The sequence below is a fragment of the Arvicola amphibius genome, chromosome 1 (assembly GCF_903992535.2).
Source record: "Arvicola amphibius chromosome 1, mArvAmp1.2, whole genome shotgun sequence".
NCBI classification, from domain to species: domain Eukaryota; kingdom Metazoa; phylum Chordata; class Mammalia; order Rodentia; family Cricetidae; genus Arvicola; species Arvicola amphibius.
The window spans coordinates 147,619,010-147,673,990 of NC_052047.1; the positions used below are offsets into that span (position 1 = coordinate 147,619,010).

Consider the following 54,981-nt stretch of genomic DNA (forward strand, 5'->3'; position numbering starts at 1 on the left):
TCACTCCTTTGATCCCAACACTCAAGAGGCAGAGGTAGGCAGATCTCTGAGCTCAAGGTCTACAGAGTAGGTTCCAGGATAGCCAGAGCTACACAAAGAAGCAGTGTCTTGAATGTGTGTGAGTGTGTGTGTATACATGTATATATATGTGTGTGTGTGAGTGTGTGTGTATACATGTATATATGTGTGTGTGTGAGTGTGTGTATACATGTATATATGTGTGTGTATATAATATGCACACATGTGTTTTTTTATTGCATGCATAATCATGTCAAAGTTAGAAAACAATTCCCAGAGTGGATTCTATCCTTCTACCACGTGGATCCTAGAGATTAGACTCAGATCTTCATTCTTCTCAGCAAGAATCTTTATCTACTGAACCATCTTACCACCCCAAGTTGTAAGTTTTTGAAAATAAAATTTATTCAGGTACTAAAGAGAACAAAAAAATCCCAAGCCTCTTCTTCAGAGAAGAGATAGATACGTGCAAGGCAGCATCTGTGCTGAGTCTGCAGTTCCCTAATGAAGCCTAGAGAGCCCAGCTTCAGAATGCCCTGAGGTTCCCTTGAGCCCATGGCAGGCCTACCCAAACAGTGCAAGATGCAAGCTGAGAATGCAAACAAACAAAAGAAGCACCTTAAATACTAGTTAGAAGTTGGGCTGGGAGATGACTTAGTGGTTAAGAGCCCTGGCCACTTGCAGAGGATAGGGATTGAGTCCTAGCACCTACATGCTGGCTCATGACCATCTGTGACTCCAATTCTATGGGATATAGCGCCATCTTCTGGCCTCTATGGGAACTGCATGAACATGATGCACACACAAAACTAAAAAAAGAAAATGCTACATCAAAACAAATGTGAACAATCCAGAATAATAAAAATCCTAAGCTCCCTGTTAGTCTGGCTGACTTTTTCCTTTGGTCTCACTCTTGAATAGGACTGATCACAGCATTATGGTCCTTCTTCGGAAGGGTGGGAGTGAGGGGATGATCCGGTAAGAGGTGCCAGAGCACACGTGCTGTTTGGGAAGTGTCCAGGCCTGGATGTTGAGAGATGTTGTCTCCACAGACTCTCTCTTCTCTCTTTGTGACTCAGAAGGTGACCATTGTTTTAGCTATTCCAGGTCTTTGAATTTCCCTATGAATTCTAAATTAATTTAAATTTAAAAAGATAATGTGTATGTGTGTGTATCTCTGTCTGTGTATGCCATGTCTGTGCCCTTAGAGACCAGAAGAAGGTGTTGGATCCTTGGAGCTGGAGTCACACATAGTGGTGACCTGTAGGGGTGAGTGCTGGCCGCAGCACTGAGCTTCTCTGCAAGCACGGGATGTGTTCTGAACTGCTGAGCCAGCCGCTCATTTTACACTTTACATTTCTTCATGTCGAGATTTGTGTGTATGCTGCAGTGCACATACCACAGCATCCCTGTGGAGACAGAAGAGCCATTTGTAGGAGCCCGGTCTCTCCTTCCACAATGTGGGTTCTGGGGACAGGTCTTAAGTCATCAGGATTTAGCAGTAAGCACCTTTACCCATTAAGCCATATCCTGAGCCCTTCCATGTAAATTCTAGAGTCAGCTTGTCAGTTTCTTACAACATTAGATTATGTTGAGTCCATAAATTTGGAGAAAATAAACTTGTTTTTTTGTTTGTTTTGAGACAAGGTTTTACTATGGTCTGGCTAGCCTGGAACTCACTCTGTAGACCAGGCTGGCCTTAAACTCACAGAGATCCATTTGCCTCTGACTGCCAAGTGCTGGGATGGAAGGTTTGTGGACTGCACCTCACTCTCAGGTCTCCTTTTATCTAGGCATCCATGGGCACATATTTCTAGTACTCAGCAGGCAGAAGCAGTAAGACTGTTGCAGGTTCAAGACCAGCCTGATCTACATAGTGAATTAAAAACTAGCCTAATTTACATAGTTAGACTCTGTCTCAGACAAAACAAAACTCATGAAAACACTGGGCAGAGGTGGCACAGACCTTTAATCCCAGCACCCGGGAGACAGAAGCAGGCGGATCTCTGTGAGTTCAAGGCCAGTCCAGTGTACAGAGCAAGTTCTGGGACAGGCTCAAAAGCTACACAGAGAAGCCCTGTCTCGGAAAACAAAAACAAAACAAAACAAAAATGTACAAAAAGGTAGGGATGGGGTGGAGATAGAGGCTTGAGCCTTTCAGGTCATGCACTCTGGTGTTGCTGCTTGACAAGCACGTCCTGAATTCCAAGATCAAGTTCTCTAGTCACTGGCAGGTTCTTTTTCTTTCTCTCTCAAAATATTTATACAGGCCGGGCGGTGGTGGCGCACGCCTTTAATCCCAGCACTCGGGAGGCAGAGGCAGGCGGATCTCTGAGTTCGAGGCCAGCCTGGTCTACAAGAGCTAGCTCCAGGACAGGCTCTAGAAACTACAGGGAAACCCTGTCTCGAAAAAAAACAAAAAAAAAAAATCAAAATATTTATACATATACATACACACATGTGAATGCTGCCTGCATACATGTATGTGTACCATGTGCATATGTGCATCCCTGTTGGACCCCTGAAACTGGGGTTACAAATAGTTGTAAGGCACCATGTGGATGCTGGAAGAGTAACTAGGGCTCTAACTGCTGACCAATCCATCTCCTCAACCCTTATTTCTTTCTTATTTATTTATCTATTTATTTATTTGCTTATTTACTTATTATGTATACAATATTCTGTCTGTGTGTATGCCTGAAGGCCAGAAGAGGGCACCAGAGCTCATTACAGATGGTTGTGAGCCACCATGTGGTTGCTAGGAATTGAACTCAGGACCTTTGGAAGAGTAGGCAATGCTCTTAACCGCTGAGCCATCTCTCCAGCCCCCCTTCTTTCTTTCTTTTTTCTTTTTTGTTTTTGTTTTTTGAGACAGGGTTTCTCTGTGTAGCCCTGACTGTCCTGGAACTTGCTTAGTAGACCAGGCTGGCCTTGAACTCACAGAGATCCAGCTGCCTCTGACTCTGGAGTGCTGGGATTAAAGGTGTGTGCCACCACCACCCGGCCACTCCCACTTTCATCATTCAGAAACCCTCTCCAGCATGTGTTCTGCATGGCCCCAAGGACCGTGCCCCAGATGGCCACACTCTCATTTCTACTGATTTCAAGGGCACAGTCCTCCAGTTTTGAGAGCACAGGAGTTCAACCTCTGAGCCACTCTCAGGGTCAGTCTGACTCCACTCTCAGCACAGCTTTCGGGCAGGCACAGCATGGAGCCCTTTGCACCATGACCCATCAGCCTGGAAAAGCAAGTGCATATAACATTGGCTGTTGCTAATATATAGAAATGCAATGGATTTCTATTAAAATATTAAATTTTTCATGTTATATGTATGAGTATTTCCCAACACGTATGTCTATATACCATGTGCATGTAATCAGATTCCCTAGAACTGGAGTTACAGAAAGTTGTTTGTAGGGAGAACTTCTACCCGGCTACAACTGGCTCTGGAGTGTCTGCAAGGAGCCTGAATCTGCCCTTTATCTTCAGCACCCTCCGTTTAAAATGTGTGAGCCATGTCTGAGAGTTTCCCGAGGGTACGAAGCCTATGCAAAACTGGTTGGGAAAAATCTGGCACACGGAGATATTCCTTAATTAAGAATTTCATTGGTCATTGTCCCTTTGGAAGCTTGGTTAGGATGTTTTAGGGATATGGAAATCAACTTGCTGAAGGTGTAAATTGGAGAACAATGATAAAGGACTGGGGAATGATAAAGGACAGAGGCAGAGCCCCTGCAGCTGGAGAGGCTAGATCCATCTTTAGGTGCTTTATGTCTTCTTTCTGTGGGCCTCCCCTGCCGTGAACACACACCCATTCTACAGCAGTTGTTAGTCATCCTGTGGGTACTGGGAGTTGAACCTGGGACCTCTGGGAGAGCAGACTGTGCTCTTAATCTCTGAACCAGTTATGTCCAGATCGCAGTTTCCCAAAAAACCAACAGGGAGACCAAGTCCGTATGTAAAAGCAAAGAGCCTTTATTCAAGTTCAAACTTGGATTCTCTGTGTGTCCAATGCATTGGCAAGATCAGAGTCTTGAGTTAAATTGGGGTGGGGATTTTATCACTGCAGAGGTTGGAGTAAGGGATTTCTAAGGTTCGGGACTCCTGATTGGCTGATGTTTGTCTAGGGCTGCTCTGGTGAAAGGGGACGGGTGTGTGCTGAGCTAAGGACATCAGGTGATCCTGTCTACAATGACTGGAGCTTTAGGTGCTTTCCTCTAGGATGGTCTGTTCCTAGGTGGTGCCTGGGTGGTTTAATTTGAAACTCAGGCCTCTCTTGAGTTTGTCATGGCTGGGCCCTACATTCTCTCCTTCATAGGCACCGATGAGATGACAGGACCCAATCATGGATTCTGCTTGCCCAGGAGTTCAAGGGAATGGTATCCAGGATCTAAGAACCATTACCTAACAGATTTTTTCTAGGGCAGTGACCATCTTCTGCTACCAGGCCCTGTAGCTCTGATCTTTGAGAACAACGAAATTGCAATTATAATCCTGAATGTCCTCTTTGGTTCTGTGGTTCTGCATAAAGAACCAAAGTGTCTTATCTTATTGTAGAACCATTTTAGTTAATAAATCCATTAATTAACAACTCTGTACCTATTTTTCTGATATGTCAATGGGCATTATAGGTAGTCATTTTGTCCCCATGCTAGGGAGTTCCTCTTTCTCTCAGCATTTCAACCTATTCTGGGCAGGGAATATGGGATGATGAGTTCTTTTCTATAACTACTGCAAGCTGACATTGGGGCATTGTTATCAGGGCCCAAGAAGGATGAAAGGCTGATCAAAGGCAAGGAGGGAATCTAGGCAGTGGGGCGCTCATCAGGGGCATCTGGTTCACATGGGCAGGACTGGTCCACATCAGCTTTCAGCAAGTCCAAGGCTTGCAGTCATTCAGAGCAGCAACTGATACTTGAATGTGTCAGCCAAGTGGAAACCTGTTGAGACAAGTTTAACAGAAGTTAAAATTTATGAACTTAAACCAGACGGGAGGCAGAGGCAGGCTTATCTCTGTGAGTTTGAGGCCAGCCTGGTCTACAGAACAAGTTCCAGGACAGGCTTCAAAGCTACACAGTGAAACCCTGTCTCAGAAAACCGGGGGGGGAGGGAGAGAGAGAGAGAGAGAGAGAGAGAGAGAGAGAGAGAGAGAGAGAGAGAGAGAGAGAGAGAGAGAGAACTTAAAGGAAAATATTACATTTGAAACTTTCAGATCCATAGTCTTAGTAAGTGGGAAGGGGAGGAGTCCCAAGACCAGGGGAGAGAAAAATATCAAAATGTCATCCTCAGGAATAGACAGGTGGGGAAAATTTAGGTTATACTTATCTGGAATCATTGTGACCTGTGAGAAGTGGATCCAGGTTGTTACCTGAAGCCTATAGAATTTTTATTTTACAAAAGGACATAAAAATTTTAACTATATTAGTATCATCAATCTGTACTAAAATCCATATTGTAGAAAAAAAAGGTAATAAGCATCTGTAAAACAGCAGGAATGGACTCAAACCTCCGCGTCCAGGCTAAAACTACAGATTTGGGGTAGAAGCACGGACATCTTTCTTCTCTCCTGAGAACCAGGTACAGATTGGACAGAGATATCTTTGGCCTGATGAGAAGCACTTTTAAGTTTATATTTGTAAGACAACCAAAATAAATCCAAAATCTCGAGCTTGTGACTGAGCATCAAACAGTCTCTGCTCAACCAGCTTGTTAGAGTTCTATTAAATACTACACTCTGAACTTTTATACCATAGAGGGGAAAACAATCTGAAACATTGTTTATATCTTAAATTATTTAATATTTTTTATAACTTGCACTTGCATCTCAAATCATTTTCTGAGACCCTTAAAGCTTATAAGCTTTTATATCCTAAGACCTTTTTAAAATATTTATTTATTATGTATACAATATTCTGTCTGTGTGTATGTCTGCAGGCCAGAAAAGGGCACCAGACCTCATTACAGATGGTTGTGAGCCACCATGTGGTTGCCGGGAATTGAACTCAGGACCTTTGGAAGAGCAGGCAGTGCTCTTAACCACTGAGCCATCTCTCCAGCCCCCCTAAGACCTTTTTTTTAAGACTCATATCAAGGCTTGATTTTTATATATAAAATGAGCTAACGGCTGGGCGATGGTGGCGCACGCCTTTAATCCCAGCACTCGGGAGGCAGAGGCAGGCGGATCTCTGTGAGTTCGAGACCAGCCTGGTCTACAAGAGCTAGTTCCAGGACAGGCTCCAAAGCCACAGAGAAACCCTGTCTCGAAAAACCAAAATAAATAAATAAATAAATAAATAAATAAATAAATAAATAAATAAATAAATAAAATGAGCTAACAAGCTGGCTGTAGTCTTGGGGAAGAATGTGGTTGCCTACTGCTAAGCTGACAAAGTCATGGTTAGCACAACCATCAATATTATCAGAGATCCAAAGGATAAATTATACCTGGATATAGACCAAGCAGCTTCCGAATCTATTAAAAATGACAAGGATGGGGCTGGAGAGATGGCTCAGTGGTTAAGAGCTCTGACTGCTCTTCTAGAGGACCCGGATTCAATTCCCAGCACCCATATGGCAGCTTACAACTGTCTGTAACTCCAGGATCCAGCACTCTCACACAGACATACATGATGCTAAAACATCAATAAAATAATTTTAAAAATGACAAGGACCAGTCCATACCCAGTGAGCCATACACACGTCTCTATAGCAGGAAGTCTTCGCCAGACCCATAAGGTAAGAGTTTGTTTTGTTTTGTCTTGTTTTCCTGTAGAATAGGTGCATGAAAAAGGCAGATCTTATTTTGTCTAGGCAAAAGTGGTGCAATCAATTCTCCAATGTCCTGCTACCTGTCCACAACCTGGATAGGGTCCTGACAGCAAGTGTTGCATTGGGGCATCTTGCTCAGTGGTCAGCAATGACATGATCCAGGTGGAGACATTGTGGTGCCCATAATTTTCTTTGGAGACTTTTGGTCACTAGGAGGATTTGGGAGTCTCTGTCTGATATAATAAGCTTTTTAAATCAACATTTAAATGCCATATTTACAGATTTCTGAAGTTTTTGAGGGCTGCCCAGGTATAACTGAACAGACAACTTTGTTTCTAGTTACTTCCTTTTTTTGTTTTGTTTTGTTTCCAGACAGGGTTTTGTTGTTGGAGGCCGCTTGTTCATTTCCCAGCCACCCACACTCCCAAAATAATCACAAAGAAACCATATTATTTCCAATACTGTTTGGCCAATAGCTTAAGCATATTTCTGGCTAATTCATATCCTAAATTAATCCATCTCCATTAATCTGTGTATTGCCACTAGGCTGTGGCTTACTGGGTAAAGTTCTGGCATCTGTCTCCAGCAGGGCTACATGGCTTCTCGCTGACTCCACCTTCTTTCTCCCAACATTTAGTTTAGTTTTCCCTGCCTAGCTCTGTTCTGCCCTGTGTGGGCCCAAGACAGTTTCTTTATTATATTATTATTATACTATTATATTATATTATCTATTATATTATATTATTACCTAAGTAAACAGGAAGTGAATTATAGGCAACTTCCAAAACTCTAGAATTGACAGAGACATCTTGCTGCCTGGACAGTCACCCAAAGTTCTTCTGTGAGCACCCATCTTCAGCCTACAGGCCAATAGTATCCAGCAGACTTTTCCACAAGCAGCAAATTTGAAGCCTTGTAATGGCAAAGTCCATCAGTTGCTTTCTTTTTAAAAAAATTTATTTATGTATACTGTATTCTGCCTTCATGTATGCCTGCATGCCAGAAGAGGGCACCAGACCTCATTACAGATGGTTGTGAGCCACCATGTGGTTGCTGGGAATTGAACTCAGGACCTTTGGAAGAACAGGCAATGTTCTTAACCACTGAGCCATCTCCCCAGCCCAACATTTACTTCTTTTACAGGGAGGGGAACAAAGAAAAATATAGAGCTCAATAAATATCAATTTAAATAAAACCATTTAAGCCGGGCGGTGGTGGCACACGCCTTTAATCCCAGCACTCAGGAGGCAGAGGCAGGCGATCTCTGTGAGTTCGAGGCCAGCCTGGTCTACAAGAGCTAGTTCCAGGACAGGCTCTAAAAAAGCTGCAGAGAAACCCTGTCTCGAAAAACCAGAAAAAGAAAAAAGAAAAAAAAAATAAAACCATTTACTTCTTTTTATAATCTCTACAATCTTTTTCTTCTCTCTCCCAAGCCTACATACATTTATCCAACATTGTGACCCATTTAGAGGTCTTTTTTTAATCTGAATTTGTCTTTATTGTGTATCTGTAATTATTTTCTGATCAGAAGTGCCCCCTTTTTTTAATGCTAAAAGGGCATGTCTAGGACCAACACAACCCTGCCTGCTTGCTCTGCCCAGTTCAGCATGGTGGAGGCATGTTTGCTGCCTCTGCAAGCTGTGTACATTGTCCCAGTTCTAAGTGTGCAGTGGATCTATGTAGTGCCATTAAGCTGTTTGTAACATGTTGCTCACAAACCCCATTTAAATGCTGACCTCCTGAAAGAGGCAGAGTTTATGCTGGCAGCATGGACCAGGAAGCCACCATTTGAAATCCCACAGGTTTTGTTTTTGTTTTTGTTTTGCTTTTGTTGTTGTTTGCTTTTTTGCTCTTTGTTTTGTTTTTGGTGCTGCTGAATCAGGAAAACCTCTCTTAAGGGAGCCATGGCCTTAAGCTATGCTTAACTCTGTTCTTTTGTTCTATAATTCCTTTTCAAGCCTTCTCAGGTTGTTATGTGGATGTAGTTACCCAAGTTAGTGCTCCAGTTTGTCGTTGGAGGCCACTTGTTTGCATGCCAGCCAAACAGACTCCCGAAATATTCACACAGAAACCATATTATTTCCAATACTATTTGGTCAATAGCTTAAGTGTATTTCTGGCTAACTGATATCTTAAATTAACCCATCTCCATTAATCTGTGTATTGCCACAAGGCTGTGGCTTACTGCGTAATGTTCCTGCATCTGTCTCCAGTGGGACTACATTGCTTCTCACTGACTCCACCTTCTTTCTCCCAGCACTCAGTTTAGTTTTTCCCACCTACCTTTATTCTGCCCTGCAGAGGCCCAAGACAGTCTTTTATTAACCAATGATATTCACAGCATACAGAGGGGAATCTCACATCAGGGTTTTTCTGTAGCTTTGGAGCCTGTCCTGGAACTAGCTTTTGTAGACCAGGCTGGCCTCGAACTCACAGAGATCCACCTGCCTCTGCCTCCTGGGTGCTGGGATTAAAGGCATGCAGCACCACGGCCCAGCTCTATTGCTTCTTTTAAGCTTAACTTTTGAAAGTATATACAAGAGACAAAGTAAGACTCTGTAATTATATCAGTAATACATAGCATGGCTATAATTAACAAACTTGACCATTCCTTAACACTGTACAATAGGTTAGCAGCTTTAGCAGCTTTTTATACAACTAGAGCTTTACATTACATTTCTGTCAGGTTGAGCTTTGAAAATGATGATTTTGAATTGAAGCTCTTTTTAGTGAAACATAAAACATTCATGTGACTCAGTTTATTCAAATAGCTTAAGTTTAGCAAAGTTAGCAAAGACAAGGTGGCTAGACATACATTTTTAAGCTTGATGGACGTTGAGTAAGGAGGAACATTTTCTAAGCCCCTGGTTCTCAACTTTTTTTTAATGCTTTGACCTCTAATACAGTGCCCCATGTTGTGGTGACCCTCCATTACAAAATTTTTTCCATTGTTATTTTACAACAATAGTTTTCTCGTTGTTATAAATATTAATGCAAACATCTGACACGCAGGTGGTCCCAGGCTACTCCTGTAAAAAGGTCGAGACTCAATGGGCTGAGAAACTGCTTCAAGCCCTTTGCCAGACTTCTTAGGTCATTGTCTTGCTGCATCACAAGAAATGAACATTCCAGTTGGTGCTTATGGCTGTGGCCCTAGTTTTTAGCCTTTTATTTTAAGTCCAAATATTAACAATATAAAACATCTTTTTTTTTTTCTTTTTTGGTTTTTCGAGACAGAGTTTCCCTGTAGTTTCTAGAGCCTGTCCTGGAACTAGCTCTTGTAGACCAGGCTGGCCTCGAACTCAGAGATCCGCCTGCCTCTGCCTCCCGAGTGCTGGGATTAAAGGCGTGCGCCACCACCGCCCGGCTAATATAAAACATCTTATAAGCAAAAATGTCCCATAGCCTTACAAATTTAAATAACTTAGAAACTATTCTTTAAAAATTTTAATTATCTTGGGCTGGAGAGATGGCTCAGAGGTTAAGAGCACTGACTGCTCTTCCAGAGGTCCTGAGTTCAATTCCCAGCAACCACATGGTGGCTCACAACCATCTGTACTGAGATCTGGCGCCCTCCTCTGGCGTGTGGGCATACATTGAGGCAGAATGTTGTATACATAATAAATAAATAAATCTTAAAAAAATTTAATTATCTTAAATGACTTCCTGCAATATAAAAAATAAAGTACCTTTTCCTTTGATAGGCTTGGATCATCTCTTTGGCCCCACCCTCAACAGCATATTCATAGCCAGTCTTTTAGATCTCAGCCTGCTCCATTTCACTGTGGCTGGGACTTCTGGTGACTATCACCTGGCACTGGCATTTCTAAAACTGGTAACTGGACTCTCTTTGGGACTCTAGTTCTGCCATATATTTGCAAACCACAGCTGTTCCTTATGATCTCTTCATGTCTTTAAAACAATTATCACCTGAGTGACATCTTAAATTACAAAGTTTAGCTGCCAGGGCAAGGAACATTTCTGTGCACAAAAGCATTTAAAAGTTTAAATCTTATTTTCTTATAAACCTTGTGTTTAGGACAGGGCATAAATTATCATATAAAATCTATCCCAGTCCAAACTGTCTTGGAGATCTGTTGTCTCCTAGTTAGGCCCATTTTACATGATTACCTCCAGTCAAGATGGCAGTGAAATCCTGTAACATCCATCCTTTTTAAAAACTTTATTTATTGACTTTTAAAAAAAACTTTATTTTATGTGCATTGGTGTGAAGGTGTCAGATCCCCCGGAACTGGATTTTCAGACAGTTGTGAGCTGCCATGTGGGTGCTGGGAATTGAACTGGGGTCCTCTGGAAAAGCAGTCAATGCTCTTAACCACTGAGCCATCTCTCCAGCCCCTATTTATTGACTTTTTATGTACCAATACCAGTTCCCCTCTCTCTTCTCCTCCTGCTCCCCCTTTTCCTCAACCCCCATTCACTCCTCAGAGAGGTTAAGTCTATCTCATCATCTCATTGAGGCAGAACCAAGCGCCCTTCCCCGTGCCTAGGCTGAGTAACCTATCATCTCTCCATATAGAATGGGTTCCACAAAGTCAGTTCATGCATTGGTGATAGATCTTGGTCCCATATACTGCCCAAGACACACCAATGTCACCAGTATTCAGAGGACCTAGTTTGGTGCTATGCCGGTTCCCCAGTTGTCAGTTCAGATTTAGTAATCTCCCACTAGTTCAGGTCAGCTGATTCTGTGGTTTTCTCCATTGTGGTCTTGACCCCTTTGTTCATGTGATTGCTTCTCCTTCTCTTTGACTGGAGCTTGGCCCAGTGGTTAGCTATAGATCTCTACATCTATTTCCATCTGTTTCTGGAAAAGGGTTCAGAGAAAAAGCTTCTCTGGGGTTGTGGACTGTAGGCTGGTTATCCTTTGCTTTATGTTTGGTATCCACTTATGAGTGAGTACATGCTGTGTTTGTCTTTCTGGGTCTGGGTTACCTCACTCAGGATTCCTTTTTTTTTTTCTAGGTCCACCCATTTGCCTGCTAATGTAAAGATATCATTATTTTTTACTGCTGTGTAGTACTCCATTATGTAAATGTACCACATTTTCTTTATGCATTCTTCAGTTGAGAGGCATCTAGGTTGTTTCCAGGTTCTGGCTATTACAAATAATGCTGTTATGAACATAGTTGAGCAAATGTTCTTGTGGTGTGATTGTGCCCCATCAAGCAGCAGAACTTGGGAACTTTGGCCACGTGGCTCTGGCTATAGAGTTAAGGATAGAAGAAAGAGTTTATGGAATTTGCCTCCATAACTAAGGAAAGCTGCTAGGGCCAGGTACGTGTCAGGGGTGTCTCTGAATGGAGGCCCAAAGAGGCCATTGTGAGAAGCTGTGAAGTTGAAGCCTGGATTGACATGGAGACCCCAAGATGTGGAGATGCTGGAACTGTAGGACAGTTGCTGAGGAGAGCTGCTAACAGGGAGTGGAACCAGCCCAAGAGAAAGACATGGGTTGCAGTCAACAAAGCTGAACAGAGTTGGAGATCTGAAGAGCATTTCAACATCAAACATGAAGATGCAGAGTTTGGAGCTTGCCCTGTGATTTTTCCATCTTGCTTTGGTCCAATATTTCCTCACTATGTTCCCTTCCCTATGTTTTGGAATAATAATGTATATCCTGTGTCATTATGTGTTAGAAGTATGTTTTTGTTTTTGTTTTTTTGAGACAAGGTTTCTCTGTTGCTTTGGAGCCTGTCCTGGAACTAGCTCTTGTAGACCAGGTTGGCCTGGAACTCACAGAGATCCACCTGCCTCTGCCTCCCGAGTGCTGGGATTAAAGATGTGTGCCTCCACCGCCTGGCTGTGTTGGAAGTATGTGATCTGATTTTTTAAAGATTTATTTATTTATTATGTGTACAACATTCTGCCTCCATGTATGCCTGCATGCCAGAGGAAGGCGCCAGATCTCATTACAGATGGTTGTGAGCCACTATGTGGTTGCTGGGAATTGAACTCAGGACCTCTGGAAGAGCAGCCAGTGCTCTTAACCACTGAGCCATCTGTCCAGCCCAGTATGTGATCTGATTTTTATTTTTGATTTTTTTCCCAGTTCCAAAGTCTTTATTGTTTTAGAAAAGATGATCCATTCTGTGGAATGAAGAGCTGTGCCCAGGGATCCTTCAGTAATGCTGAGAAGGACCCAGAACTGTCCATCTCTACTCATACCCAGTCATGAGCACAAGACTTGTAGTCAATCAGTTCTTCAGGCTTAAAGCATAGACTGATCTCTTTCTCTGCACTTTGCACTAACTCACTGCCATGAATGATGTTCCTGCCAACTTGAATGCAAAAGTCCCCTCAAATGGTGCCTGGCTTAGAATCAGCTGGATTGGTCTCTCCCAGCGTCATTCGGCCTGTCTTCACCACATTGAGCCCCTCCCAGACCATGGCCACCACAGGCCCTGAGTTCATGTACTTCCCAGCTCTGGGAAGAAAGGACGGTCTTCCAGGTCAATGTAATGCTGCTTCAGGTGTTCCTCAGAAGCCTGAAGGAACTTCATGGCCACCAGGAGGAACCCCTTCTGCTCAAAACGCTTGATGATCTTGCCCACCAGGTTGTGCTGCACACCATCTGGCTTGATGGCAATGAGGCTACGCTAGAGGCTGGCCATGGTCCAAAGCTTAGTTGACTGGACGGCTGGTGTGGGCGATGAGCCATGGGAGGAAAGAGCAGAGGGACCACCGGCCAGCGCGGGCCCTAATTTTAATTTTATAGGGGATTTGAGTTAAGAGATTGCTTGAATCTCAGAAGAGACTTTGAACTTTGAACTTTTAAACATTGTTGAGACTGTGATAGACTATGAGGACTTTGGAAGTTGGAGTGAATGCATTTTTGCATTATGGTATGGCTACAAGCCTCTGGGGGCCAAGGAGTGGAATGTGGTAGTTTGAAAGAAAATGACTCCTGTAGGGTACAGTCAGAGGCCACTAGTTTGTTTCCTGGCCAGTCTGACTTGAAATAATCACACAGAAACTGTATCATTTGCAAATGTTTGGCCAATAGCTTAAGCGTGTTTCTAGCTAGCTCTTATATCCTAAACTAACCCATCTCCATTAATCTGTGCATCACCATGAGGTTGTGGCCGAGCAGCAAAGTTTCAGCGATCTGGTGGAGGCATCTGTCTCCTGTGATGGCTACGTGTCTTCTCCCTCTTTTCTCTATATATCTCTGTTTGGATTTCTATTAAACCATTGGTCAAAAGCAGCTTTATTCATTAACCAATAAAAACAACACATATACAGAAGGACCTCCCACACCAGTAGGCAGACTTTTCTTTCCTGCTAGTCAGTTCTCAAATAAACACACAGAGGATTATTATTAATTATAAATGCTCAGCCAATAGGTTAGGCATATTACTAGCTAACTCTTACATCTTAAATTAGCCAGTATTTCTTATCTATGCTCTGCCACATGGCTTGGTACCTTCTCTCAGTACAGCAAGTTCTCTCTGTGTCTCCTTGTGATTTCCGAGACTCCTCCTGTTGTAGGAGGCTACTTGTTCATTCCCAGTTGCCTTGAAATAACCACACAGAAACTGTATTAATAGAATATCACTGCTTGGCCCATTATCTCTAGCTTCTTATTGGCTAATTCTTACATCTAAATTTAACCCATTTCTATTCATCTGTGTATTGCCATGTGACTGTGGCTTACTGGCAAAGTTTCAGCAAGTCTGTCTCTGGTGGCAGCTCCATGGCTTGATGTAGGAGTGTTTCTATCTATCTGTTGTTTCATTGGTTAATTAATAAAGAAACTGCTTGGCCTGATAGGTCAGAACATAGGTGGGTTGAGTAGACAGAACAGAATGTTGGGAAGAAGGGAAGTTGGTCAGCTACTATGCCTCTCCTCTCTGAGACAGACACCATGGAGCCATCCACCAGGTCATACATGCTGAATCTTTCCCGTTAAGTCACCACCTTGGGGTGCTACACACATTACTAAATATGGGTTAAAGCAAGATATGAGAGTTAACCAGTAAGAGGCTGAAACTAATGGGCTAGGCAGTGTTTAAATGAATACAGTTTTTGTGTTGTTATTTCCGGGGCTAAGCTAGCTATGTGAGAGCTGGGCGGGATGAAAAGCAGGCCTGCCTGCAGCTCCTCACTACAATGGCTTCTCCCTGACCCTGCCTCCTTTCTCCCAGCATTCATTTTTATTTATACCTCTGTTCTGTCCTGCTATAGGTCCAAACCAGTTCTTTATTAACCAATGGTATTCACAGCATACAGAGGGGAATCCCACACCCTCCTCCTCTTCTTCACACTCTCTTTTTGTATGCCAGTCCCACCTAACCTCTATCTGTCCAGCTATTGGCCAGTTAGCTTCTTTATTAAGCCAATCACAGTGACATATATTCATACAATGTAAAGGAATATTCCACAGTCCCCCAAAAGAATGGCAATATTAGGGGGTGTGACCTTGTTGAAGGAAGTGTGTTACTGTGGTGGTGGGCTTTCAGGTCTCCATATATGCTTAATTTCTCAGTTCACTTCCTGTTGCCTTCTGATCAAGATGTTGCCAACACCATGTCTTCCTGCATGCTGCCTTGTCCCTCCATGATGATAATAGACTAAACCTCTAAAAATATAACCCACTCCATTGAAATGTTTTTTTTTCTAAGAGTTACTGCGGTCATGGTTTCTCTTCACAGCAGTAGAAACCCTAAAACAGTGCACACATATATAAACACAGCACGAAAGGGCACATGCTACATGTGCAAGTGGATTCAACCTGCAGGAGTCGCTTTTCTCCTACCACGTAGGTCCTGGGACCTCATACGTTGGTCATCAGACTTGGTGGCAAGTGTCTTTACCCACTGAGCATCTTATCAACCTCAACAAGTAATTTTTCTTTTCTTCTTCTTTTTTTCAGATCTAGAATTCACTATGTAGACCATACTGGCCTCGAACTCACAGAGATCTGCCTACCTCTGCCTCCCTAGTGCTAGGATTAAAGGTGTATGTGAGCATGTCTGGAAATTACACACACACACACACACACACACACACACACACACACATATTCATCCCTAAGACAAGGTTGTGCTATGTAGCCCTGACTGACTGTTCTGGAAATTATTCTGTAGATCAGGCTAGCCTCAAACACAGTCCAGCTGCCTCTTTCTCCTGAGTTCTCAGATTAAATATATATTGGTTTTGTATCTTGTAAACTTATCTAGACATGCTTAGTTCACTCTTTTTAAAAAAAATATTTTAAAGTTACCAGACAGTAGTGGCACATGTCTTTAATCCCAACACTCAGGAGGCAGAGACAGACAGATCTCTGAGTTTGAGGCCAGTCTGGTCTACAGAGTGAGTTCCAGGACAGCCAGGGTTATTCAGAGTAACCTTGTCTTGAAGAACAAAACAAAACAAGTTTGTTTTATTTTATGTGTAGATTTGCATGCCTGAGTTTATGTGTGTGCACCACATGTCTAAGGAGCCAATGGAGGCCAGAAGAGGTATCAGATCCCCTGGACTGGAGTTACAAATAATTGTTAGCCACCATGTGGGTGCTGGAGACCAAACCTTTGTCCTCTGCAAGGGCAGTAAAGGCTCTTATCTGAGGAGCTGCCTCTCTAGCCCCAGAAGGTTTGCTTATTCAGAGCTTCTCTCTAGCAAAGACAGTGTTGCCAACTGTAAATAAAAGTCTCTTAGCTGGGCGGTGGTGGTGCACACCTTTAATCCCAGCACTCAGCGAGGCAACGGCAGGTGGATCGCTGTGAGTTTGAGGCCAGAGTGCATGCCAGGACAGCCAGAGATACACAGAGAAACCCTGTCTTGGAAAACCAAAAAAAAAGGGGGGGACTAGAGAGATGGCTCAGAGGTTAAGAGCACTGACTGCTCTTCCAGAGGTCCTGAGTTCAATTCCCAGCAACCACATGGTGGCTCACAACCATCTGTAATGAGATCTGGTGCCCTCTTCTGGCCAGCAAGCATACATACATACAGAACACTTGTGTACATAATAAATAAGTAAATCTTTTTTTAAAAAAAATCTTAACTTTTTTTCAATCTGGTTGTCTTTCAGTCCTTTCTCTTACTTAATTCCTACTTAAAACCTCTAGTCCCATGTGGATGGACACTGTTGGATGTTTTCAGATTCCTGAAGGAATTTAGCAAGTCCTCCTCTGTTCCTAATTTACCAACTGACATTGTGATAAAAGAAACAAGTTGGGGGGACAAGATTCTGACTCTCAGCTCAGAATGGACTTGAGGGTCTGGGAAGATAGCACAGTGCTTAAAGCTCTCACTGTACAAGCATGAGGACCTGAATTTGGATCCCTAGAAATCCATGAAAATACCAGGCGGGCATAGCAGCCTGGCTGCAGTTCCAGCCTCAGAAGGCAGACAAGTGGGATCCCCAGATCAAGCTGGGTAGTGAGACTAGCCATAACCACAAGTTCTATTGAGAGACTCTGCCTCAATGAGAAAGGTGGAAGAGTAATGGAGGATAATTCCCAGCATCAACCTCGGGCCTCCACATGCATGCACATGTGGAATAATCTTTTGTACACTGTGAAGATGTGTCTTTGCCAAGGAGTCCTCTCATTGGTTTAATAAAGGAGATATAGGTGGGACTTCCAGGAACAGAGAGGACTCTGGGAAGAAGTGAGGCAATGGAGATGAGGAATGAGTCAGACACAGAACGTGATAGAAGTAAAAGCCACACATGGTAGAACATATATTTAAAAATATGGGTTAATTTAAGTTATAAGAGCTAGTTGGACAAACCTAAGCTAAGGCTGAGCATTCATAATCAATAAGTCTCTGTGTCATTATTTGGGAGCTGCTGGCAGGACAGAAAAAGACTCACTTTATGCCATCACAGGTGCACCCACACATGTTCAGGAAGATGCACATCATACTTGCATACCACATACCAAAAAAATGAAAGGAAAGAAGAATGTTGTCTGTAGTGGTTTGAATGGGAACATCCCCTATAAGCGTGGGTATTTCCACACTTGGTCCCCAGGTAGTGGCACTATTGGGGAAGTTTAGGGGTGATGGCTTTGTTGGGGAAAGTCTCACAGCACTTCCAATTCACTCTCTACTTCCTGCTTTTGCTGAAGATGTGAGCTCTTATCTTCCTGCTTCAGCCTCCATGCCTGGTGCTTGCTGCCATGTTTCCCTGTCATGAACGGACCCTCGGCCCATAAGGGGCCATAAGTCAACATAAACCCCCTCTTTATATCACTTTGGCCATGGTGTTTTGTCGCAGGAACAGAAAAGGAACTGATAGGTTGTCTGGTTTTTGTTATTGTTTTATTTTGTTTTGGGGTGTGAGTTAACGAACCATGAGACAGAACATAGAGTAAAATAAATGGGTTTATTTATGTTCTAGGAGCTAGTAGGACCAGCCTAAGCTAATGCCAAGCTTTCATAACTAAGAAGTCGCCTGGTCATTGTTTGGGAGCTGGTGGTACAGAGAAATAATTACTATATATGGCACCCAACATTGGGGCTCAAATATCCAAACACAGGGCCTGAGAATGCTAAGCAAAGTTTGGGGCGAGGAGCCAGATGTAGCTTCCCAGTCAATCTGTCACCTGGGTGGGCTGGTGCTCAGCAGCATACAGAGGCATGTTTATTGGCTGCTGCCTGCGGGCTGGAATCAGCTGCCAGCACCAGCTAACAGTATCATGCACTAGCACCATGCACTAAGTTGAGTGACCTGGCAGATGACATGGCCAGTTAAGATTGGTCTCATGCAGTTAGAGAACACTACAGATGCTTAGTAAAGCCAGGTCCAGACACAGAAAATCTCTAAAATGGTACAGCATATCTACAAATGTGCTGAGATGCTGAAGAAAAGAAAAGGAGTATAGACAGTCATGGGATAAAATAAAAATAATAAAATAAAGTCATTAGAGAGTAAAATAATATTTTTTTAAAAAGCTACATAAAGATGGAAATACACAGGGGGTCTGGATCCAATGTGGTGTTTTGTTGGCTTTGAATTTTCTGAATGCTAATGAACAGAGGATGATGTTGTAATTATTGTTTCTATGAATGAGCTAGCCATGGGAAGGGCAATTAACTGCCAGAAAGAATGGGACAGAGAGTGCCCTGGTACGGGAGAGGCAAGGGTGAATGAGTGAGATGAGAGCAGATATGCCCTTTAAAACCAGATTTCTGTTGCTGGGTAAGTGTCCAATGGTGAAGTTTCAGGAGCTGGTGCAGGTGCTGGCATTATCTGGAGGGCCCTCTGTACGTTGGTCTTGGCCAAGGCAGAAGGAATGACCTGTAAAATATGCTCGAAAATGGGTGGGGTCAAAATAGGCCCTGGAGATACTTTTTACCAGACAAGATTTTTTTTTTATATAAATATTTATTTATTATGTATACAATATTCTGTCTGTGTGTATGCCCGCAGGCCAGAAGAGGGCACCAGACTCCATTATAGATGGTTATGAGCCACCATGTGGTTGCTGGGAATTGAACTCAGGACCTTTGGAAGAGCAGGCAGTGCTCTTAACCTCTGAGCCATCTCTCCAGCCCCCAGACAAGATTTTTTGATACACTAGCAGAACTCTTCCCAGGAACCTGCAGATATCTATAAAACAGCTGGGACAGATTTACATCTTGGTGTCATAGCAAAAGACTATGGCTTTAGGTTAAAAGGCATGAATATTTAAAGACAATTAAAGGGAATTGGGAACTCTGAACCTCGCAGTATACATCTGAAACCTGTTGATTCTGGACTATGAAGCCTGTGAAAGAGGCACCCCTGTCTATAGTTTTAGCAGGAAACTTAACAAATGAAGTCATGAGCTACCAGTACCCTAAGTCATTAAATGCCAACAGACAGGCATGTGGCCATATTATTTATACGTATATATTAACAGACAGACAAAACTTTTTCCAGGAAACTGTGTAAGCTGACCAATTTAAAATCCTGGAGTAGGCTATAGAAGCTAGCAAGCACACAGGTGCCCCATTAAGGACCAGGTTAGCAGATGCTGTAAGGGAGAACAGAAACATAAGTATAGAACACCTCTGCAGCTTAGAGCGGAAGGACAGGGGGAACGGATTCATTGTAGGGGGAATCCCAGTGTGTCCAGATCACATGCCAGGAATGTGGACAAACAACAAACAGCAAAGAGAGTGGGGGGCGGGAGGGGGGAGTGGGAGCTGGAGCCAGCATCCAGAAACCATGGGCATTTGGGGGGGTTGTTTACTTGTTCTCATGCCGGCAAAAAATTTTAGGCATTAAGAACATATGGTGTCAGATAGCCCCAATTTAAAAGATTTTGTAAAGAGCATTTGAGGATCAGGCCTTGAATTGTAAGTGGTTTTTTGCAAGTCTATGTCAAGCCCAAAGCCTAACACAATGCATCTGCTGTGGTAGACTTTGGGTCAAAAAAAAAAAAAAAAAAAAAAAAAAAAAAAAAAAAAAAAAAAACCCCACAGGGGAAAGAGAAATACCTTAACAGGATTTCTCCTGATAAAGGAATCCCACAGGGATAAGGCAGGCTCTTGTCCCAGTTGGTGCCTGGAACAGCCATGTCTTCAACAGGACAGCCTGAAAATCACATGAGGTTCTGGGCCTCTAAAGGCAATGACTTGGAAATTGGAACTTACCAAGATGAGGGCGATCTTAGCCTGGCAGAGAGCAGGTTCGAGTGTTTTCTCAAGACATGGCCCTGCCAGTGTGAAAAACAGCCATCTTGGTGGGACTTCCAGATGAAAAGTTTTTGCGCCTCAATAAGCAAGCCTCTCTGCTGATGCAATAATCCAAACCAGACCTAAAAAAACCAAATTACAAAAGCCCAGGTTTAATGGACACCAGTGCTCCCAGGTGGACTTCCAGCCCTCCAGAGAGGAGATGGGGAAGGAAGACTGGAAAACCACATGCTTGTTCTCTGGGGTGCTGTTTAAATACCTTGTAGGAGTGGTCTTGAACATCTCTGGGGAAGGGTCATCCTTTGGCAGGCTTTTTTGGAGGTGGAGTCTTGACTGTGGTAACTCTCAGGGGAGCGGTCTTGGGTTGGAACTTCCACCTGAAAAATAGGGTGAATTGTTGAGTCTACTTTTGAGCAACCACTAGTCTCAAATATTTTACATTGGTATGGATTTTGTATATTGATTCTAATTTAAGGTTATTTTTGTTATACTGCATATTTGTTTCTATTCTTGTTTAACGTACTATACCTATGCAGTACACTTAAAATATAAACCTTTAGTCAGCACACGCCTTTAATCCTAGCACTTGGGAGGCAAAGGTATACAGATCTCTGAGAGTTCGAGGCCATCCTGATCTACAAAGTGTATTCCAAGACAGCTAGGACTGTTACACAGAGAAATTCTGTCTTGAGAAATGAAAAAAAAAAGTTTTAGTCCTTGAAAATTATTTAGGATAATAAAGAAATGCAGGATAATAGTTATTCATCTATAATAATCATACTTATAGTCATGTTAGGTATGTTTTCAAGATCATACAGAGATATATTTTAGATAGGTGATCTTCAAACACTTCAAAGACCTCCCAAATATATCATTTAAAATGTTTGAATATCATAAGGCTTTTCATGACAGTGAGACATGTCTGCTCCTGGCAGCACCAATCTCCTTCAAAAAAGGATAATGGCTTCAAAGAACCTCCATATGGAGTTTGCTTTCTTTGTGCCAAGAATCTACCCTTGCTTCAACTACTGAGGATATGCTGTCCAAGCTGGACAGGCAGGACATAAAAGAAGACAACTGCTGAACATTGCCCAGCCAGGGTAGGACAGTCCTTCCAAATTTCTGCTTCACACATGTCAAAGATTCTAGGCACATGGGCTGAAGACGGAAGACTCTTGGGTGACTGTCCAGGCAGCAAGCTGTCTGTCATTTCTGTAGTCTTGGAAGTTGCTTGTTCTGTACTACCTATTTACTCAGATAATATTACATCCTTTTTGGGTCTCTGATGGAGTTAAAGATGAGATAGTTATAGTTACAATTTTTTGTTACCAAATTCAAAAAGAAACTCACAAAAGAGGTATAAAATATATACGCTTGAGAGACATAAAAAAGTAAATTGCTTATTTAAGAAAATATTTTGAGGTATAAAGAGATAGTTTAAAGATGACAGTACAAGGCCGGGCGGTGGTGGCGCACACCTTTAATCCCAGCACTTGGGAGGCAGAGGCAGGCAGATCTCTGTGAGTTCGAGACCAGCCTGGTCTACAAGAGCTAGTTCCAGGACAGGCTCCAAAGCCACAGAGAAACCCTGTCTCGAAAAACAAAAAACAAAAAAACAAACAAACAAACAAAAAGATGACAGTACAAGTTATGACAGAAAAAGGTTTAGGTATAAAACTTTAAATTTATCAAGCTAAAATAGATACTAGAGTATTTTCTCAGAATATGCCTAATACAAATGGACTGGACATTGTAAATGTAATCTTATGTGATAATTGTTCTTATTTATAATTTTATTATGTTAGAGCTAAAAGGTTTCCATATATATATATTTACTCTTGGATTTTCTTTTTTTTAAGATTTATTTATTTATTATGTGCACAATGTTCAGCCTTCATGTATGTCTGCAGGCCAGAAGAGGGCGCCAGATCTCATTACAGATGGTTGTGTGTAGAAGGAGCTGCGGGCCACTTCTCGATGCCTGGCTCCTGGCCACCGGCTAGCTTTACCCAAAATAATTACACGGAAACTGTATTCATTTAAACACTGCCTGGCCCATTAGTTCCAGCCTCTTATTAGCTAATTCTCACATCTTGATTAACCCATTTCTAATAATCTGTGTATCACCACAAGGTGGTGGCTTATTGGGAAGTTTCTAACCTGCATCCATCTTGGAGAGGAGAGCTATGGCATCTGCCTTACTTCCCTTTTCCCCAGCATTCTGTTCTGTCTACTCCACCTACCTAATTTTCTGTCCTATTAAAGGGCCAAGGCAGTTTCTTTATTAACCAATGAAAGTAACACATAGACAGATGACCCTCCTCCATCAGTTGTGAGCCACCATGTGGGTTGCTGGGAATTGAACTCAGGATCTCCGGAAAAGCAGTCTGTAGTGAGGAGCTGCGGGCAGGCCTGCTTTTCATCCTGCTCGGCTCCCGGCCACCGGCTAGCTTATATCCCGAAATAACAACACACAAATTGTATTCTTTTAAATACTGCCTGGCCCATTATTTTCAGCCTCTTACTCACATCTTGACTAACCCATATCTAATAATCTATGTAACACCACGAGAGATGTCTTACCAGGAAAGATTCAGCACGTCTGTCCTGGTGGCTGGCTTCATGGCAACTCACTCAGAGAGGAGAGGCAGGGCAATTTTTCTGAGCCATCTACCTCACTTCCTTCTTCCTATTCTGTCTACTCCACCTATCTAAATGTTGCCCTATCAAAAAGCCAAGGCAGTTTATTAGCCAATGAGAATCCTCCATCAGCATTCAGTGCTCTTAACCTCTGAGTCATCTCTCCAGCCCTGGATTTTCTTTTTTTATATAGATAACATGTTATCTTTTTTATCTTTTTTATTTTTATTTTATGTGCATTGGTGTTTTTCAACAAAAAGCGGGAAGTCACAGACAGTTCTGAGCTGCCATTTGGGTACTGGTAATTGAACCTGGGTCCTCTGAAAGAACAGCCAGTGCTCTTAACTGTTGAGCCATCTCTCCAGCCCCTATTTTGGATTTTCAATACAGGGTTTCTCTGTACCTTTGGAACCTGTCAGGTGGGGCTGACAGGCAGAGAGAATAAATAGAAAAAGAGAAAAAAGATCTAGGAGTGATGCCCAGCTATGGTAGCACATGCCTTTAATCCCAGCACTCGGGAGGCAGAGGCAGGTGGATCTCTGTAAGTTTGTGGGCCAGCCTGGTCTACAAAGGCTAGTTCCAGGACAAGCTCCAAAGCTACCAAGAAACCCTGTCTACTCCCCCCCCCCACACACACACAAAACAAGCAAAACAAAGATCTAGGAGTGAGAGAAAGAGAAGAGAAAGATTCCAGAGGCCAGCCACCCAGATACACAGCAAGTCATGGAGAAAGAAGTAAAGAAAGGTATACAGAAATAGAGAAAGATAAAAGCCCAGAGTCAAAAGGTAGATGGGATACCTTAAGTTAAGAAAAGCTGCCTAGAAATGAGAGAAAAGAATGTCATTGGGTGTCTTGAATTGGTCAGAAGAGGGCATCAGATCCCACTACAGATGGTGTGAGCCACCGTGTGGTTGCTGGGAACTGAATCAGGACTTCTGGAAGAACAGCCAGTCCTCTACCTGCTGAACCATCTCTCCAGTCCTTTTATTTTATTTTTTTAAACAGATTATCTCATTGAACTTGTTAATTTGGCTAAACTGGCTGACTAGACAGCCCCAGGGATCTTGCATATCTGCTTTCCCGACATTAGGATTATAGACTCATCACTGCACCCTGCTTTAAGAAAAACAGCTATTTGATTAATATATCTTATGTATGTGAATGTTTTCTCTGCATGTATACACTTGTTTGCCTGATGTCCCTGGAAGTTGGAAGAGGGGGCTAGATCCCCAGGAACTGGAGCTTACAAACAGTTGTGAGCTGTCATATGGATGCAGGGGAACTGAACTTGGGTCTTCTGGAAGAGAAGCCAGTGCTCTTGACTGCTAAGCCATTTTTCTGGTCCCACCTATCTTTTATTTGTTTGTTTGTTTTGGTTTTTTAAGAGAGTTACTCTCTGTAGCCTTGGCTGTCCTGGAACTCACTGTGTAGACCAGATTGGACTTAAACTCAGAGATCCACTTATTTCTGCCTCCCAAGTATTGGGATCAAAGTTGTGTGCCACCAACATCAAGTCACACCTGCCTTTTTACGACTGCTTGGGATCCAAACTCAGGCTAGCATGCTTGTATGGCCAGCACTCTGCGTATCTCTCTGGGCTTCTACTCACCCCACCCCCACAAGATTCTCACCATGTAGCCTAAACTCAATTTATGATCCTCTTGCCTCATCTTCCTGAGTATAGGGATTACCAAGTGTCCTCCACTTCACTCAAATTAAGTTATATAATTCTTTTTATTTTTAATTTTTATTTTATTCTATTTTTCTTTATTAATGTTTGGTTTTTTTGAGACAAGGTTTCTCTGTGTAGCTCTAGCTGTCCTGGAACTCACTCTGTAGACCAGGCTGGCCTTGAACTCACAGATATCTGCCTGCCTCTGCCACCTGAGTGTTGGGATTAAAGGCTTGAGTCACCATTGCCTGGCTATTTTAAATTACATGTGTGTGTTCATATATTGTGCATGCATATGTGCACATGACTAAAAGTGCCCTTGAAGTCCAGAAGGGAACATCAGATCCGTCGGAACTGGAGTTATAGGTTATTGTGAGCTGCCATGTTGGTTCTGGGAATTGAATCCAGGTCCTTCGGGACAGCAGCCAGTGATGTTAACCGCTGAGCCATCTCTCCAGCTCTGATTTTTCTTAAAGAACTCATTTGAAGTGGGAAGACCAACCTTTAATCCAGATTTTTGAGGTGGAAATATCCATCTTAAATCAGGGTTATACCTTCTGGTGGCATCTTATGTAATGGACATGGAAGAAGGAAGCTTTTACTCTTTGCTTGCTTGCTTTCATCTTGAAAGATCATTCCTTCCCTGGTTTAGAGCCTACTTCCTTGGGGTTCTGGTGTGTGCTAAAGACCAGCTGAGACATTTAGCCTCATGGACTGAACAATTACTGGATTCTTGGACTTTCCATTTGGTAGACAGCCATCGTTGAACTAGCTAGACCACAGTCTATAAGCCACTGTAATGAATAAATGAATGAATAAATAGATAAATACACATATACACAAAACATACATACATGCATAAATATATACACATTTACACACAAGCATACATACACATACATGCTCACACATTCATAGAAACACACATATAACACATGCATACATGCACACATACAAACATATACACACATATACACAGACACACAGTAGTTTCTAATTTCCATCCTGATGGTTTGAAATTATCCTTACTTAAAGGAATGTCACTTAGCCTCCAAAAATTTGGAGAATTTGTAGAAATGCTTCTTTTTTCTAGTATAATGCACTGTAATTAGAGAATGATTGTTTGTTTGTTTCAAGACAGGGTTTCTCTGTGTAACTCCGGCTGTCCTAGAATGTGTTCTGTCGACCAGGCTGGCCTCGAACTCACAGAGATCCACCTGCCTCTGTCTCCTGAATGCTGGAATTAAAGGCATGTGCCACCACTGTCTGGCAAGAAGGAATCTTAATTTTTAAGTTTGTTGCTGTCTCCTTGATAACTGAATTGTTCATGTATGTAACTTTTCTAGAGAAGTTGGTTCTGTCAAGCTGTCTGGCAGTGGTAGCCACATCTTTATCCATACTGCGCCTCTGACAGTTGGTTTATCTGTTAGCGAGAAGGGGGTATTAAGTCTACTGCTAAAGTCATGGTTATTCGTTTCTTCTAGTTCTTTCTTTCTTTTTTAAATTGGTTTTTCAAGACAGGATTTCTCTGTGTAGTCCTGGCTGTCCTGGAACTCACTCTGTAGCCCAGGCTGGCCTCAAACTCCTAGAGATCCCTCTGCCTCTGCCTCCTGAGTGCTGGAGTTAAAGGCATGTTCCACCACTGCTGTCCAGCCTCCTAGTACTTTCTGTCCTTGCGTTCTTTTTGTCTTTGCTGTTTCTAGTCATTGTGCGTGTCTGTCGTGGGAGGAGATAAGCAAGTGAGTCTGCGCAGCCAGAGGCGTTGGATCCCTGAAGCTGTGCTCACAGGGAGTTAGGAGCCACCTGATGTTGGTGCTGAAAACTGAACTTAGGTCCTTCAGAAGGGCAGTGCGTTTTCTTAACTACAAACCATATCTTCAGCATATGAATATATGTATATATATATATGAGAATGTATGTATGTATATTTTTTATTTCCACCTGTTTATTGGGGGCAACAGGGGCAAGGCCTCTTCCACCCATGGAAGTATTCACACATTCTTCAGCCATCCCAGGCCTGGTTTCCGAAGGTCCCGGGAGTGGCTGGGCTCATCAGGCACGTTGCCATTATCTCTCGCAAGCACGGAGTAATTGTAGGGTGTGGCTGGTTTGATCATGGTGGCACACTTGGTGTCAAGGCATAATTATAGTGAGGTTCCCAGGGGCAATGGACACCATAAGCACTGGTTCCTTTGCCCAGGCATTTCTGAGAAAGCTGGAGAATCACCCAGCTACCTTGGTCTCTCAGATCCTATGTTGTTAAAAAACAGGGTCTCAGCATGTAGCCCTGGCTGGCCTGGAACTCACAGAGATCTGCCTGTCTGCCTCCTGAATGCTGGGATGAAAAGGGTGTGTGCCACACCTAGCTACTTGTATGTATTTCGAAGTTTGTTATGTCCTCTCAGTAGGTCAGCTTTTTCATACCTGGTCACATTCTTTATTTAATATTTATTTATTTATTTATTATGCATACAATATTCTGTCTGTGTATATGTCTGCAGGCCAGAAGAGGGCACCAGACCTCATTACAGATGGTTGTGAGCCACCATGTGGTTGCTGGGAATTGAACTCAGGACCTTTGGAAGATCAGGCAATGCTCTTAACCACTGAGCCATCTCTCCAGCCCCATTCTAACACGTACTTGATCTAATATTAAAATATCCATTGTAGATCTTTTGACAAATGTTAATATGGCTTATTCTTTTTCCATTTCTTCTTTAACCAATTTGGTTTTCATATTTAAAGTTCATTTCTCACATAGTATACAGGAAGGTCATTTAAAATATTTATGGAGGGCTGGAGAGATGGCTCAGAGGTTAAGAGCATTGCCTGCTCTTCTAAAGGTCCTGAGTTCAATTCCCAGCAACCACATGGTGGCTCACAACCATCTGTAAAGGGGTCTGGTGCCCTCTTCTGGCCTGCAGGCATTCAGACAGAATATTGTATACATAATAAATAAATAAATATTTAAAAAAAATAAAAAAATAAAATATTTATGGATTTCTGTTTTGTGTGTATGGATGTTTTGTCCGCACATATGTCTATGAATTGTTTGCATTCAGTGCCTTCAGAGGCCAGAAAAAACCACTGGATCTCACAAATATTTACAGATATTTGTGAACTGCCATGTGGGTGCTGGGAAATCAATCCCAGGTCCTCTGCAAGAACAACCAATGCTCTTAACCATTAAGTCATCTCTTTGGGTCACTTTAAAAAATACACTGTAGACTGAGGGTATATCTGTTGCTCTGGTCTTCTGCCTTTCCCAAGCAACCAATGAGCTGAAAAAAACCACCTCCACTTGCCAATATAGCTTCTGAATGTCAAGTACGGTGTCTTACTGGATATTCAATTCTGCAAGGAATCGAATTGCTATATTACAAGGGGGTAGACGCTTATACTCAAGGGGTGCCGCAAATAGGAGTCAACTGAAATGGAGGCCTTTTTTCTCCGGCATTGTCAACTCTAAAGACCGGTACTCCACGTGGTGGCTTCGCTCTGCAGAAAGCCTATGGGTACACATCAACCGAGGAAGAGGGTTTCCACTTACAGCTTAGCCCTGAACAAGTCAATGACATGCTTCGAGCTGGTGTCTTCTCACAAGGCTCTTGATTCCAACAGTGGAGTTCCAAATTCAGTGTTAAGGTTTGAGAGCAACCAGCTAGCTGCCAATTCCCCAGTGGAGGATGTTAAATATTTTTTTTGAGATGAACCTCTCCGCTGATGCAAATCATCCCAATCAGATCAAATCAGACCGAATTAAAAGATGCCCATGTTTAATAGATGATAATACTCCCGGGTGGCCCCAAGAAAACATAGAGAGGGGAAGAGAGAGAAGGGGAGACCATGGGAAACCTGGAGACCATGTGTTCATTCTCTGGGGGGCAGTTTAAATAGCCTGTGGGAGTGGTCACCTTTTGGCGGGCTTTCTCAGAGGTGGAGTTTGGACTGAGGCAACTCCCAGAGGAGGGAGCTTATGCCAGAGGCTGGCATGAAGCCCCCAGCTAAATATTCCAGACGTTTTGTGTATTTATAAGGATGTCACATCCGTACACTTAGACCACCTCTGAGTCTATTGGCAGGAACTTCTTGACTTGCATATGGAAATGGGGTTGCGCACTGAAGAAGCATTGATGTACTCCTTCCAGAGACTGGATTCTGACATCTCACTAGAAGTTCAGCCTCCCCTGGAAGATGGGGTGACAAAGAACTTATCCCTCCAGGTTGCTTTTTCTGGGGCAACAGCTTGCATGGCCTATGTCAACGGAGTTCACCTGCATGTAGCAAATGTTGGTGACTGCCGGGCTATCCTTGGTGTCCAGGAAGACAATTGTGTGTGGTCCTGTTTACCGCTTACCCGTGACCACAATGCTTAGAATGAGGCTGAGCTAACCCGGCTTAAGAGAGAACACCCCGAGTCTGAGAACAGGACTCTCATCACACCCTGCAGGGCCTTTGGGGATGTCCAGCTCAAGTGGAGTGAAGAGTTGCAGCATGGTGTCCTAGGGAGGGGCTTTGAGACTGAGGCCCTCAACATCTACCAGTTCACACCACCCTACTACTACACCCCGCCCTGTCTGACTGCCAAGCCTGAGGTTATATACCACAGGCTGAGGCCCCAAGGTGAGTTCCTCGTGCTGGCCTCAGATGGTCCGTGGGACATGCCGGGCAGTGGGGATGTGGTAAGACTGGTAGTGGGCACCTGTCCAAGGTTGGTTGCCATAGCCACACCTGGACCAAAGACCGGCCAACCTGGGGCTTATTCAGAGTCTGCTGCTGCAGAGGAAAGCCAGTGGACTCCATGCAGCTGACCAAAATGCAGCTGTGCATCGGATCAGACAAGCCATTGGGAGCAATGAGTATGGGGAGATGAAGCCAGAGCAACTGGCCGCCATGTTACGTTACCAGAAGATGTAGCCAGGATGTATCGGGATGATATCGTCATGGTGGTGTTCTTTTTAACTCAAGAGTCAATTGATACACACTATAAGGAGGGTCTCACTCTGTTGCCAAGGCTAACACGAATACTCTTTAAAATATTTTCATTTAGGGGGCTGGAGAGATGGCTCAGTGGTTAAGAGCATTGCCTCATCTTCCAAAGGTCCTGAGTTCAATTCCCCGCAACCACATGGTGGCTCACAACTATTTGTAATGAGGTCTGGTGCCCTCTTCTGGCCTGCAGGCATACACACAGACAGAATATTGTATACATAATAAATAAATAAATATTTAAAAAATATTTTCATTTAGTCCTGAGTGAGCAATTCAAACCTTATTAAAGAATAAGCAGATACAGGTTGCTGAGTAATTTGCTAACAAAGCAAGGAAACTCAACCCCAGTGAAAAAGCATTGACTGAGATTTTGTCTCTGTGTGCACTGGTCAGTTCTTCTATGCAGCAGACAGAGAATAAAGACGAAAACTGGTTTAGAAAATAAATACACTTTATCCAGCTAAGCAGTGATGGCGCACGCCTTTAATCTCAGCACTCAGGAGGGCAGAGGCAGGTGGATCTCTGTGAGTTCGAGGTCAGTCTGTTCTACAGAGTGAGTTCAAGGACAGCCTGGGATGTTACACAGAGAAACCCTGTCTTGAAAAAGCAAAACCAAACCAAAGCAACAGCAAAAGCCCTCTAAGGCCAGTTTGGTTTATATACTGAGTTCCAGGTCAGCCAAGAATACATAGTGAGGTTCGGTCTCAAACAACAACTTAAAAAGAAACAGACCTAAAACAAAAACAAAAATTAAAACAAAACACCCCCGAAAATTAGCAGTCATACCCACCACTACCACCCCCCCACCCTCCATTGGTGAAATGAACTTTAGGGCTTCACCCATGGTAGGTAAACCCTGACCACTGAGCTGTACTCTCAGCCTGAGCCATTGTCCGTCCTCTCTCTCTCTAATGTGGCAGGTGGTTTGTTTGTATGCAGGTCTATGTACCATATGTGTGCCTGGTGCCTGAGGAGACCAGAAGAGGGTGTCAGATCCTGTATCTGGAGTTTTAGATGCCTCTGAGCCACCATGTGGTTGTTGAGAATCAAACTCAAGTCCTCTAGAAGAGCAACCAGTGCTTTTTTTTTTTTTTGGTTTTTCGAGACAGGGTTTCTCTGTGGCTTTGGAGCCTGTCCTGGAACTAGCTCTTGTAGACCAGGCTGGTCTCGAACTCACAGAGATCCGCCTGTCTCTGCCTCCCGAGTGCTGGGATTAAAGGCGTGCGCCACCACCGCCCGGCTGCAACCAGTGCTTTTATCGCTGAGTCATCTCTCCAGCCTTGTTCGTTTTTGTTTTAATATTTAATATTAGCTGTGCAGTGGTGACACACATCTTTAATCCTAGGACTTGGGAGGCAGAGACAGGCGATCTGTGAGTTCAAGGCTAGCCTGGTCCACAGAGAGAGTTCCAGGACAGGCTCCAAAGCTACAGAGAAACCCTGTCTTCTCGAGAAACAAAAAAGCAAAATAAAACAAAACAAAAAGATTTGATATTCATGCATGTGTATAATGTGCTTGGATCAAATCCACCTCCATCCCTTCCTCGCTAATTCCTTTTTTTATTAACCAACCACTACTTTTCTCTGCAAAATTCATTTGTATGTGTTTCTCTTTTCAAATACCCACTGTGTATTTAGTCTCACCTGTATGTGCAATGGGTATAGACCATCTGCCTGAGCACAGGGAGCCTATCCGGGCCTGAAACACTGAAGAAAACTGACCTTCCCACTCCAGCAGCCACCTCCTGGGGGTGGAGTTTAGGAGACCCTGTCCGGGTCCAGCCCCAGCATAAAACATTTTCCATACCAGCGTAGAGGCGCGAGAATATTGAAGACACAGTTCACACGATAGTATTGGGAGGGAGTTTCAGTGATCATTCAAATCCTGAAAATGTTATTTTTCAAACATCTTTTATATCAAACATAAACTGAGAAGGAAGTTAATAAAACTTCATTAGCATTCTGTTTCCTAGGGGGAGGATGAGTTAGGTCATGTCTTGTCTATGCCTATCTTGTCACCGAAAATACCTCTTCCCCAGGTGACCTCCTAATTTACAATAGGAGGAGCAGAACAACATTAGCATATTCTGGTGTAGGGGATCATGACACACACGACTGGATAAGCACAAAAGTCAATCTAAAAGAAGAAATCAAAGGAGCCTGACAATGCTTCCTCCAATATCCATAGACTGTCTAAGAAAACCCTCAACAGTAGGCATGAGAATCACTCTCTTAGGTGTTGGTCTGCTTTATCCGAGAGATAAAAAACATAGGCCATTTCTGTGCCATTGATTGCTTCCTGAGGTTAAGGTCAGTCCTTATTGCTGAAGACACTGTGTACTTCTGACACAGGGCCCAGAGGATCCAAGCTGAACCTACCTTGAAAGCCTCCTCTCTGAGCTTTCATGACATCAGAAGGCAGCATGCAAACTTCTGATGGGGAGAAGCAGTCAACATCATACCTGTCCGTGACTCCTATGAACCAACGGCCACCATGGCGCGCTAACCCCAAGACTGCAATAGTGGCACACACGCCTTCTTGGTAACCAACAGCTCTCTAAGTGGACTTCAGGCCCTCGCCACAAGAGGGAAACCACGTCTGGAACTGGAAACCTAGCCAGCTGGCCAGGGTTAGTGAAGTCATGGATCCTAGTGGAGAACCCACCATTGCCACTTTACTAAAGCAGCACAGTCCCTAACTACATTCTAAATACGTGTCCTTACGCCACAGATAAGGGTAGTCCCTGTCTTTGAAACAGACAGCATCCATTACAGAAAACCACAACCAATCAAAATGTAGATTAATGCCGGGCGGTGGTGGCGCACGCCTTTAATCCCAGCACTCGGGAGGCAGAGGCAGGCGGATCTCTGTGAGTTCGAGACCAGCCTGGTCTACAAGAGCTAGTTCCAGGACAGGCTCTAAAGCTGCAGAGAAACCCTGTCTCGAAAAAACAAACAAACAAACAAAAAAAACAAAATGTAGATTAATGCATCTAAAACACAGCTCCTGCACCTGAGGCTCAAGGGTCACTGTGAAAGAGGGGCGGAGAGACTGTAAGAGCCAGATCAGAAAGTCTGCCGTGAGATTGCCTGGTCTACATAGCGAATTCTAGGACAGTCAGGGCTACACAGAGAGATCCTGCCTATAAATAAATAAATAAATAAATAAATAAATAAATAAATAAGAATAAAATAAGGAAATGTCAGAGAGACTACACCCCGAAGCACGAAGCCTCACCAACAGGTCCGTCCACAAGGATGACACCAACAGACAGGCTAGAGTGGAAGACGGCAAGCCCAGGGGCCTTAAACACGGAGACCTTCAGGTGACTGAAGAAGGCTGAGAATGGGAGAAATAGTCCTCCTGGGGAAGAGGGAGCCGACTGATTATCCAACATCAAATGGTCAGCCAGTAACATTATACAGACTGGACAGGTTGTATTTATAGATTTAGGGACACACACACCCCTAACAATAACTAAAAAGAGGCCATGGATTTGAGAGAGAGCAAGGGTGGGGTTGAAAGAAATGAAAGGAGGGGTATGATCTAATCATACTATAATCTCAAAAAATAAAATCATAATTAAAAAAAAAAGAAGCCGGGCGGAGGTGGCGCACGCCTTTAATCCCAGCACTCGGAAGGCAGAGGCAGGAGGATCTCTGAGTTCGAGGCCAGCCTGGTTTACAAGAGCTAGTTCCAGGACAGGGTCTAGAAACTACAGGGAAACCCTGTCTCAAAAAAAAAAAAAAAAAAAAAAAAGAAGAAAAGAAAAGAAAGAAAGAGAAAGAGAAAAAGAAGAAAACCAAGAAAGGAGTTTTAATAATCTTGGGACAGATGAGGGGACACACCTCTCCCTGGGCCCAGGGCAGGAGCAAGCACGCTGGAACCTCGTTAAAACTGTTACAACCACCATTACTGCTAATGATAAGCTGTTTCTGTTTATCCTTTAAGCATCCCTTCTCTGGCTCCTTTTCCTGTGAGTAAGCAGAGACACTGGGGTTGGGGCAATCCGGCTCTTTAATTAGCAGCTACTGGTCTCTGTCTTGCTGTCTGAGCATCCTTGAGCAAAAAGACTGTCTACTAATCAGCCAGCCTACCACGATGCCTGGACCAGCCATCCTAAACACTCTGTGAACCCTTGGAGACACTAGCTCAAAAGATAACAACAGCTGACTTCCCCGGTTGCTGAGGCACACACTGCTCCGGGACTATTGGAAACTGTGCCAGACACTGATGATTAAAGCCTGGACCAGCCGCTCCCACTGCGGCTGAAGGGGCTTGTGTCCCCAGGTGGAAGCGCTACTAGACTGATGGCAAGGCTCTGATTGGCCTAAAGCATGGCGGAAAGATTCGGAATGATCCCTAGAGGCCAAACTGTAATTGGCCAGCCAAATGGATGGGCGTGGTCTGAAGGTCCCCAGGAGGTATGAGTGGGCCGTTTAGATTCACCTGTGAGTCACTGGGAGCTTTTCTGCTCTGCTTCTTTACCTGACATTGCAACATCAGGTCCAGAAGACATTTCTTGGGGCTGAAGAGATGGACTCAGTTGGTAAAAACAGGTGACTAGAGTTTGAGTCCTCAAAAACCCAAGATAAGAAGTCAGGCGTGACAGTGCAGGCCTATAACTTCATGCCTGGGGAAGCAGAGAAAGTGGATCTCAGGGCTTTCTAGTCGGCCAGTCCGGTCAAAATGGCAAGTTCCTGTTTCATTGAAAGACCCTATCTCAAAGAAATTTAATACACACACACACACACAGTCTATAATATAATACAATATAATATATTATTGTGACTGAAGAGATGATTCAGGGGTGAAGAGCAATGAAAAATGTTTATAACCTTTATTTTTATGCGTATGGTGTTCTGACTGCTAATGCGTCTGGTCTGTGCCACACATCACATGGGTGCAGTGTCCACAGAAGCCAGAAGAGGGCACTGTGGCCCCTGGAACCAGGGTCACATACTGTTGTGAGGTGTCATGTGGGTGCAAGGAATCAAGCTGGGGTTCTATAGAAGAGCAGCCACTGTTCTTGACTGCGGACCCATCTTTCTGGCCACAAGAGTACTTCCTGTTTGTTTTTACAGAGTATTCAAGTTCAGTTCCCAGCATCCACACAGGACAGACCACATCCGTTTGTGCCACACACAACAAACTGGGAGGTACACAGTGTTTAAAAAGCTTCTTGACGCTGGGTGGTGGTGGCACACACCTTTAATCCCAGAGCTAGGGAGGCAGAGGCAGGCAGGGCTCTGAGCTTGAGGCCAGCATGGTCTACAGAGCAAATTCCAGGGCTACAGAAAGAAACCCTCTCTCAGAAAACAGACAGCTGGGTGGTGGTGGCGCACACTTTTAATCCCAGCACTAAGGAGGCAGAGATAGGAGGATCTCTTTGAGTTCAAGGCCAGCCTGGTCTACGTGGTGAGATCCAGGACAGGCTCCAAAGCTATGGAGAAACCCTGTTTCAAAAAACAAAAAACAAAAACAACCAAATAAGCAAACAAAAGGAAGGAAGGAAGGAAGGAAGGAAGGAAGGAAGGAAGGAAGGAAGGAAGGAAGGAAGGAAGCTTCTTGTCCCCCGAGGCTCCTGGCCCAGTGGAGTAAAGAAAGCCTTTAAACCAGGCAGGGGTGGGCCCCATCTTTGTCAGCTCAGCTGACTGCGGAGGATGAATTGTGTATAAACGGAGAGTGGGGAGAAGAAAAAAAGCATCTGAGGGGTTTGCATTAAAAAATATTCAAGATTGAGGCTTTATCAGCTCTGTAATGAAATAATTTTAAAATGCAGCCCTGACCTGTCACTCAGGCTCTGTTAAGCAGCCCTAATGAAACCCACTGGTTCACCAGAGGCAAACAAAACATACCCAACTTAAAAACAGAGAGGGGACCTAATAGGTTTTCTTTGTTGTTTTTGTTTTTTGAGACAGGGTCTCACTATGAAGACTAAGCTGGCTTCCAACTCATAGAGATTCTCCTGCCTCAGTCTTCAGAGTGCTAGGAACAAGAAAGACTGGGCCCATTGTGGCCTCTTTAGATATCACCGACCCTCCCCTTATGCAAGGAGAATTTAGCCTTTTGTAATATTGTAAAATTATCAGCTCCAGCTGTTCTGTGAGCGGCCCTCAGTCTTCCCCACTAGCATTCGTTTCAGCCTGTGCTGGGAAGACCTCATAGAGGACCCTGCGGCGACGAGGTGGGTAGGGTTGATGCTCTGGGGTCTTGTGCAATGGAAAGGGTTAGGCGCATGAGCACAGGATTTACGTGAGGGAAACCAGAAGTGACGGCAATATTCTTACTGCTTTTGTTTAGAGAGCCAATGATCTTATAAAGAGAGCAAGACAAAAAATAAAAAGGTGCATATATTTACCCATTTCTAACATTTCCAATGCCGCCTTTGAGAATGGCTGGTTTTCTCTAGGACATGTTTCTTCCTGCCGGAAGGGTTTCCTTTGACACACTAGTGGAGTAAAGAATAACTGGACAGCTCGTCCTGCCACGTCTAGTCGGTGGTTAATCATATCCGCGACATGTTTCTTCCAGACTGTAGTTTCAATGGCTTGAAGTTCAACTAAAGAGTTTAAAAGAATTTTACATGTCCCTATGTCACACTGAAAACATTCCCTTTCTTAGTGTACATAAGACAGTCTCTATAACTATTTTAATGACTTTCATTATTCTATCATTACTGGGCCAATTTCAGTTGTGAGTCAGGTTTTCTTTGTTTTTTGAAGTTTTTTGTTTTTGTTTTTTGTTTTTTTGCTTCTTTATATATATGCCTGGCAACATTTTCCCCCTGCCTTGTATGTCTCTTTTTTTTTCTGGTTTTTAAAATAATTTTACTTTGTTATGTGCTATTCTCGTGTTCATATAAATATTCTTGAACTTTGTTCTGTTACATTCTTTGGAAATAGTTGGACCCTTCCTGGGTTTGCTTTCTGGGGTAGGACCAGACTGGTGTTTAGTCTGTGGCTAATTTGCCCTGCTACTGAGGCAGAACCTTCTGAGTACAGTGCCCTAAGGGTCTCCACCACCCCCACTCTGCTGGTGGGAAGAAACTAATTCTGTGCCTGGCTTCTCTCATCCCTCCAAGCCATCTTTCCCCAGCCAGGAGTTCCTTCACGCCTGAGCACAGACTGATATTCAGGCTAATTGCAGGGCCGTCTTACTGATTCCTGTGCAATTTCAGCACCTCTGCGTCTCCCAAGTCCTTCCATCTGTCTTCTTTCTGGTTCTCTGCCCTGTGAACTCCAGCCCAGGGCCTCCAGGCTCCCAGATCCTTCCTCTCAGCTCAGTACAGCTGCCAGGCTGGGCTTCACTTCTACTGTGGACCGGAAACGCTTCAGATGGGGCCTCCTCTCGTTTGTTTTCTCTACCTTAGAGTAACAAAAAACAGCGGGGGCCCGAGAGATGCCAAACCTGACTACCTGGACTCCAAATGCTGGAAGGAGAAAAGGAATCCCAGAATGTGTACCGACCTCCACAGGAGTGCTATGTAACACACACACACACACACCATAACAAACACAAAAAAGCAAAAACAATGACTGTTTAACACAGATCTTTAAAATATTAAATCATTAGATTTAAATATAACAAAATAAGTGTAGGAGATTTAAGAAGAATATTACAAAAACGCCGAGGGAATAAATAACACAAAACTTAAGAGAAAAATGTGCCCTGTGAGTGGTTTGGCAAGGCTATGTATGGCCAGGACTCATTTCTCTCTGAGTGTAGTTACAGGGTTCAGTCCTAGCCAAAATCCCAGGGCGTTAGTATTTTAAGCATCAACAAAGATCCTGGGAGAGGGAAAAAACACCTGTAATCCTAGCACCTGAGAAGCAAGGGCAACCTGAGTGTAACACACACACACACACACACACACACACACACACACACACACGGAGGGACGAAGGGACCGAGGGAGGGGAAGACAGCATTCAGAAGTAGATGTTTAATGAAGATAAAAGGACGAGCCAGTGAAGAAAGAATATCTTTGAACAAATGCTGGAGCAATAGAACATCCACAAACAACGGGAGGAGGAATTGGGGGAGCTCAGAAGAGAGAAATTAGCAATTAGCCCCAGCCTATCCCTCATATAAAAATTAAACAAACACAGAGCCCAGACATAAGTATAAAATAAAACTATAAAACTTTTAGAAGAGAACATAGGAAAAAAAATTATCTTGGTTTAGAAAAGCAATTCTCAGATTTGACACCAAACCATGGTGCTTAAAGGGGAGAGAAATGACGAACAGACATCACATTTTAAAACTTTGGCTTTGCAAAAGACAACATTATGACAATGGGAAGCTCAGAGACAGGCTGAAAAAAGAGGGTGTAAGTCTCAACCTACATGAGAAGATTCTGGAAAACTATCTGAGTAGGAAGCCCCGCAGATTCTCTCCACCTAGACATTGCACAGGCAGAATCTTGTCGGTTACCATTATTTTCCAACTTTCCAAGGCAGCCAGGGTTTGCAAGCTCAGGGGAAGGGGGTGGGGGGAACCAAAGCTACGCAGTTTGTTTTGGGCAATTTTAGTTCTTGGTGTGGCAACAGCTGTTCACTCTCTGGTTCCAGCCCGCGGGCAGCCAGCTGTGCACACACGCTCCTGGAACAGCGTGCTGCCGCCGAGTTAGAGTAAAGGGGGCTCTGTCCTCCGAACACTGGGGATGCCGGCTCCGATCTCAGACCGCGGCAACCGATAGGAGGTGCAGACAAAGAGGCAGGTGGCCATTGAGGGCGCACCTCCCCCATTGTTGCAAGCCCCTCCCCCCAGCAGAAGTGACACGACTAGGGATTTAAAGGGCCAATGTTCCTTTTTTTCCCTCATTTTCTGCTTTCAGGGAACAGAATGTAAACCCCGGAGAGGTCAAGAACAGTTATACATACAAGGAAAATTAGAAAGTTATGGTGTGTGCCTGGGGAAAGGAACAGGGCTCTGCAAAGACTGGGGAGGACCTCAGAATGTGCTTCCCCGGCTGACTGTTACAGAGTTTCTCTATAACAATTAGAACATCTATAGGGCCTGTGAGACAGTTCAGCAGTAAAGGCACTTGCTGCCAAGTCTGATGATTTGAGTTCCATCTCTGGGATCTACATGGTGGACTGGTGGACGGACAGAACTGACTCCCAAAAGTTTTCCATTGACTGCTTCATGTGCACCAAGACACATACACAAAATAAACGGATGAAAAAAAGATCTCTAAAATACATATTATTTTGGATGGATGAATATATAAATACACAAAAATAACTAAGCCCAAAAAACTCTCTGGAGGAGGAGAAATCTGATTTCTATAGTTAACATATTTTTAGACTCACCTATCCAGTGTTCAACAACAGCAAAAATCATCACAAGGTGTAAAAAGAAACAGGAACATATGGACTTTTTCTTTCCTGGAGACAGTGTCTCACTGTGTAGCCTTGACTGGCCTGAAACTGGCTGTGTAGATCAGGCTGGCTTGGAACGTTCTCAGTAGACCAGGCTGGCCAGGATTGTATGGCCCAACAAAAATGGACCCTGAGGTCCTGATGAGGAGCAGAAGGAGGGAGAACATGAGAAAGAAAGTCAGGACCGTGAGGGGTGCGTTCACCCATGGAGACGGTGGGACAGAACTAACGGAAATCACCAACTCCAGTTGGAATGGGACTGATGGAACATGCGACCAAACCGGACTCTCTGAATGTGGCTGACAGAGGAGGCTGACTGAGAAGCCAAGGACAATGGCGCTGGGCTTTGATTCTTCTTCATGGATGGGCTATGTGGGAGCCTTCTCAGCTTGGTCGATCACCTTCCTGGACCTGGGGGGAGTTGGGAGGACCTTGGTCTTAACATAGAGTAGGCAACCCTGATGGCTCCTTGGCCTGGAGAGGGAGGGAGGGGGGTATGGGGGGAGGGGAGGGGAGGGAAGGGGGAGGAGGAGGGGAGGAGATGGAAATTTTTAAATATGAAAAAAAACATAAAAAAAATGGTCCCTGAAAAAGACCAGACGGCAGGTCCCAGAGAGCAGAGGCCCCATCCAGCCTGCCACAGTCCTTGTCTTTCTTGCCGCTGATGCTATTGGGAGAACAGCTAGGGGCCAATTATGGGAAATCATATGAGAATCAGGAGCAATTATGGGAAATAGTTTGCCATGCTCTGAGCTTTGAAACTTTCAGTGGAGCTGGTCAAAGTGTTACACGTCTGTATTTCCAACACCTGGGATGTGAAAGTGTAAAGACAGAAGTTCAAGGCCAGCTTGGGCTGTGCAAAATCCTATCACAAATAAACAAAGTGAAAAAGAAGAAAGACAAAATAAATAAATGAACGAATAAATGGATACATAAATAAATATAAATAAAGTAAGAAAGAAATTTCAAATGGTGGTTTAATAGGAGGACAATTTCGAGTTGTGTGAGGCAGTACATGCTTGTCATTCCAGCTACTTAAGAGGCCAGCCTGGTCTACCTACTGAGAGGCTATCTCAGAGAAAGAAGAAAGGGAAGGAGGGAGGGCAAAGGAAGGCAAACTCCTGTAGACAAAGTTGGTTGGCTGTAAGTAAAAACCCATGGGGCGAGCAGGTTCTCTGGAAGGTCCTGTGAAGCTGGCGCCCATCTAACAGCGAGGAGATTTTTGCATTGAAGTTGGAAGTCAGGCGTGGTGGCGCATACCTGCAATGCAGCACTGGGGAAGTGGTTAGTAACTTTTCTGTTGCTTTGAGAAAGCACCACGACCCAGGCCAGGTATAAAAGGAAGCCTTTATTTGCAATTAGGTTCCAGAGTGTCAGGGCTCTGTCACGGTGGGACGGTGGGACGGTGTGGCAGCGAGCAGCAGAGCAGCTGGAGCGGAACATTGAATGCTCCCTCACATCCTCCACCACAGCTGCAGAGCAGAGAAAGCAAGTTAGAAATAGGCAATGCTTTTCGCTCTCAGAGCCCACCTCCAGCGACATACTTCCTCCAGAAAGGCCGCACCTCCCAAACCTCCCCAAGTAGCACAGTCGCCACCTGGGAAGCAGGTACTCAAATGTTCTGACTACTAGGGATTCTTCTCATCCTTAGCACCGCAGGAGGTACAGGCAGAGGGATCCCAAGTTTATGGAGGGTAGTAAGTTCCAGGCAACACTGTGATCTGTTGGACAAACAAACAAACAAAAATCTAAGCTGCCCTTGGCCAAACATTCAGTGATTGGTTCATCCCCTGTGAGGTGCTGCAGTAGTCTGATGAGGAGTACCCCAACCGTTTCGAGAACTTGAATATTTGGTCCACAATTGGTGGCCATTTAGGGAGAATTGTGGCCTTGTTTGAGGAAACATGTCCATAGGAGTTGCCTTGGAGGCTCCAAAAGACTCTGCTGTTTCAAGCACCCCCTCTCTGCTTCCTGTTTGTTACTGACGGTGTGAATTCTCGGCTGTTGCCCAGCCTCCTGATGCCTCAGCTCCAGCATCATGGTCTCTATCCCTCTGGAACCACAAGCCTAAAATAAAATCTTTCTGCTCTGAGTTGTCTTTGTCATGGTGTTTTTCTCACAGCAACGGGAAAATAATGACTAGCTGTATCGATTAGATATCATTAGAAGTATCGGGGCTGGAGAGATGGCTCAGCGGCTAAGAGCATTGCCTGCTCTTCCAAAGGTCCTGAGTTCAATTCCCAGCAACCACATGGTGGCTCACAACCATCTGTAATGGGGTCTGGTGCCCTCTTCTGGCCTGCAGGCACACACACAGACAGAATATTGTATACATAATAAATAAATAGAAGTATCATTTACATGTACAATTCTGAGTCACTTAAGTGTGGTGACCCCTCTCCTCTCTCCCTTTCCCCATTCTTTTTGTTTGTTTGTTTGTTTTTGTTTTTTGTTTTTGTTTTGTTTTCGAGACAGGGTTTCTCTGTAGCTTTGGAGCCTGTCCTGGAACTAGCTCTTGTAGACCAGGCTGGCCTTGAACTCACAGAGATCCGCCTGCCTCTGCCTCCCGAGTGCTGGGGTTAAAGGCGTGTGTCACCACCGCCCGGCTCTCCATTCTTTTTTTTTCAACTTTTTTTCCTTCCTTCCTTCCTTTCTTCCTTCCTTCCTTCCTTTCTTATTTCCTTTGGTATTTCAAGACCGGGTTTCCCTGTGGAACAGTCTTAGCTGTCTTGGAACTCACTCTGTAGACCAGACTGGTCTTGAACTCACAGAGCTCTGGCTGCCTCTGGCTCCCAAGAGCTGGATTAAAGGTGCGTGCTACCACCACATGGCTGAAAATAATTTTTTAAAAGAAATTTGGTGCTAGGGGGTGCAGTTTAGTGGTCACATGCTTCCTTAGTATACATGATGCTCTTCAGCAACAAGGGAAAAACAAAACAAAACATTTTAAAAACAATGCTTGAAGATACTAAAAGAATGTTTGCTCAAAACCAAAGAAATAACACACGAATAAATATAAATATGAAAGAAACAAAAAAACTTAAAAAGAAACAAGAAAATTTTGGAGATGAAAAGTATAATTCAAACGTTTTTGTGTGTGTAGGTATATGTGTGTGAGTGTAGTACCGGAGGCGGCCAGAAGAGAGCATCAGATTCCATGGAACTAGAGAGTTACAGGAGTTTGTGTGGCACCTGATGTGGGTGCTGGAAACCAAACGTGGATCCTCTGGAAGGGCAGCACACACTCTTAACCCCTGAGCTGTCTCTCTAGACCCTCTGTTCCTCTTCTTACAAAGTTCTCCTGGGCTGGGAAGATGTTCTGTAGATAAAGCACGTACATACAAGCTTAAGCACTAGGCTGGCATAGAGGGCAAGGTCAGATAGATTCCCAGAGCTCTATGGCCAGCGAGTCCAGGGGAAATAGCAAGCTCCAGGCTCAGTGAGAGAAGCTGTCTAAAGAAAGAAGGTGGAGGGGCAGGGAGATGGCTCAGCGGTTAAGAGCACTGTCTGCTCTCCCAGAGGACGCGGGTTCAATTCCAAGCATCCACATGGCAGCTCACACCTGTACATAACTCCAATTCCAAGGCTTCCGACTGTCTCACACAGATGTGTGAAAGCAAAACACCGATGAATGTAAAATAAAAATAAATTATTAAAGAGAGAAAGAAAGAGAGAAAGTAAGTGAAGAGTCGAAAGAAGATACCTGGCCTTGTCTTCTGGACTCCACATGGCCATGCACCGGTGAGAACACCCACACACACGTGTACACACACACACATGTGTACACCACACGCAGAAAGAATTGAAATTTCCTCATGGAATTCAAAGGCCAGTTTGAGCTGTCAGGAAAGTCAACCAACTTGAAAACAGGAGAAAGGGGGAAATTATCTAGTCTGAGAAATTATCTAGTCACTTTTTTGAGGAAAAGTGAACATAGTGAGACAGTCTGTAACACTCAGATAAGTGAGCCAACACACAGTGTGGGGTTGCAGAGGGAAGGGAAGAGGAACAGAGGGCTGTTTAAAGAAAAGACGTCCAGCTGGGCACTGGTGGCATGCGCTTTTACTCCTAGCACTTGGGAGGCAGAGACAGGTGCATCTCTGTAAGTTCAAAGCCAGCCTGGTCTACAGAGTGAGTTTCAGGACAGCCAGGGCTACTCAGAGAAACTCTTGTCTCCAAAAACGAAAACAGAGAGAGAAAGAGAGAGAGGGGGCGGGGGGAAGGAAGCCTTTATGTTCCCAGGTCAGATGAAATATAAACATATTAGAAAAAGTTTACCAGACTGCAAGTCAGAGGAGTTCAAGGACCCACAAAACACAGGTAATAATTAAACTTCTGACAGAAATACATACTGAGAATTTTGAGTGCACTCCAGGAATGGTAACGCACGCCTTTAATCCCAGCACATGGGAGGCAGAGACAGAAGGATCTGTGTGAGTTTGAGACCAACTTAGTCCACATATAGATACCCTGTCTCAAAAACCAAAATTAAAAACGTAAAGCTGGGCAGTGTTGGCACACACCTTTAATCTCAGCACTTGGGAGGCAGAGGCAGAGGCAGATCTCTGTGAGCTGGAGGCCAGCCTGGTGTACAGAGAGAGTTCCAGGACAGCCAGGGCTACACAAGGAAATATTGTCTTTAAATAAAAAAGAAAGAAGCAAAGAAACAAAGACAGACAGACAGACAGACAGACAGACAGACAAACTGCTATACGTTGAACAAGCGAGAGAGAAGCGATCTGCTGCATAAGGGACTCTCAAAGGGCATCAGCAAATTTCTCATCACAGACTTCGCAATAGAACAGGTTTGCGCAGTCCCAGAAGCAAACAAGGGACTGGAGAAGTGGCTCAGAGGTTAAGAGTACTGACTGCTGGGATACAGGACCTGATCTCTGCACCCACACGGTGGCTCACAACCACTTGTAACTCCAGCTCTAGAGGACTCAGCACCCTATTCTGAGCTTGAAGGGGAGACTTCACCATTGTCCACAAACCCACACTCTCACGCATGTGCACATATGAAGCCAGAGAGCTGGCTCAATGAATGATTAAGAATATTTACTGCAGCTGGGCAGTAGTGGCACATGCCTTGAATCCCAGCATTCAAAAGGAAGAGGCAGGTGGATTTTGCAAGTTCAAGGCCACCCTGGTCTACAAAGCAAGTTCTAGAACAGCCAGAACTGTTACACAGAGAAATCTTATCTCAAAAACAAAAAGAAGAAGAAGATTCGGTTCCCAGCACCTGCATGGCAGTTCACAGATCCAGCTCCAGGGGACCTGGCACCAGGTACTCAAATAGTGCACTTACATACATTCAGGCAAACACTCACACACATAAAGTTAAATAAATCTTTAAAAAGAAAGAAGACATGAAACAGTGAACAGAGAATCCTGGGACCTGCAAAACTGTCCTTCAAGAGTGAAGAGAACGTTAAATACATTAACAGGTAGTCAAGAGCAGGGAGAGCTCCTTACACAGAGACTTGCTGCTCAGCATGCTTCTGTCAGCCCTCCTAAGGAGAAAGAAATGCCAGTCAACAGTAGCCTGAAGTTGTGAGATGTAAGTTCAGTAAAGCCACGGTGCACAGATGTGTCATTGCACACGGATGAGCCATTGCACAGAGATTGCCCATTGCACAAGGATGAGCCATTGCACACAGATTGCCCATTGCACACAGATCACCCATTGCACAAGGATGAGCCATTGCACACAGATTACCCATTGCACAAGGATGAGCCATTGCACACAGATTACCCATTGCACAAGGATGAGCCATTGCACACAGATCACCCATTGCACAAGGATGAGCCATTGCACAAGGATGAGCCATTGCACACAGATTACCCATTGCACATGGATGAGCTAATGCATAATGACCAGCCATTGCCCACAGATCGCCCATTGCACAATAATGTATCATTGCACATGGATAAGCCATTGCACATGCATGAGCCATTGCACACAGATAAGGCATTGCACACGGATGAGCCATTGCACACAGATGAGCCATTGCACAAGGATAAGCCATTGCACATGCATGAGCCGTTGCACACAGATGAGCCATTGCACACGGATGAGCCATTGCACACGGATGAGCCATTGCACAAGGATGAGCCATTGCACACGGATGAGCCATTGCACACGGACGAGCCATTGCACACGGATGAGCCATTGCACATAGATGAGTCATTGCACAAGGATGAGCCATTGCACACAGATGAGCCATTGCACACGGATGAGCCATTGCACAAGGATGAGCCATTGCACACAGATGAGCCATTGCACACGGATGAGCCATTGCACACGGATGAGCCATTGCACACGGATGAGCCATTGCACAAGGATGAGTCAATGCTCAGTGATCAGCCATTGCACACTGTTCTAGTTAGGGTTTCTATTGCTGTGACGAAGCGCTATGACCAAAGCAACTTGGGGAGGAAAGGGTTTTTTTTGACTTATGCTTCCAAATCACCATTCATCATTGAAGGATGTTAGGACAGGAACCTGGAGGCAGCAGTTGCTGCAGAGGCCATGAAGGCATGCTGCTTACTGGCTTGCTTCCCATTGCTTGCTCAGAACACAGGCTCACCAGCCCAGGGATGGTACCACTCACCGTGGGCTGGGCCTTACCCCATCAATCACTACTTAAGAAAATGCCTTATTGCTGGGTCCTATGGAGGTATCTCCTCAGTTGAGGTTCCTTCTTTTCAGATGGTTCTAGTTTGTGCCAAGTGACGTAAAACTAGCGAAGACACACATGGATCAGCTGTTGTGCACAGATGAGCCACTGCACCTGGATGAACCATTGTATCCTGGCTTTGTGGCTGAGGATGACTTCGAACTGCTGATCCTCTCGCTTCTGTTTCCTTAGTGCTGGGATTATAGGTCTTTGCACCACACTCTTGACTCAATAATTTCATTACATGACATTCTAATAAGATCTGGAGAAGACATCAGTGGCTATCAGGGCTGGGAAATGCAGGGTTTAAGGTGGCTGTGTGAAGGCAACAGGCCCAATCCTCCTGCTCTCTGTGGTCATCTGATCTAGGGGTGGCAGCTGCTGCTTGGTCTTTGCCAGCTCTCCATCTCTGAGCCACTCTCCTGTCCCTCCCCCCAACCCCGTGCTTGTTTTCTCAGATCTCATCCATACATTAGGCGAGGTTAGGGTAATTCCCACAGCGCAGCATTCCAGGTGTCTGCAGCGCTTGTAAGCTTTGTCAGCTCCCTGTGCCCTCCTACCTGTGTGGACAACTTGCTGAGACTTTGAACCATTTCTCCCTACAACTCAGTCTCCCAGGCCCATGCCCACAGGCACACCCTGGTCCTTCAGTCACCAGGAAGTCCTAGGCTCTGAAATAGGTCATAACTAGAAAGAAAAAAGGAAAGAAAGAAAGAAAGAAAGAAAGAAAGAAAGGAAGGAAGAGAGAAAGAAAGGAAGGAAGGAAGGAAGGAAGGAAAAGAAAGAAAGAAAGAAAGAAAGAAAGAAAGAAAGAAAGAAAGAAAGAAAGAAAGAAAAAAGTACCTTGAGCCATTGGCTCTTGGGTGAGGGTAATATTACCACCAATAGCCCAGCCCTCTGAGACAAAGAATTGCTTGTCAACACTGAGGACCGGGACTTAAATCAGTTCATAGAATGCTTGCCCATGAAGCCACGACTTGATCCCTAGCACCTCACAAAAAAGCTGTGGTGCTGTGTATCTGTAATCCCAGTATTGGGGAGGGGGTAGAGGCAGAAAGATGTGGCCTTTAGGGTCGTCCTCAGCTATGTAGGGACCTGGAGGCCTCGAGAACACTAAACAAGTACTGTACTGCTGGCCTGCAGCCCAGTCATTATTTAAAAGGCTTTTCTATTATTTGACTTATTATTTATTTATGGTGTGGTGTGTGTGGTGTGCGTGTCTGTCTGTCTGTCTGTCTGTCTGTGTGTCTGTGTCCTCTGGCTATTCCCTTGTCCATTTTTGTTTATAGAAGATAGCCAAGTGCAGAGCCTCCGTCTGAGAAAGATCTGGTAATAACCGGGGACAGGGCCTGAGTCACACCACTAGGTGAGAGACTGAAAGCAGCTTTCTTAGCAGGGGTGCTGGCTGAGGAGGAGAGGTGCCCCAGTCAGTTGTAGCGGCCCCACCCTTGCCAAATTCATCTTCTTCCAACTCTCCCTCTCTTCCCTTCTTTCCTCCTCCTCTTCCACCACCCTCTTTTTCTTTTTAGTTTTTATTTTATCTTATCTTATTTTTTTTTTTTTTTTTACAGAGTTTCTGTAGCCCAAAAGGCCTAATCCCTCTAACTTCCCACCGAGAAGAGGGTCCATCTGAACCGGAAGGAGTTACCCCTAGAGTCCAGGAAGGATTGCCATTGATGTGAAATGTCCCTTACAGACTCATGTCTTTGAACATTTGATGCTGAGAGGTGAACCTGCTTTGAAATGCTGTGGAGCCTTTAGGAGGTGGAGCCTGGTGGGAGGAATAAATCTGGAGGGCAGCTCTTACAGCTCACAGTCCAGCCAGCTTCTTTCCCCTTCTCTGCTTCCTGATCCTCCCAGACATGAGCAAGCATCTCCTACTCCAGCTGCCACAGGCGAGAGCCTCTCCCAATGCCATGCCCTTCCTTTATGGTGAACTGTAGACCCTCAAGCCTTGACTAAAATGAAATCCTTCCTCCCCAAGTTGCTTTTTATCAGCTATTTGGACACAGTAACTAATCAAGTAACCAGGTCCTGGGCCCAAGCAGTCGGGACAGGGCTCTCCTGCGCTGCTTAGATCCCTTCTCCAGCTGAAGCCCCTGCATTGTAGCAGCTGTGGGCACCCCTGCTCCAGGTCACTTCCGAGTGGCCTCCATCTAATGATAGACTGGAGCAGGATTTGGAGAGGGGAGGAGGCTCAGTACTCCCGGTCCAGCTCCCAGACTTTCATTCCTAATGACTCCTCCCTCCGTCCTCGTTGAACTGCCGCCTTGCCTAGCCTCTCATCAGGCTCTTGCCTGGAACCCATGAGTTTGGCGGAGAAGCAGCTATCTGAAGAGAGCATGCATCCGGTGGGAACAAGACCCCTCTAAGCCTGACTGCTCTGGACGAATAGGGCTGAAAGGGAGACATGAGGACCCACGTCCATGGGGCAGCCCCATTCTTCTGCATCCACCAACTATCCCCACAGTGGCCACTTCAGTACCTGTGACTGGAATGGAGGTTTTTCTGTCCCTCATGTCAGGCAAGAGGTAACGCTGGTCATTGGTGATAGACAGATTCTCACTCTGGCCCTTTGCATCCTTGCTGGGACAACTCTACTCTGAAGTGTTTTCCCCACTGACACCCAGATGCCGAGTAGTCCTGAACCACACTTGTTCACAGAGTTACCCAAACCTTCATACCAGCTTCTTGTTTCCTTCCCTGCTTCCCTAACTTCATGCTGGAGCTTCCTGGGGTGCTCTCTAAAGTCTTTTTCTCAGGGTCAGCTTCTGGGGAACCCAGGCTGAGAGGGATGGTCTGGGCTATGATTACAGGAAGGAGCCTGTATCAGTCAGTTCTCTAGAGGAACTGAAGCAGTACAGTGGATATCCACTCTGAAGGGGGTTTGTTAGCTTGCCTTGCATCGTACAGGCTAGGGCGTCCTGTGACTATCCTCACACCAGATGAGAACCTAGTTCGGCCCATAAAGCTGAACAGCTGAGCACTTCCAACTTGCCACTGAAGGCCTGGAAGGTTCCAGAGAGCCACTGGTCTCCATTTCAGGGTGTGAGCAGAAGCAGCTGGACTCCATTGTAGGGGTGGCAGCAGCAACAGAGCAGATCGATGCACCAGCAAGGGGCGGGGACTGGTTTGGGCTGGTGGGATGGCTCGGTAGGCAAAGGTCCTGCTGCCAAGTCTGAGATCATGCGTGAGTTCCTTCCCTGGGACCTACATGGTGGAAGGAGAGACACGGTTCCAACCTGTTGTCCTCTGGCTTCCACACCTGCATCATGCTAGGCAAATGTGTGTGTTCATATGTATGCAAACACACACACATATACACACAAATACATGTATAAAACAATGTTTCTCCAAGATTTCCTTATATCTGGGCCACAGGTGGAAGGCATCACTCCCTCTAGGACAGGGTTATTCTTCCGTCCAGGAATTACTCTTCCAGACTTGCCCATAGGCATGTCTTTAATTGATTCCAGATCCAATCAAGTTGATAGCTGTGGTGGTTTGAATGAGAACAACCTCTATAGACACTTATATTTAAAAACCTGGTTAGGAGTTGATGAAACTATTTGGGATTAGGAGGTGTGACCTTGCTAGAGGAGGTGTGCCACTCAGGGTGGGCTTTGAGGTTTTAAAGGCCCATGCCAATCTTAGTTGTCATGTTCTTCCTATGCCTTGGGCTTGGGAATGAGTTGTAAGCTTTCAGCAAGTGCGCCATTGCCACACCTGTGCCCTCACCTGTGCCCTCACCTGTGCCTTCACCTGCAGCACACATGTTACATTGCGCCTCTGTCCTCAAACACATATGCATGCATACACAGCACGCACAAAATGAAAGAGAGGAAGGAAGAAAGGATGGAAGGAAAGAAGGAAGGAAGGAAGGAAGGAAGGAAGGAAGGAAGGAAGGAAGGAGGCATACTCAAACCAAGTGTAGAGATTCTTTTCCACTTGACAGCAACCAGCAGTTCCTCCCTTGTTTACAGAGGGCCTGCCCTAGGACCTGAAGTGGGTGCCTGAAACCTCTGCTAGTTCTAAAGCAACATTGTATATGCTTTGGATTTCCTTCCTTCCTTCCTTCCTTCCTTCCTTCCTTCCTTCCTTCCTTTCTTTCTTCCTTCTTTCCTTCCGTCTGTCCTTCCTTCCTTCCTTCCTTCCTTCCTTCCTTCTTTCCTTCCATCCTTCCTTCCTTCCTTTCTTCCTTCCTTCCTTCCTTCCTTCCTTCCTTCCTTCCTTCCTTCCTTCAGTTTATTTTGTTTTTATTGATATGAATGTGTGGGAGTGTATGCATGCATCTAGGTGCTTCAGGGGCCAGAAGAGACTGTCAGATCCTGGAGCTAGAGTCACAGGCAGTTGTGAGTCACCTGACATGGGTGTTGAGAATCATATTTCAGTCCTTTGGAAGAACAGGAAGCATGCACCCATCTCTCCAGCCCCTAAAATGGAACTATCCAAATATTCAATTGTCATAAAGATGACTTAATATCCCATCTGTGTCCTCCGTGGAGTGGATGATGTCGCCCACCTTGGGGGAAGGTTGCTGCTGTTCTCTGTCCACTGATTCTTCTAGAAACATCCTTCACATGCACCAGAAAACAGTGTTTATCCAGCTATTTGTGCACCCTGAGTCCAGCAAGGCTAACAAATGATATTGATCATGGCATCCAAAGGACAGCACAAGCCTTCCTTTCTGCTCTGGTGAGCCAGCTCTCGACTCCTCACCTGGGAAGTCATCTCCACTGGGACCAGCAGGAAGCAGTCTTAATCTCTCAGAATATGATCTGGGGAAATCATCCCCTGAGCTTTTGGTGCAGGAATCACCATTCCTTGGAATTTACCAGGAGACAAGTCAGCTGCCCAAAGTGTACTCCTATGAGGAAACCGTGAGGGAAGGATGATGTCATAGATTCATACTTGCCAGAGGCTTAGCTTAGGAAAGGCTCTCAGTCCATGAAGCGGCAGGGAGGCACCTTAGGAAAGTCTCAAGTGTTTGGAGAAGGTTCTAGAACAGTGTCCCTCTTCCTCAATGTCCTCCAGAAATAACTGGCACCTACCTGGCCAAAGGAACTGGAATCTTCAGGTTTTTGCCTTGCACCTGGAATTGATCTGTGAACTAAGCCAGTCCTGGATGTGATGACAGAAACATTAGAGAGGAACCAAAATTGCAGAGCTCCCTGGGTCAGAGACACCAAGGGAAGACTGGAGATGTGTTTACCGAGTGGGAACTAAACTCAATTAGCTTTTTGTTGTTGCTTTTTGTTTTGTTTTCCAGCTTCCCCCTCTAATTTGAGTACATTTCACATAGAACTTAGATTTCAATTTTAGAATTTTCCAACATGCCCTCCTGAATAATCGGAACCCAGTGACCCTTCTAGCTGACCTAAAGTCTGGCGTCTACACCGGCAAGCCACCTACCAGGGGACAAATGACTCTTCAAGTCTTTTCCTACTGAATAGGTTTTTAGTTCTAGGAACTATGCAGTTTAAATCAAACCCTCCCTGCCCCCCCCCCCCAAGATAGGGTTTCTCTGCGTAGCTTTGGAGCCTGTCTTCAAACTCACCCTGTAGATCAGGGCTGGTCTTGAACTTGCAGAGATCTACCTGCTTCTGCCTCCTGAGAGCTGGGATTAAAAGTGTGCACCACTACTACCCAGCCCATTTTTTTTAAACTGTGGCTCATGGCTTCATTCTGTCAACAAGATGTTTGTCAACAAATTCACCCATGCTGTTGGTAATAGTAGCTCATTCCTTTGTATTTGAGTGGCATTTATTCTTTCATTGACTGGCATTCGGGTTCTGTTTGTTTGTTTTGAAATGGGGTTTCTCTGTGTAGCCCTGACTGTCCTAGAACTCATTCTGTAGACCAGGCTGACCTTGAATTTAGAGATCTGCCTGCCTCTGTCTCCCGAGTACTAGGATTAAAGGTGTGCGCCACCACTGCCTGGCTGGCATCTGGGTTCTTTACAGTTTTTGCCTAAAATAAATACAACTGCAAATAAAGATAAATACCAAGACAAAAAAAAAAAAAAGAAAAAAGACTAGGCATGATGCTACATGTCCGTAATCCCTCTTGGGAGGCTGGCGCAGAACACAGGCATGTTTAAGGCAGCCTGGACAGCATAGTAAGAAACTACCAGGAAGAGAAGAGAGGAGGGAGGGGGAGCAGACAGGAGGGAAGGAAAACAGAAGAGAGGGTGAGGACAGGGAAGGAGACTGAAAGCAAGGAGAGAGGAATTTAGGAAGAAAGGAGGAGGGCAGAAGACAGAGAAAAGGAGGGGAAAGGAGAGAGAAAGACTGTTCAGCTTTCTGCTACTATAACAAAATGCCTGAGATGATCCAAGAGAAAACGTTTTTTGTCAGCTTACTTTTACAGCTTTCAATACACCTTTGGTTACCCTGTTGCTTTTTGGATCTGGTGAGGCAACATCTAGGCCAGAAGTACTTGGTGGAGCAGAACTCCTTTCACCTCACAGCAAGGAAGTAAAAGAGAGGGAGATGAAAGGTCTTCAATCCCCAATAATAACGTCCCATCTTTTAATGCTTAATATTATTGCTGTTTGTTTGGTTTGGTTTTTCAAGACAGAGTTTCTTGTGTAGCTCTGTTATCCTGTGCTGTGGGACAATGGTCTTGTACCCTGTCACTTACATTGTATCGTTTTAATAAAATGCTGATTGGCCAGTAGCCAGGCAGGAAGTACAGGCAGGGCAACCTGAATAGGAGAATTCTGGGAAGAGGAAAGGGTCAGTCTACAGTCTTCACTCAGACAAGGGGGAAGCAAGATGAGAACACCTCTCCGATAAAAGGTACCAAGCTACGTGGCTAGCACAGATAAGAATTATGGGCTAATTTAAGATGTAAGAATTAGTTAATAAGAAAGCCTGAGCTACTAGGCCAACCAGTTTATAATTAATGTAGACCTCTGTGTGTCTTTTTGAGACTAAAAATCTGCAGGACTTGGCAGGACAGAAATCTCTGTCAACAATCCCGGAACTCACTCTGTTGTCCAGACTGGTCTTGAACTCACAGAGATCCACCTGCCTCTGCCTCCCAAGTGCTGGGATTAAAGGTGTGCGCCACCACCTATCCGTCTCAACATTGCTACATCCTTCCAGTAGATGAACCTGTAGACCAAGCTCTTACCACATTCCAGACCAGGAGTACAGGATAGATAAATAAGTTGCATCTGCGGTGGTAGACGCCTTTAGTTCCAGTACTTGGGAGGCAGAAACAGGCAGATACCTGTGAGTTCTAGGCCAGCCTGGTCTACAAAATGAGACCCTGTCTCAAAGACGAAATAAGATAAGTGAGTGAATAGCCCAGTGAGGAATGGACACCGCCTCCTCCCCCTTCCAAGCTCCCGAAACCTAAGAAGGAAAAGAAGTGACTTTCCAGGTGAAGAGACGCAATGGAACCAACTTCACCAGGAGGCTCAAGCTGAGGTCCTTTGCCATCTGCCAGGGTACAGTCAGAAGACAGCCTTCTGAGACCATCTGGCCAGTGAGCCCTTGACCTTGATCTGATCACAAGGAAACATCAGAAACCCAAATTGAGGAGCATGCTTCAAGATGGCAGCTGAGGCTGCTCAAGGGATAGAAGAAGATCTGAATCTCATCTCTAGGAGCCACATGGTGGAAGGAGAGAAAAACTTCCTCAAGTTGTTCTCTGACCTCCACATCCACGCGCGCACGCACACACACACACACACACACACACACACACACACACACACCCAACAATAAATAAAATAAAACATGAAAAAAAATACAAATCAAAGCTCTGTTATTTTTTGGTTGGTTCTTTTGAGATAATCGTCCCACTATATTGTGGACTCGGACAGGTGGCAACCCTCCTGTCTCAGTCTCTTAAGTGTTGGAATTACAAGTGTGAGCCCCACATTCATTTCTACTGGCCCTCGGGTTACGCCCTCTGCTGCTGTGATTAAACACTGACAGAGACAACTTGGGTGAGAAAGAGTTTGTCTCACACTTCAAGGCAGAATGTTGAAAATGTGAAGGAATATTGTTTATAGGCTTGTTTCCAGGCTTGCTCAGCTTCCTTTCTTACACATCCTGGGCACACCTGCCCAGGGAGACACCACTCACAGTGGGCTGGTCCTTCCTACATCAATCAAGAAAATGTCCCCACAGACATGCCCATAGACCAAGGTATGCTTTGTTGTTTTTGAGACAGTTTTTCTGTGTAGCCCTGGCTGCTCTGCAACTCACTTTATAGACTAGGCTGGACTCAAAATCACAAAGATCTGCCTGCCTCTGCCTCCTGAGTGCTGGGATTAAAGGTGTGCGTCACCACCACCTAGTGATTCCACAGGCCAATGTAATGGAAGCAGTTCCTCTGCTGAGGCTTCTCTTCCCAGGTGTGTCTAGGGTTGTGTTAACGAAACTGGCAGCTGTGTCTCCCTGAGTCCATGCATTAGCAACTTCATCTTCAGGGTCACACTTTCGTTGCATTTGGAGGTGGGAATTTAGGGGTAGGACTCTGTGACGACATCAGCGGCTGTTTTTGTGTGATGTGCATATGTGCATTGCCTGCGTTTCTGCATGTAGAGGACACTGACAATCTCAGGTGTCATGTGCATATGTGCATTGCATGCATGTGTTTCTGCATGTAGAGGACACTGACAATCTCAGGTGTCATTCTTCAGGAATTGTCCACCTTTTTTTTTTTTTTTTTTTCTTTTTTTTTTTTTTTCTTTTTTTGGACAGGTTCTCACTATGTAGCTCTGGCTGTCCAGGAACTCACTATATAGATGAAGCTGGCCAAGAAGTCATAGAGATCTACCAGCCTCTGCCTCTCAAGTGATGGGACTAAAGGCATGGGCCACCATGCCCAGGGTTTTTTTTTAAAGACTTATTTATTTTTATGTTTATGGGTGTTTTGTTTGCACGTGTGTCTATGCACCACATGTGTGCAGTACCTTCACTCAAGTGAGGTCCCAAGATAGTACCAGAGCCTCTAGAAATGGAGTTACAGATGACTGTACACTGTCATATGGGTGCTGGGAATCAAGCAGCCAGTGATCTTAACCACTGAGTCATCTCTCCAGCCTCCATCTTGATTTTTGAGTCAGGGTCTCTCACTGATAGGATACTTGCTAGGTAGTCTACGCTGGCCAGTTAGCTCCAAGGATTCACCTGTCTCTGCCTCCCATACACTGGGGT

The 54,981-nt window shown here is 44.6% G+C and overlaps 2 pseudogenes; both read right to left on the bottom strand.

Moving 5' to 3' along the window:
• Window positions 1–12,967: 12,967 nt before the first annotated feature.
• Window positions 12,968–13,419, bottom strand: LOC119827529 (annotated as a pseudogene).
• A 13,319-nt stretch (window positions 13,420–26,738) lies between these two features.
• LOC119801412 lies at window positions 26,739–27,412 on the bottom strand (annotated as a pseudogene).
• Between the last annotated feature and the right edge of the window lie 27,569 nt (window positions 27,413–54,981).